The following is a 60,948-nucleotide window of genomic DNA, read 5'->3' as shown; positions in this document are numbered from 1 at the left end:
GTAGGTCTTCAATTATCGCTCTTTCAATTATGTTATTATTAGGATCTCAATCACATACCCACCCAAAACAATTATCTTCCTCAGCCCTTTCGATTTGTTTTTTGGAAGAGGAGACATAAAAATGGAAGAATTGTCTTTTTTTATGAGTAGCTCAGTATTTTTCTGCATGTTTTATGAGTGGGTATTGCCCATTTTTCTCATTTTATTATGCCTTATTTTAAGAGATTGAAAAAATTTATTTTTGGAAACACGATAGCAAAAAAGTAACATCACGATAAGGAGAACGCAGATCAAAAGTTTCTAATTGCACTTTTTCATAAAAAGAAAAGAAAAAAAGAAGGGAACATTCCCTGATATAGACAAGTTACAAAGTAGAAAGTGAGAAAGCTTTTCACACAAATTAAAACACGATACTTGCTGCCAAAGTCTTTCACTGGGGCCAAGATGAGAAAACAAAAGGAGCTTTACACAGGTAGCTGCGGAACAACAGCAGTTATAAATGCTTGAGTTTTACAGCATAGACCCGCCTTTTGTACCTCCCCTCATGAACAGAAAACCAGGGCACGTTGTCTCATTTGCTATTCCTACAGAAGAGCTTGATTTTTCAGACTTTTAGAGATGGGATATTGGCACAGACAGACCTCTGCACTGGCAGCACAGGTCTATATCTGTGTTGCTTTCTGTAACGCCAGTAAGAATTTTGAGGTGTTTAATCTTGACAAATGCAGGGTGTAAGTTTATCACATAAAATCATCACTTCTAGACACAAACATGCTCGATTCCCAAGGAAACATCTTTTATAGACTCTAGGTTAGCCAGCCTGTGTTGTTCTCTCCTGTTCCCTTGTTTATTCCAGAGAAATACAAGGAAGTTAAACAGGTTTCCATTTGTTGTGACAAAAGCCAACCTCACATAAATTTGGCAGTGTGCAAAGTGAGCAGGATGATTAACTGTGAATCACAAGATAGAAATTCCTCAGCATATTTTCAGGAGCTATGAAGTAGCTGTCGACAGTATAGTACCAGCATTTTGTCCCTGTCTTTTTAAAGGTGCGTCCTCTACGCTCACCACTTTTTGCCTGCAGTGCTACAGGTTAACAGTCATTTTTAGGTCATGCTTCAGTCACGCCTTGGCATCCTGTGTGTGACCAGCCGCATCACCTGACAGATGGCAGGACTGTCGCTGGGTCACCTTTGAGCTGTAAGGCCCAGAAGGGTGAACAAGAACACACTCCCACTGCTGGAAAACTTATAAAAGAAACAAAGGGAATGTGCGACCCATCTCTCTTCCTTATTTAAAATCCCCCCCTAAGCAATTATAGATGAATTATGCACTCTTCCCCTCTCCTGTGTATGCACTTTCTAGCTCGATAGATCTTAGTAATCTATTATTCATTGGCTTGCTCTCTCTTCCCTGCTTTTCCCCTCTCTTCCCGCCGCCGGGATTTGGCAGGGCTGTGGGGAGGCTCCTGCCCCACTGGCAGTGCCACTGCACAAGCCCCCACTGCCCCAGCTCCTCCTGCTCACCCATTGTGGGTTATTGCCATCTGCTGGAAAACCAGAGTGGACCAGCCAGGGAAACTCATCCCTGTTCCTGGAACTCAAGTCAGGTCCCTTAAATTGGGTGGCTGAGCTGTGAGCTGGGGCTTGCTGCAGCGCAAGTGGCATCTTTGGGGGAACAAGTTGCCTCCAAGGCTCTGGGTGAACCCCAAAGCAACCACCACACGGCAGCAACAGGATTATTACACAGAACAAGGCTGTCATGCATTTGGTAGGCTTTCTTTTAAATACAGATCTTTTGAGGTAATTTCGTTAGATATACAACAAGACTTTTTTCTCCCAGGGGTTAAATAATCCCAAACAGAAGTGAGAAGACTCACATTTAAAATTCCCCTAAGCAAGCAGGTATTTTAGGAACAGTAAGATCTTCAACATCTTACAAAACCAAAAAACCACTCTGGAACTAGGGATGCGCTCTGATTTCAGGAGTTCCCGAGCCTTTCTGCGGCCTCTGACAAACCACATAATGGTCCTGCTGGACCAAATGTGGGAAAAAAATCTGCTGTACTTTGTAGGATCCCAAGCAGATGACTATCAATATGCACTTTTAAAAGAAGCTTTTATGCTTTTGTATCACATGTCGTTATGTTGAAGCTCAATTGCTATAACTGTCAAAGGAAAATTAATTAATCTCTTAATGGGAGATGAAATGACAGCTCCAATTTGCTGTGTTACCTTTTATTCCTGACTGTACATTGCAGTCATTTAATATCCCCCAGACAGGTGCTTTTATAGAAGTATACAGATTACTTTTTATAGTTCTAAATCTTCCTTTACTTCTTTACTTATAACTTCAAATAACTTTTTAATTGAGTTGTCAGATAGCAAAATTCTAAGTAAGATACTCAAGGGATTCATAATCTTGACCAAGGAAAATACAATGTGGAGGGGAGACAATTACATTTACTAACAAGCCTCTGATGTATCACAAAGATTTAGTTCATCTTCTAGATAAAATCGCAAATAATGCCTTAAAAGAGGATGGATCTGAGAATCCAAGCACTTGCTCTGGAATAATGTTTAATTAAGATCGCATGTTTAAATAGATTCATCTTTAGTATCCTGAATATTTGGCTTGGTGTGAGTGCTGGGAAGTTTAACGAAATTACTAGACCCCAGCCAGTGTTCAGCTGAGCTTCCTAGGCTGAGGAAATCTGACAGTCATTCATCTCCAGACAAATCATAGTCTGACAAGATGATGTGCTGATGACTATCTATTTTCTGTAAATTCTGCAATTTTTCATTCTGTGATTGCACAGCAGGAGAAAGACAAATGACCTTGTTCAAATCAATGCTCCCAAAAGTAAAAGAAGCCTTTGATTTGGTCAAGATCATCTCTTATTATCTGGCAGTTACATGCGAAGGCTTTTGAAACTTTACGTTGATTTTTGAGCATCAGAAAGAGAAACAGGAAACGGATCTGTGGAGGCTGCAGGGCCTTTTGCCACGCTGGGCTTTTGTCACATGTGTTTCATCCACAGATTTATTCTTGTTAATTGACCATAAGCTGCAGATTATTATTTTATTATCCACCTGCGTGCTGGAGAGTATATAATGAGGGAAGTGAAGTGCTCAGAGTTGTTCGCATTTACAATCTATACTGAACAAGTAATAGATATAGCACAGGAGAAAGGTGGTTTCTGTGCTGAAAAGTTAATAGTAGATAAAAGAAAAAAGTGATACAGGAGAGAAGAAGATGCTGTGGGGACTGGGCAGCCTTGCTGCTGCAACCATATGGAGTGACAAAGAAACCCCTGGCGAAGTGCTCGGAGCTGCGTGAGGGCACTGCGCTCCTCCGCTCCCCTCTTCTCCTGGGGTATCTACGGCTCTGGGCACCTCAAAAAATACTGCGGTTGAATGGCAGCATTGGTCTTACTGCTTGATTTGGGGCATGCTTCACTGTAGTGTCTTACTGACTTTTAGCAAGAATTAATCAACTACTGTACCAAGAGCACACCAAGCCTATCCTGATGGTGGTCCATTTAGAGGTATGATTTAATTTTTTGGGGGGAGTTATTGATTTTAGAAATGCTTTAGGGCAAGAGGTAAAGGAATGTAATCCATGTAGCTAATTCTCACAATTTTATTTGTGTTCATTTGATTTAGGGGCTGGTTTGGTTGATACAGAGCTCTGCAATACCGGGGCTGTGCGCAGGCAGGTTTCTCCCTCTCTCCCTCCCCACCAGCCCACAGGGTGCCATCTTTGGCCCAACTTACTGCCTAAGGGAGTGGTTCGATCCTGCTACACGATGCCCAGCACTGGGGGAAGGGGGGGGGGTGGTCAGTGGGTGCCCTTCAAGCCTCTTCCCAAACCCTAGGGGAGATCCCAGCAGGATCTGGCCCAGAGGCCAGAGCAGGGGGTCCTCAAGCCCACTGTGCTGTGCTGCTGACACCCCGGAGGGGCTCAGAGGAAGGCTTGGCTGGGGAGGGCTGGGGACACCACAGGAGGCTCAGCTGGGACCAGGTTCCCTGCAGGGAAGGGGAAACAGCAGACGGAGCTGGTGGTCACCTCCCATCAGGGGTTTCTCTACCTCTAACCCAGGAGACCACACAAGTTTCCATTCACTCCTCAACACACAAGCCTTCTCAGCGTCAGGCTGCTGTAGGACATGGGTTTAAGATATTGAAGACCTTTTGTTTACAGGTTTCCATTTCAAAACCTGGAAGGTTTTATATAGCAGGGTAGAGATTTTTCTGTCAAGTCTAATTCAGGCCAATGCCATGCCATAATCTCCTAATTATACTATGCAGTAGGATCAGTCTCTGTAATCCCTAATTATATCTTTGCTTGGAAAATGTTTTGTCTCACTTCTGCCCCTTCTACATGGTCTCTACCTGCCCAAAGGATCCTCAGAGCTGCTAATAGTAATTAAGAGGGGGATCTCAGCAGTTTATTAGAAGGAAATGGCAAATTCTCCCCTAAAAGTAATTCAGTCATCTCAAAACTGTTCATAAATTTGATCTAAATAGTTATTTCTAGGTAAAAAACCAAACAAACCCAACAAAACCATGATTAATTGTTGGTGACAATTCTCCCCACTACAAAGGAGGGATGCTGCAGAATGCTCTTGGCCCCTGCTCGGGGGCTCTTCCAGTTTGCACCACTGGAAAACACTCACCCCTAGCATCTACTCCAAATGAAACCTCACCCATTAGGGAGCAGCAATTACCCTGCTATTCAGGAGAGCATCCCCGAACAAGACATGATTTATTGGTCAATTGGACACAGCAGCAACGCTTTGGGTCAGCGTGACATCCTGGCAGAGCCTTGTCATTCACCCAGCACAATGGGGACACAGCTGCTTTGAGGGAGGACGTGTCAGTGTGGCGCTGGCTGCCATCGTCCTCTCCAGCTTGTCTCCGTGACCCTCTCTCTTTTCTCCTTACAAAGGCTTTTATTCACATGATTTCCTGGAAACCTGCTGTGGGGGAGGAGAAGAGCTGGAGGAGCAACTGTGTCTCCCAAGGCATTTGCCCCCCAAATATATAGCTGTCCCCAGCCCCTCTGGGCCAATCCACTCCAGGGAAGTCTCCACCAACACTAAATGCCAGATGTGGGTTTAAATTTCCCTTATTTTGCCATCTTTTCCATCTGCTATATGAGGTACTATTGGTCAGGAACAAATCTGGGTGTGTAGGAACGGATCTGTGTATGTAGTCTCTCTTGATTTTTGTATTTATAAATGCAGGGGAAAAAATGTTTTGCTTTGGGTCAGATGGGATGTTTTATGTGGACAAAGCTTTATGTGGACAAAGCTTTTTTAACCTAAGATAAGCACCTACAAAATTTATATACTGCTCACTCTGATCTTTGTTTCTTCCTTTCTTTTATTAACATTTTGGTTCAGCTGCTGAACTGAAAAAAAAAATCAGTCATTTTCTCAAACCAGTTCATAATGCTGGGATGCGGCTGCCTCCCTGTTCAGAATAATAATGGCACTCGCAGGCATCGGTTTAGTGACCTGTGGAAGATCTGCAGTGAAAATATTTGGTTCTTCTTGAGTCCTGTACAACTTCCACAAACCAAAAGAAATCAGTGGTCTGTGGGTCAGGCCCTACCACTACAGAAGCTGCTTGATAATACTGGGTCAGAATTCAGAGATTTAATACAATTACTATGTGAAAAAGACGCAGAATTAAATTAATCTTCCAATATTCAAAGGGGGAGCAGTAAATATTGTACGAGGACCATTAGGGGCAGAAGGTTAAATAAGCTGATCCAGCAGCACCAGCAGGGCTTGGGGGCAGGCTTGAAAGCAGCGTTTAGTTCAAAATGCTTAGAAAAAACAGTAGGAGGCCATGAGGAGTCTGGGGTATAGAGGCGGGAGGCACTTGGTGAAAAAACAAGTTTGCTTTCTTGAAAATCAAAAAGAGCCATGTTAGTGGGGAAACTGAGAAGCTCACAGTGCCCCTCCTTCTCCTCCCTCTGACAGGCACCAGCACTGCACCGTCTGCACCCACACTGAGCTCCCTCTTTTATTAAATGCCTTAGCATATTAAAAGAGGCAGGACTTTAAACTTCAGCTTCAGTGGGGACACCACTTGTTTGTTCCCACCTTGTTCAATAGGCAGCTAGTCCGACCTTTCCCTGCATTGGGAGGTGACTATGAAAATGCCTCAACATTCACCATTACTGAGAAAACCCAAACACCAGGAAATACCAGGTTTGTTTCCCAAACCAAACACGTCTGGTACTGCCCCTGTGATGCCAGATACCTTTGACAGGACCAGAGGACAAACGCAGTGGCATCAGCCAGGCAGTGGTGTCCTTCGGGATGTCGTTTGCAATGGCAAATGGTAGGCGACTCACAAGCTTAGTCATTGCAAAGATGCCTCGGATCCAGGAGAGATATTTTAGGTGTGCAGTAATGAAGGTAGGATACCCATGGACAAACTGCATGATCTGGTGGTTTCAGTGGACGGCATCACTGAGCCGCAGGCACTGAGGCAGGCACAGATCAGTTTTGTTCACACATCACCGGTGGCACAGGCAAGTCAGATCTGTTCCCCAAACTGGTAGGCAGTGGGTAAAGGCTGCTGGTGTCTGTAAAACTGCCCATGTTTGACTCCAAGAGCAAGAACACATGATTTTGTGAAGCTGTCAGGCTTCGAGCCTCTCAGGCATGGGAGAGCACAGGACGTGCAGGGCTCTCCGTGCTCCGTGTTTGAAGGACAGGTGAGGAGGTCTCTTCCCGGGTGCCCTCAGGGAGAGACACTCACCACCAGTGTGTGCAATACTCACATAGCCTGGTGGTGACTGTGGTGGAGGGAAGAGCTGCTCGGGCTCTGCCACCACTGTCCTCATCTTCTTCCTCTTCGATGGGTCGGCAGGTTGGAGCCCTGGGCCTCCCATTGCCCATCTGCTTCCCGCTCCCTGCGGAAGAGGAGAAGCTCAAGAGGGAGGGATGGGGCTCTTGGAGGTTGCATAGGAGGAGACTTCAAGCAAGGAAGGGTGAGCAAGGAGGCCCACCAGTATTCACTGACTGGTTCTTTCTGGCTCTCATCTGGGCTCAGGGTTACTTTGTCACCCAGAGATGTGCTCCAGGACAGAGGAACTGCCAACGCTTTCGAGATCAGGTTGCAAGAGAGTTGCTGAGAGTTGCAAACAGTGCCTCTGCTTGATGCTGCACAATGGATTAATACTGCCCAGCACAATCTGTACAAGCTGAGCGGGATTTTTGGCACAGCAATTGCCTTAAAACTCTGGAATTCCTAATTGCCGTCACAACCCTCTCATTGCATGACTGATACTCGGCATGTGACACAGCATTAATTGTGCATTTCAATTCGGAAGTTGCAACTAATTACTGTTGTCCTAATGAGTACTTCTATACTTCCTCCTGTTCGCACACACGGGGTTAGTAGGAATACATCAAAGACTGGGTCTATCCAAGCCGGTCATTCAAGAAGTATAAAATGACAATGAACCTTAGGCAAGTAGCGCCAGCAAAAGGCAGAGGGCCAGCCGGAGGTATGTGCCTACGTCATGGTGTGAGAGTGAAATTCATACATACTTTTGTCAAGTAGGAAGAGCAGATTTTGACACCCTGACTTGTTACCCTCACGCCTTTCCTGGCATCACACCCAACTTCGAGGTTTATCTAGTGAAATACGACTGTGAATAATACTCCTCCAAACAGCCTAGTTTCAACATTTTTGAAGAGGAAGGGCGGCAGAAGGAAGGCGCGTGGCGGCCGACGCGCGCCCACGCCTGCTGCAGCACAGCCGGGTGGTGGCCGGGCGTCACGGGGCTGGCAGCACGCTCCACTGAGTCACCCTCCCCGTAGCACCCCGCTCGGTGCCAGCGGCTCCTCCCTGCTCAGCACCTCCTCCCACGCCCGCCTCCGGCACCTCTGGAGTTACCGAACCAGCGGGCAATTGAGGTTGTGGCTCTGGCACAGGTGACACCTTGGACATTGTCGCAAACAGCCAGGAGCGCTCAAAAAGCGTCCCCAAATGCAGTGTCCCCAGGTACCTATGTCAAGTCTGGTAGGTGCCTGTTCTGTGACAGGAACGGCAATGTGTGCCAGGGCCCTGCTACCCGAGACCTCCTGCCTGGTCACAACGTGCCCACAGCTGCCCATGGCATCCACCAACATCCTGGTCTGGGTTCACACTGTGGTTGCTGCTCACAGCCACCGAGGACGTGAGTCACCAGGGAGCGAGTGAGCAGGCTGGCCCTCTTCAAAGCACAATGCCCTTTCCTGGGGTTGGTGGGTGGTTTTTGTTTTTTTTTTAAATTCCCTTTCCTGTGGGCAAAGGCCTGCCCTCCTTTGCAAGGGGAGACAGAGAGAGCCAGGACACAGCTCAGCTTGCACAGCTGTATCCTACAGGCAGAGGGGAGATGTTGTGTAAATCCGTTTCAGAGCACTTCAAGAGGCATACCAAGAGCAAGGTGCCTCAGTCTGAACACAGCCCTACCACCCCATCCCTTCCATCAGCATCTTTGTTATTAACATTAATTATTCAATGCCTAATCAATAACAGATATTCTACCTCTACTACTAACATACTATAAGGCTTTCAGAAAATCATTCTGTACCCCCATGTGCAATCTTTACACAGAAAAGAAGTCTGACCTCTGTGAAGTGTTTCATAAACTAAGAGCAATAAAAATGGTTTTCCCCCAGGAGCTGCTTTCCCTGTTTCAAGCAAGTCTTTCCCAATATTTGTTTGTCTGCTTTTCATTTTTAAAAAATAGATTAAAATGTTTAGCACTAAGAAGTGCCATTATAGAAACAAACTGTACACAGTCTCCAACATGTGACAGTTCAGGGTAATCTCAGTGACGGTATTGCACATGCATTAGCACACACATCAAATGAAAATAACATTTTAGAGGGGAACATATTCCACGTCACTCCCCCACATGAATATTTCAGAGGGTAGGAGAGACCTGCAGCTGTTTGGAAAGTATGAGTCTTATTGAAGAGTGAGTCAATATTTAGTGACATATGTTTTTCCAAGTAAAATGGAGTACAGGACAAGATCATCCACTTTACTGATGCTCTTGGGATGCTTGTGCAGAAAGAGAGGTGGCAGCGAGCAGCTTCCTACCACCATCCCCCCAGTGGAGAAGTGTCAGCAGCCCCCGGTGCTCCCTAACAGCCAGGTGCCAGAATTGCCGGCTGCCCTCTTGGCCTGTCGCAGCACGAGCAGACGGTGCGTGGCTGCCACCAGCGATGGCAATATGACCCCCCACAGCATTAGGATGACACCCTGTGTTTTCAGGGCTCTGTGCATTCCTCAGTGAATGCTCCTGCAACACAGGACTGTTGCCAACTTGGGCTCTGCCTTGGAAGTGGATATAATATTAAAACACGAGCTTTTCTGACACTTGGTGCTAGGCCCAACCTGCTGGGGCAGGGTGGCCGCTCCCTTCCTGCCGGCCAGAGGGATGCTCGGCGATGGCCACTCTGCTCCCTGGAGCGGGAGGATCTCTGGTCGCAGCCTCCCCGGGCACTGGTGGGGCTGCCGGTGACTACAGGCTGAGTGGGCTGGGGCTGTGTGCGCAGCGGAGAGTGGCCCTGCCTCACCTCACACGCATGGTGTAAACTGAATTAGGTCATTTCAGCCGGAGAACATCAGCAAGGCTGTCTCTGTGTCACGGGATCAGCAGAACAGAGCTGTCTCGAGGAATAAGAAATCCAAACATACGTATGCGTGCCTCCATTCACACACATGTATGTGCACATACATGCATATCTATTTGTACATATGTCTATATATATATAATTATATATATAATGAATCAATAATGACATACAATTTTTATATATACCTGGATAAATACTGCATACATTGTGTAGTGCTGTGAGTAGCTTGAGGTATTTGGGGTATTAGACAGCAGCCAGCTTCCATCTGGCTTGAATATTTGTTAATGAATGTGTATTAAACGAATGCTGAGTCAAATATAAATGCTTGTATCAGTAATAGATATAGAACATAAACCTAATTCCTCTGCTAAATGCATTGCCCTCCTTCTCTCTGGCATTTTTGGGCTCCAAGCCTAGAAAACAATACAGCTACAGTCATCACACCCAACTAGCTACAAACACGGACGAGAGCCACAAGGATGATTTCGGCTGCAATAGCACCCTGAGATATTTAACTTTTCGGCTAGCGTTCATAGCGTCTTGATTACACAGTGGGCAGGGAAGAGGTAGATAGCCACCCGCAAGATGAAAAGCCAGCGCAGCGTGCCCCAGGCAGCTGCTGGAATAGCTGCTGAGGAGGGTGGGTAGGGCCCAGCCCCACTCCCCACAAGGGTTTAAACACCTCTTTGCAAATATTCTTTCTAATCCCATCTTCCAAAAAAAGAAAGGGAAGGTTTTTCAGATCTTTGAAGGTATAAAGGAGGTGGGAGTAGGGAGTCCTTTCTCTATGCCCATACATGAATCATGACTTTCTGTTTTCATTCGTTTAGGTGCTGGGTTTGGTTTTCATTGCTGCTACTTCCACCCACTGGTTTAGTGGTTAAAACAGTCAGCCAATATGTGGGAAACCCTGGTCCAGCCCCTTCCTCCACCCAAGGGCAGTTGCAGGCTCTCACTGCCCTCTCAGCTCCACCTGCCAAAGCTCTCCCTTTTTTGTACAGAGTCCATGAATATTTATTGGGTCAAGTCAGCATGAGTCTCTGGAAGCCACCACTCATCAGCACAGGTGGAAAAGCCCTTTCTCATCCTCACTCCTATAATTATTGAATACCAAATACCAAAACGTTCCCTGCAGCATGTTCCTTGCCACCAGGGCTTCCTAATCTGTGTGTAAGAGGGGTCACCACCTCTCCTCTCCCTGGCTGCGGTGGCCTGAGAAGCTCCAGCTGTGAGACAACCTGCCAGATGTGTCCCCACACCCACACAATGTCTGGCACAAGCGCTGGGGAGCTACGCTACTGTGGCTACAGACAGGCAGGAACTTTGATGACTTTAGGTGTGGAAAAGCAGGAGGTAATAGAGCTAGATCCTTACAGGATTAGGGCAAGCTGCTGTGAGTACACCTAAAGTTGTCTCAGGCTCGTCTTTGATGTGTGCGGTGATGTGTAATCTGCACTGCTGTAAAGAGACAACAGGAATTAAAATAAAAGGTGGCCTCATCAATCTTTTTCTAAAATATCCAAGGCCAAAATGAGTCCAAAACTTCCCCATGGATGCTGGATTTTGTGTTGATGATCCTGCCAATGATGCTGCCCATTGCTAGTAACAGCAGCAGGCAAACTCTTGCAGCTCTGCTCTGTTAGAGGCCCTAAGCTATACTTACACAATAAAATATTTGCTTAAGGTGAAAGGCTTTTCCTGGGATAGCATTCAGGAAATGTAGGGACAGGGAAAGAAATTAAATTGAGGAAAGAAAAGCTCTATAAACATTTATTCCTTTCCAGCTCAACACAACACCCCCTTCTCATAAAAAGTGCCCTTGACTTTCCCCGTGCCACATGAGCCATTTTCTCTTTGAACCTCTCTCCAGCCACATTGGTTTTGTCTGCTCTTAAGGATGTACTTCACTCTTCCATTTCTGCTCTCACCATATAAAATTGCAAACTTCTCACAGCGATGCACTCGACTGGCTGAACTCGAAGCAGGGCATCATGAAGCCCATCCTTAACCCCGCAGCAGACTGGTCCCTCCTGTTGATGTTGTACCCACAACCTTGCCTCACCGAATTTCTAAGCATTAAAGCAGCGAGGGACCTGCCCCGGCAGGGAGGTGTGCTTCAACCAGCAGAAACCGATAACGGCAGAAGTATTTTGCTGCGTCAAATCCCTGGCAGCGCCGTAGCTACATATTTTCCCGATGGTTATCTCCTTCCCCGGGGTGCTCCGTGGGTGCAGCACAGGCAAAACATGTTCCACCAAGTCAGTGCCAACCGGCGCCAACTCACCCTTTTATACAGCAGCAACAAGGTGTTAGCATCTCTTCCAGCATCTCTTCCAGCAACCAGCCCTTGGTGTTACCCAGAGTGAAATGGAGACACAATTCACCCTCTGCCACTGTCTGGGATGGGGCGGTGCATCCTTCCTCTCCCCTCCCTGTGCCTTGCGTTCCCGCTTTCCCCCAGGCTCTGGGGGAACAATCCTCGCCTTGTTCCCGCTCAGTGACCTGGCGCTGGGATTAACACGCATGAGCGGCTGCACCATCTGCACGGGGAAAAAATGCTGGGGCTGCGGTCGGGCGTGAGTGGCCAGGGCAAAGGCAATTGCCACATACACCCAGCTGCAGCCTTCTGCTGGGATGGATGGAGATTTAACGTAACCCAGGAAAGACATTGCAAAAAACCCCTAACCCACCCTGTTTTTTGAGCAGGATGAAAAGAATAGGCTGATCTATGGGGTTTCTTGGGTGGAAAGGGTGTCTGCAGGGAAAGCCTTGCACCATGTTGCTGGTGTGGCTGTGGGGAGGAGGATTGTACAGAAGTGGGGGTCAAATAGGTGATATTTAGAGCGGCAGAGCACCCGGATGAATTGCCCTCCAGCTGCAAGCTTGATTTCAATAATAATAAATATAGGCCCTTTGTGGGGTGCTGCCAAGAACCTCAGCCCTGCCCAAGGCTGCGGACCACAGGGAGACCTCCCACGCCAGGAGTGGGACCTGGGGAAAGCAAGCACCAACTGGGGGAAGACGTCAAGGCCAGCAAAGCATTTTGTACTGATCACCAGCCAGGAAGCTGACAGGAACAGTTTCCATTTTCCATTTTCCAGCCCCGACCTTGGGAGTGGTGGGGGGCCCAGGGAAGGAGCCTGCCCTTTGCCCTCTGCGATTTTCTCAGGATTGTGGTCTCCAGCACTTCCAAAAGGCTATTTTTTTCAGCTGCTGAAAAGATGATATCAAGGGTTGAATCTCTAGAAACTTTTTAGAAATACCACTTATACCCGTATGTAGTTTCTTGCAGACCTGAAAAAGGCAGGCAGCTGCAGCTGGATCTGACTTTCTGCTCTGGCTGGAGGCTGAGGGCGGTTCTCCGCTTGCCTTGCTGGAAAGCCCTAAGGGAAAGCAAGGGAGGCTACCGCATCCACCCACCGCTTCATTTGACTGCCCCAGCACCACCATTTCCAAGTGCTAGCAGGATGCTGCTATTAGGCAGGATGAAGAAAGACTGCTTCGAATGCTCTCAGAGCCAAACATCGGAGCTGGAAGCTGAGGGAAGAGCCATCCCGCAACGCAGACCAGGTTACCTGCAGGTCCCCTGCTTCAGAGGTGACTTGTGCCTGAGTAGACATACCTGAGAAAATCCATAAGAACAACTTGGTGGCGCCGACCTCACAGTGGTCCTTGGGCATCAGAGTGCACTTACAGAAAGTTATAATTTCAGTTTATCATTTCACCTTAACCCTTAGGCACATTTCGGGAGCACCTCCTGCCCTCAAGAGCTGGAGCAAGCCCTGCTGGCGTGGGAAGTGTTTGAGAGCCCTTGCCTGGCTGGGTAGCGGAGGGAGGGCTGCGAACACGTGCTCCGTGGTGCTGCTCCTCCAGGGGCCATGCCCTCTGCCTGCCCGTGGTGCCTGCAGCCCAGCAGAGGTTGGGAGCAACACATGACCAGCGAAAAGGACTCTCGAGATACCATGTGCATCCATGTTATTTTCTTTCACAAGCTTCCACAGCAGATGTAGCTGTCAGAAGATTTTGTTCCTATCCATTATTTACTGTACCGAATTAGAAAACTCAGAATTGATTACAGAAAAAAGAGTTATTAGCTGCTTAGTAATTTAAATTATCTGCTCCCCCTTACTCCATTTTTTGTGAAGTTATGTTGACATTTGAAAAAAGAAGTTCTGTTGCTATAGCTACCAAGATGAGCTTCCAGCCATGAGATTATGATCAATAAAACGTGCCAGATGTGGCTCCAAGAGTTTTCATTAATGAAAAACCACGCGTGATAAGAATCTTTAGAATAATTCTAGGGGACACAAATGAGATGCTTTTAAATAACTAATCTGATGAAAAGAAAAAAGCAACTAGCACCCATAAGATTTTATCCCAAGCACTAACTGGAGCATTGCTCTCACTGAGAACACGGAGAAATGCAGCAAAATAGCCTTTCAGAAACACACAGCACGTACAGCTGAGCGCAAGCGAAAGGGGAACCCTCTGTTCGAAGAGGCTGCCACCGTTCCTTCCCCTCCTGCAGAACTGCTGATGTGCAGAACAAAACCCTGGGGCAAGTCATAATGAAGGCTGAATTCCCTGTCCTTGCAAAATCTCTCCTTCTTTGCAAGTTGTCTCAAGATCTCAGTATCTTGTTCCCTCTAGAGTATCAACCCGTACGTATTATAAATTCAAAAGAAAGATGCATTCACTGTTGGGCCTAATGAAGGCCCGCCAGCTATGCAGCCAGCAGAAGGGGACAGAAGCAGCAGAGGAGAAGCAGAGAGAGGAGCCTCAGAGCCAGGTCTTGCCAGCAGCTCCCTTCCCAGGAGCATGTCAGGGCGCTGAAGGGCTCAGGTCACCCTTCAGGCATCAACAGCCCTTAGAGTCTCTCTGCTGTGGATCCCTGCTCTTGTCTCTTGGAGCTCCTTCATGCAACAGTTTCCAAACACCTCTGGGTCTGGTTCTCTACAGCCTTGCCTTACCCTAGGTTGCCAAACGGACCAAAGAACATGACAAAGTCAAACACCACCATTCGCCAGGCTGCCAGCCCTATCTCTACCAGCTTCATCAGCCAAGCATATGAACCAAGGATCATTTTCTTCACCTCCACGCATACTTACCCTCCTCCACTTGGCTGTGGACACAGTTCTCCTCCCCTGACAGCTCCCGCACAGGTTAGAGCTGGATAAAAAGTAAAAGGAAAATGTTTATTAAAATTGACCATGCTTTAATGCTTATTTTTATGCGCTTTGCTTCTTTTTTTATGCACATTCTGTTATTTCCCAGTTCCCAGCTCATTTTCACTAGTGTGTCTCCAGGTTAATAAACTCACTCCAAGATACGTGGATGCTTTGAGTCTAATTCGAACACTCTGCATCCCTGGTTAGCGTATAACAGGTAAGGCACTTCTCTGCTGCCATATTGTCATTGAATTGTCCTGCGCTGGAACTGGATGCCACTGTATGTCACCATGGGAATGAAACATTAATTTAATGCTATCTGCGTTTATTGTATGGGCTGCCAAGGGAAACTGACAGTCCTCTACAATAATGAGCATGGGGGGAAAAAATCCATTTCTCATCAGGAATGACTCTTCCCGCCTCTCTCGTGCTGCTCATGTGTCTGTGGATCAATGGAGACAAGTCAGCTGGAAGTGAGAGAAAATTACAAAAATGTCTCGAAGCTTCACCTATGAGTGGATTTGATAATGATTCACCCACCACACGGGTCTGACTTTCTGCATCTTACATTGCTATCTTGCAGTTCAAATACATTTTGTGACATTTCCAAGTATCTTCCTGCAAAAAAATTGTTTAAATAAAAAGTGGAAAATGCCTAGGAGAATATTCTGGTACTTATTCAGAAACACAATATGCAATATTTTAATGTCAAGATTCAATTATATGCAGCTCTATCTGTAGGATAGAAGAGTTTTACAGTCACTGCTCTATATATCATGATACAGAAGGACACACACGGGATTCTTTGTGACAAATGGCCCTTGTTCTGCATGATAGCAGTAAAGCTAGTTGGGTTTTTAGCACAAGTATGAATTCTGCAGGTTTTGTTTAAGTAACTTTATAAAGGCCACACATCAGGGGAGGCCTGAAGGAAGTCCGCAGGGTTTCTCCTCACAGGTAGGTGGATGCGTCAGGACGGGCTGGGAAGCAAGTGGCTGAGGGGCAGCCCTGCAGCAAGGGACATCGGGGTTCTGAGTTCTGTATGGGCCAACAAGGCTCGGAAAAGGCAACCTGCCTGCTGAGCGACAGCAGGAGAGCCGCGGCCAGGTCTGGGGAGCCACCATTCAGGTGTGCTCAGCGCTGAGGAGGCTGAAGGCAGTTTTTCTGTTACCTGGTGAAGCTTCCCCTCTGAAATCAGAGATGGAGAGGAGGTTACTGGGATGAGAAGGACGCGTACAAAGCACAAACACATTTAAAGGAAGAAAAACACCCAGCAACTTGGAGGAAGGTAGTAAAGCGTCAACCCTCTGACAAGAGAACCGCACTGCGGCCCGGCTGCTGCCTGGCTGCCGGCCAGTCCATGTGAGACGAGGCGGCTTCGTGGGGGTGAGAGGGACACAGGCACGCAGGCGGCGAGGCCCCGGAGCCCCGGGCTGCCGAACGCACACGACCTGCGCGGCCATTTGCGGCCATCGAGGCACGCAACGCCCCCGCGCGGCGGGTTCCCCTCAGCGCCGCCGCCGGCCCCCGGCGCCCCCTGGCGGCGCCCGCCCGCGCCCGGCCGGTTCGCTGGGGACAGGCCCGGGCCGGGGAGAGGCCGTGGCCTCGCAGAGAAGGAAACGGAGATTTGTAGGCGCAGGAACACACAGTCTTCCTCCAGGAGAAGCTGGCAGGTCCTCCCTTCCCCCAGCACAGGGACAGTCTGGGTCCCAGGGCGGGCGGGGGAACCCCCAGCCTCAAAGGGAGAGGGGCGAGGCGGGTGGCGGCAGGAGCAGGTCTCCTGTGTGGATGCTCGACAAATAACCCACCCGGAGGTGGAAACCCGGCAAGGCACAGCTCCGAGAACGTACAGGAGAGGAAACCCTCAAACCCTCTCCCAAAGGAGCTTCCCTCTTCCATCGGCCGTGGGGGGGGTCACCCTGCTGCAGCCCCTGCTGACACCGGGCCCTCAAGACCACCGGTGGTCACCAGGCAGCTGCACATGGCTGACGCCACAACAGAAAGGCCTCATGCTAAGCTGTGGTTGGAACCAGTGTTCCCGGGCAGCAGGCTAAGATCTGTCATGGTTTCCGCTGAAGGGTGTTTCTTCCAGTGAAAGCATTTAAAGAATCATTTACACCCTCTCGGGAAAAGACCTGCACAAAATAATCTGCAGATACCTGCTTGTTAATGGGATGCTAAATGATGATGTAAAACACTGATCACAGCAGCGAAACATCCCTGGGCTGATCAGAACTGGACCTGTTGATGGAGATGATAAGCAGACAGGGTAACACTGGCATTGACACTTTGCTGAGCTAATTTACTTTTTAACACACCTTTTAATGCTGATGCTGACAAAAGCCAAACCAAGCATCCACTGGACAGCAAGTGGCTTCACAGGTATCTCCTATATGGTGGTGTCAGCGGTGGAGTGTATTTGTCTCTGGTTGCAGCAGGCAGTTTGAGCTGACTTTCAGAAGAGGGCAGGGGCTCACAGGCACTCATTACTCACAGCAGTCAAAGTATCTCTCTGAAATACACACCTGGGGGCACCTCTGAGTCATTTCCACACCCAGTTTTGTGGGTTTAGGAATGTGAAGAATGTGGATTATGCTGCTTTCCTTACTTGCTGGAGGTACATATCAACACTTCCCTTGGTACCGTAGGTGGAGAAGACAGTTGACAAATCCATCAGCAATACTGGTATGCCTACACTGCATAGAACACAACAGACCCTAGAGCAAGTATTCTGCTGAAACATACACCTGCAAGGTATCCAGGATGCCGACACGCTACACCATGCTATGCAACACCCCTTTCTTTCCCCTTTATAATCATTAACCTCGTATTTTCCTTTTCAAAGGTAAATAGGCCAAATATGCTCTATTACAGTAGTCTCATTTGCATGTATCTTTTCTTCTTCTTTTCTTTTGCATTATATTTTTCTTCTTCAGGTAACTCTTCCACTCCCCATTATGCTGGGTAGCCTAGCTGACACCCTCCGCACCTTCAGCTTTCACAACAAAACACAAAAAGGAGTTAGCAGCTTAAATTACCCTCCCTACCCAGTCCCACTTCGCTTGTCATTCCCCCCAGCACACGCTGGTTAAAGATAAAATGAACAGTCCTGTAGGGAGTTCAGAAACATTCATCAGCTGAAAACTCCATAGGCAAAAATTCAGACATACCATCAGTCTTCAGTAATCATCTTCCAGATGCGTTTTCTGTGTCATTTAGCGAGGTTATGTTATGTACTTAAGTTACTTGAGACAGTTTTGCATGTAGCACATGTTAAATATAGTGATGCATTTTGACACTTCCTAAATTGGTGTCACAACCTCTTGGTACGTTCAAGGGGGAAGCCACCCCAAGCCAATCAACAGAACAAATTTGTTCTGTCAATGAATTCCTTAGCAGTTTGTGGGTTATCAGTGCCGGTAACTGCAGGGTTGGGTTTTTTTTTGTCACAGATGTAATAATTTTTTTTTGCTATTTTCAGAAGTAATTTCAGGTCATGTCATTCCTTCTAAGAAACTTCAGAGTGAAAGATTTTCCTTTTTGAGCATCCCTTAGTCCTTGTTTGAATTGGTCGTCCCCTGGCAAAGACAAAGATCTATTCGAATGTGAGCACTTCACCAGTGTGACTGAGCCATCTTCCGTTAATAGGATGCACTATGAAATATTTTATAGTATCAGATTAGCTCATCATTGAGCAGTTTTACAGATGCAATTCCTTCCTCCCAAGATCTTTTCTTTTACATAACTGTACTGGCAGACTTAAATCTTGGCATCCTTTATGCTTTTATATATATACATATATATATCTCAAAACTCTGTAAGTTAGCTAAATCTTTTCCTGAGAAAATTATCCAGAAAGTGATTGCAGCCTCACATAACTAGATTGCTCCGTAAAAAGCATCAGTTCAATAGTACTCAGAAAAAAAGCAGAATCAACTGTTACAGATTGCTGGGAAAGGAAAATAAGCCTTCAGAGAGAGGTCTACAGAAGTCCAGGTGGCACAGAAATGTTGGAAAGGGATTAATCTCTCTGAAACAAGAACAAGGAGTCACCAAATCAGCAGAAACCAAGTTCAAAAAACTTGAAGCAAGTTGTAACTCATGGGAATTCCCTTCCAACTGAAACCAAGATAAGTTTACGTGGATTCCAAAGATGACTGTCCAAGGATGTGGATAAAAACTTTGAGCATCACCATAGAGACAACTCACACCACCCTCACTAAAGCCTCTGAGGTAATTCATCTAGAGAAGACTATTGAGAGGAATCATCACATTTGACTGATCTTCTGGGCAACCCATAGATCTGGCACCTCTGGAGACAGATTTAGCTAGATGAGCTCTTGGTCAGATCTCCGTTTCACTTCCCTCCTTCGCTAGCTAATGAGGGGTACATAAAGCACAAGCAGCGACAGCTCAAACTGTAAATACAGTAGGCATCAGGTGCTACAGATGAATTGGCAGTTTTCAGAATTTGTAATCCACAGGCTGAACCGCAGCAAGCAGGCACCCATTCTTTGTGCATCCCAAAGCAGATACAATGCATTGTCATCTTAAAAAGTCTTTAAGTTGCTCAGAAACTGTATCAAACGCACATACCTGCCCAAACCCTTCATCAGCTTCTACATTGTTTCATTTCAGTTTCATTTTAAAGAGTAAGTATGGAATGTAAAGTGCATCTATGGTTCCTTGATTGCCCATAGGCCTGAATTAAGGCAACCTCCTCTAGTTCTTGCACTTCCTTCTGCTTCTGGAAGGAAGGAAGTAGAGTTGTCTCTAACCAGATTTCAACTTACTCTAGAATGCAACCATTTAAGAAAAAAAATAAAAATAAATTAAAAAATCCCTCAATGAATAGGATTTAGCAATAGTCTTCCATATCCAACTCCCAAATACAACTAAGACATAACTACCTGTAGATATACCTCAGGGAGAAGAGGGTTGGGTTTGTTAGTGAGGGTCTGGGGGTTGTTTTTCAGTCTGTTTTTGAAAAGCAGCTGAATACTAAAACAGACATTAGTACACTGGAAACAAAACAGCTGCTTTGAGCTAAAGAGGAAATATCTCCTTTGAGAGAAAGGATGTCCACAGCTACGTCCTATGCCAAGGGAGAATTCTTTCAAGTGTGTCACCTACCATATCCAGGATAGATAGGGCGGAAGTTGATGCTTAAAAAAAACCAAAACAAAACATACACAACCAAGAGAAGCCATTAAAAATGGCTATTAAGCTGGTGTATTTATGAACTACATAGAGTGTATGCCTTTGGGAGAGGTCAAAGTAATCCCAGATTGAAAGGGTTCAAATTCTGATATACTGTGCCTGTAATCAATTTCTGAACATTTCCACAGGCATCAACTGTTGGGCATTTTTTTGTTTGTGTGGTTTTTTCCTATCATGAACAATCTTTTGAAGACAAATACTTAAATATTCATATTTGTATGTGGGAAAGCTTACTTGTATTAAGAAACACTGGAATAAGAGGTTAGAGACATCACATGATCATAACTTACACAGAGATAACTGGTCATGAAACCTATCAAGTGAAAAACATTATATGGAGACAATTAGACAAGAAAGTGTAGAGACTGAATAAGTGCACAGAGTTCAAAGATTTTCTTCTCTTTATTTAAACACAAATACATTTACAGCATGCAGGTATGTTAAAACTATATGGCGTCTTCCCCAAACCAATTGTTTTAATGCATCTTAAGTGTACTGAAGTTAAATCATATTCCACAGGTAGACTTGTCCTCTCATGTCAAATTTAGAATTACACACAGTAGTGAGTCAGCATTTAAGTTATGTAAATAATTTAGTTGTTCACCAGAAATAAATATTATTTCACCAAGTTCCTATCCTAAACCATCTTTTAAAAAATATGATCTAGAGGAACATAAAAATAAGAACCATTCAAAGACTGCAAGTTGAAACAGCAGTGTGAACATTCCCCATATAGACTGAATACTTTAATTTACAAAAAACAGTAATTGTCCTGTCTGGCTGACCTATGACAGCCAGACCAGAAAACAAAAAGGTTGTTGGTTGTTTTTGTTTTGTTTTTTGTTTTTTGTTTTTTTTTTCTTTTTACATTAAGAGGCAGTTCTTGGTAAACTTCATAAAAGGTTTAAAATAAAAAAAAAGTTTAAATATAAAAAGGTGATGTACACTGAGCTACAGGCTAGTTATCACTTAATCACTTAATTTTTTTTTTTTTTTTTTTTTTAAACGCAGCAATTTTCAGCACCAAAACCCATGATAATTACCTACAGGAATGAAACCCTCATTCACAGGCATGAGAAAAAAAATCCTGCTTCATTTGAATGTACTTTGAAGAAAGTGTGGTTTCTTGTTTTTATGATTGCAGATTAACAAATGAAGGTCTGAAAACCTGTAGTTAACATTGAGAAAGATAATGGACAGTGCTGTTTCCATTAGAAGAAACTGCATTCAAAGTAGTTTGCTGTTCCTTTGCTTTCCTCAGTGTGCTGTCTTTAATCGTGCTCTAAAACAACTGGAGGTTTGGAGTGTTTGGCAGCCTTAATGAACAAAACAGTCTTAAAAGCTGAAAACTCCAAAATAGTGAGATTTCTGACTGATACACTCAACCTTTCAAAAAAATCAAACTATTAAAAATTCAGACTACTGTAGATATAGAAAAAAGTAGTTCAAGGTCTAAAATCTTACTACACTCCATCCTAATACAAATATTTTGTCTATTTATAATATAAAAGTTGAAAGTGATTTGCTGTCTGAACAGTCACAGAGTCTCTGCTGTTTCCACAAGAACTGATGAATACCCAGCAAAAAATCCAAGCCAGCACACAAAGTGGTACCAACCGGGTCTGGAAAGCTAACTGAATTTTTTCAGGAATATTCAAGTTCCTTCTTTCTCAAAGACCTGGTAACTAATTTCTATCCAGAAGGCAGCTGTTCTAAAAATTATAGTGGCTAAACCCTATGAATAAGTTAGGCAAATTATACTACAAAATTTTAAAACCCAGATTCAGCTCTGTGGGAGTACTGGAGCTCAAAAACAACAACAACAAAAAAAAACAGTTTCATTTTGTTAGCCACTTTACAGGACTTTATTGCAAAGAGAAGAAAAATATTCAACAACTACTACTTTGGACATTTCATATACCTACTTACAAACAGATTACAAATACAATTCAGGGTAGCACTTTATTTTTATTTTTTTTCTTTTTTTAAACACATGTCTCTGGGATTTCCAGACACATCACTTTTAAAAAGTTATATCCTTTAAGAGTGTATCTGAATTCATTGGCCAGCTGCTGAAAAAAATTTAATTGAAAGTTAAAATTTTAGCCAAAAATTCCAGTACTGTGTACATAGTGGAATATCAAGTTAAACTTTAGATTGTGTTCATTTCACTATTATAAAATAGCAAAAGTGAACCATCACAGATACAGACAAATGGATAGACAGGCTCATCAAAACGAAGCAGAATGTTTTCACTCCACCAGACTGTACTGTGTGTAGAATCAAGAACAGGACAGACGGGATAATCCATTGACAAAGTCTTTTGTAAACTTAGGTTTACTCTTATTACTGTACAATATTTATCCTAAATTACCCGATAAACGGGCATTTAATCAGATAACAGTTAAACAGCCTTGTTCATATTGAACTTTTTAGTTCTGTGGTGTAGCGATCGCAGTGCCTCATGGCAGTTGTCATAAGCACACTTCAGTATTCTTACACTGTACAAATAAATTTAGTTCCAATGCTCTATGTAGCATTCCAAAAGAAAACTGTAATGTAGAGTGCCATTCTAATTCAGTGGGACACGTAGTGTTATGTGAAGTGATAAAAATGAAAGTATACTTAAACACTGTTGCACATTCCCTAGGACAATAAGATGTACACAAATTAAGCTAGAAAGTTTGAACTAAGATTTTCTCAATGTACATTCAGCTTGGCACAGTGCAGACTAAATTTAAGACATGAAAGACAAACTGTGTAATGAGCAGAGCTACACTTTAAGTAACATGTCATTTTTCAAGACGCCAAAATTGCACTCTAGTTGGGTTTTTTTGGGAATCAGTTAGCAGAATTTGTAGAAGGGGGAAGAGCTGTACAGGCCAGGTATAATTTATACATTTTCAAAAAATAATCCTACAGTCCCCAAAGGGAGAGATTATTGTCATGGAATGACTCCCTCTACATGATATCCAATCCTCATGCTGCATTTACTTTTCAGCAACTGTAAATGAGAAAAATAACAGAGTTAAGTGCTCGTACTTCATAAGCCAAAAAAGCCAAGTTATTTACATTTATAGTAGACCATATTCACTATTTACATAGCCTTTAAGAGCCCAATTCTTAGACCACTCAGATAAGTGCTAATAAAACATTTGCTTTAGAATAAGAAATTACTCAATGCAAAGCATTTAAGGAATGCTGCCTGTTACCAAAAAATTTACAGAATGGTAAAATGACCAGGTATCCAATCTTGATTTCCTTAACGGAGCAAACATTACAAACACAAATCAATTATAACCCAGCTCCATTTCCCATGGCTGTTGGTACTTTTCCAGGCCAGTGAGAACTGTTAGGATACCACCTACCAGCTCCTGCAAAGTTTTGACTTTGCTAGTTTGGGAAGATGAAGTGGGAACGAAGACATCATTTGACATTAATCATCCTAAGAGTTTGATTTGCATAGGGAAATAGCAATTTACCATCTCTGTATTTCCTTAATTTTTCCAGAATAATTTTTCAAATGGTGGTCTCCAAATGTAAAACAGCACATCATGTTCCTACTGTACCAAAAAGTTCTTCTCTAACCAGAAGTTCAGATGCTTAGTATCTGTATTAATCCTCAAAAAAAGTATAACAGACATTACTACAGAGAAAAATGATCCTGGCTACCTGAGTATTCCCAAGTTCAGAACAAATTCATAGTTAACAGTAAAATAAAGTCAAGAAAGTTTTGTTCCTTTACTTCCATAAGGGATAGGTTCTTCCAAAAACAAGATAGGAAAGTTGGAATAAATTGCAACCATTCTCCTGCCTTTAAGAGCTAAACTCTGCTTGGTTCTACGGCAATACGTAACATGGTGACATTAGAAGAATTCTATGAAAGCTTTACAACTGCTTAAGGGATTCTGTAAGCATATTACATGGGAGTTTTTTGGTGTGTTTGTTAAAAAGGTGTTCTAGCTAATACGTAGCAATTTTCCACTCCTTCATGATTTATCTACAAATAATCAAAAAAAAAAGTCAAAGTGCTAAGTCTCCCATTTAAATTCCCCAGGACCAACAGTGAAAGCTCTTTTCCAAAGTGAAATGCAAGCTCAAAATTTAGTTACTTATTGCCGATTATATCAACTATTATAAGTACTCTTAAAGAAGTATCAGACTAAATAGGCTCTCTTCAGTTAGAATTCCAGGCAACACCAGAACACATGCTAAAGTAGGCATCTAAAATAAATTGGGTCAATCATACTTGAAATGTCTCTACATCGACAGCTGAGATTGCTACTTGGACTACAAAGGCAATCTATCTGAAGAATAATTCCACCACAGCAACATAATCAAGAATCCATGCATTGCCAGGACCTTGCTCATTCAAGGTAAATGCTATTCAAAGTTAAAGTACATATTACTTCAACCTCTTATTTACCAAACATTACCAGGTACTCTAACTAGTACTACAGTCTGATTTTTCTCTAAATTGGAGAGAAAGCTTTGAAAAGTCAGCTAATAAAAAGAAACAAATGGAAACAAAGTTAACATAAGCTGCTCTGGAGCCCTTAAAAAGAGAAGCACCCAGGAATCAAGCATCACACCATCATTTTAGGAGTATTTTCGAACTCAACCTTAACTAAGATACCTTAACTAAAGGAATGTCTAAAAGACATTTATATGAATGCTCGAAAGTGAAGATGACAGAGACTGCAGCAAGGCATTACTGTTAGGTGACCAACAGACCAACTATAATGCAGATGTTAATTAAAAACCAGACATGATTCTGTGAGCAACTTAAGCATATTAAGTACTAGACTACATATAATTACTTAGGAGATTAAAGACATTTTCAAATAAGTGTATACACTAATTTTAATTACTGTAACTGTATTTTAACTAGGCTAGCATTTTAAATTTACTGGCTGAAGACATTAATTTTTCTGTTAAATACCTCCAAATTACTTACACGTGAAGGAGTGTGCAATTGTAGTAAGAACAGCGACAACATATAAGAATAAGGTAATTTTTTATTTCATCACTGAATGTTTTATAAGGAAAACCATATTTTTAAATTCTTCTGCCCACTCCTTTCCCAAACAGTAGCTGTTGGCTGTTATCTATTATCTTATTAGATATTACCTCCAACTGACTGTTTTCACGTTTTGTTCTACTCCATCAGAACAACTCCAGACTATCATTTTACAACAAACACCAGTTTTGTAACAAAAACAGCAGCAGCATTAGTCAGATGTACATGTATACTATTCCTCCAACTATAAAATTTTGTAAAAAAGTAAGTTAATCTGATTATTCGAGTAGTTTTATGCCACAGAATGAACCGTAACAGAACTAATACGAAGTGGTTTAATCATACATTTAAAAATCCTACAAAACAAACTTACACTTTGTCTTGCCGTCCTCCACCTCCACGCAGTGCAACTGGCTGGCTGTTCTGAGTGAACGCACCTCCACCACGAATTGCACTTGGATGAGTTGGAGAAGCTGCTGGATGCTGGCCAGGACGGATAGGCTTAGCTGCATGGAAAGAAACATGACTTACAAATATATACATCACAATTTTACCTTTGATTATTCCAATTTACTAATGCTTTATTTTACAGTATTCCAAGTGTAATAACCAAAACTGAATGCACTTTGAATAAGAAACAAGTTTAGGAGACGGTAGTCTGAGAACCTAACAGATTAGTATCAACTATAACATGCCCTGAAAAATAGACAAGGTTTTGCTTTTATAGTCCCTGTTAGAATTAAAGCTAGCAAAGCTTTTGATAATGATTATCTTCACATGTTATTATCTGCACACTAAATTTCCCTGTAAGAGTCCTATTTCTTGGCAAAAAGAACTCAAATAAAACACATCGCTAGATGAAGTTTCATGAGAGTTACGTTCCTGTAAGGAATCATTATATACCTTGCTGTATTTCCCACATCTATTTGATTGATAAGCTACTCTGCAAGTGGTTCTGCGTACTGATTACCCCACAGGTAACATTGCTTCATCAACTTCTTACCACCATATAAAAATAAAACCTTGCTCTATTACTGAATTCAAAACCAGTAGTTTTGACAGGTATTTCACAAGCTGCATACACTTTGATAAACAAAGTGTATTTTCAATGAGTTTTGCACTAGCTCTTAACAGGAGATGCACAACAGTATGACTTTACAAAGTTCTGTAATGTTAAACAGAAGCATTTAAAGTTTCATCAGGTAAGAGTGGATATAGAGTACCTATGGGGAGCAAACACACCAGAGAAATGCTTCTCAAGTTCTGCCTTATAGGAAGCTGATCTCCAGTAAGACATGTCTGTAGTTCAACTAGACATTTAAGTACAAGAGTCTGTGTACTTATGGTGAGCTCACTAGAGAATTCTGGTTGTCTTCTTGGAGACCACTTGATAGAAAAATAAGACAGGAAAGCACCCGTCTTCAGGCCACCACTTGAAGCAACCAAGAAAAAAAAAAATTATGACTTTACTCTGCAATAGCTCTTTGCACACTTACGGAATATGAGCGAAGTTTAACTGCAATGCTCATTTCAGTTGCATTCACAATTAACAGAAGCGTATTGATTACTGAAGTCCTGACACAGGACAACAAAAAGGCTGGAACACGTAGTTCTACAACAACAATGTAATAGGCACAGTTCAGTCCTCCACAGGTCACACACCCTCTTGGTCCTCAGCACTTTACAGCATAATGGCAGGTGGAGGACCAAGGGAGTACGACTGCCTTCCCACCACACAGTAAGAAATGCTATTAGCTACTACAGACTTCTGTTTTTCCCATGTTTTTCCCCTAGGGAGGGCTATCGAGTACTATCTGTTTTGGAACAAAGAACCAAAAAGGCAATTTGGGATATTAAAAGGTTAGTTGAGGGTTTCTGTCTGCCACAAGATCAAGAGACAGCAAGATGATTTTGTTGTTGTTCTTTAAGGTGATGGCTTAATCTCTCTCCTTACTTTGGAATACCTACTTAGCCTTTGAAATTCTTACGGAATCATGGTAAAGACCTAAGACTCGCATTCAGTGTTTTGTTTTGTTCTAGGAAACGGAACACACATTCAGGCTAGTATGCCTTTCCCAGCATGTACAAAAATCCAACTAGCAGGAAGAGACCCACTTAAATAAATAAAAACCCCAACCAACCATGCACCACCACCCACCCACCCTTACAGTATTAACCAAAATATAACTCATGGTAGAAAATACACTATGTTCACACATGCAGTTCTAACTAGGGTTGAAAGATCCATACATGCACAAAGATCAAAGAAATCAGGAGACAGATGAAGCTTTACAGGGCAAGGGATTCTTTACTAACCAATTTGCGCAGAATGTCCTCTTCTGGCCATATTCTTGGATCTCACAGCTTCCTTTATACGATCTACTTCTTGCTGATACCGTTTGCGATCACGAGAAGCATTCTCTTTGGCTTCCTTCAGTGCAGACTCCAAAGCTTTAACTCTTTCAGCTGTAGCTCTAAGTCGCTTCTCCAGTTTAGGAAGTTCACAGCGAAGATCTGCATTATCACGTACCAGCTATAAAAACGGAATCGATTATTTTCTTGGTATCTCTCCTTTGTGGGAAGAGCCAAACACCCTCCTGCCCCTCAACAGGCAAAGCAGTAGGGCTATTATATTATCTTTGCTTAAGCTTTTAGTAAATCTAATAGTTCATCTGTAAGATTGTCATTTGAAAATCAGTTACTGTGGAAGAACGTGCTCCCCAACATAGGCACTTAAAGTCTACATTCTTTTTCAGTCAGAGACAGACAGGCAAGCATCCCCCAGACTGATATACTAACTCGAAACACTAACTTGGATGTTCTTCAGTTTAAATGCAGCTATTTGGTTACATTCCCACATGCACATAAAGCTATTAATTTACTTTATAGGAAAACTTTAGTCTACCGTTTTATATCAAGAGACACAGTCAAGACATAGAAGTATTAAATTATAGAACAGTTACTTGATGACCAATATGCATTCAGTCACTTCTATAATAATGCACTTTAAGTAGTTTGTTTTCAATTAAAACTTGAAATTAAGCCTCATTGTACCTGCTTGTGAACCTTTGTAAGCTGTTCAAGATTATTCTCAAGAAAGGAGATCTTCTGTTTTTGTGCAGCGCTGCCTCCTGTATCATCCGAGTCAATCTCAGCACTCTGCAGTAACAAAGGCATGCGGAGGGAGAGAGGAGGCTGAGTACACATCTGAATTTGCACATTAAGATCAAGCCAGAAAAAATCACACCGCATAAAGATCAATTCCTAATTTAGTTTTAAACTGAAATTTATGTAGCATTCTCAGAAACCCCCATTTTCACTACAGCACCACATTACCTTTTTCACTCTAGTAGCCAGATCTTGAACAAACAGCTTCCGAAGATTGTGAAGAGTCTGAAGTTCTTTTGCCTACAGTTAAGGACAAGGAATAAAAAATGAAGAAAAAAAATTTAAAAATAGAACTCTGAAGGGCATGGGGGAAAGCAAGCAAGTACTGACATTTCCTTTGGAACATGTTCTGACTATCTTACCACAGTCTCTTCTAAACCCTTTAAATCTTGCCTCGCTTGTTCCCGTCTGTCCTGCATAACCCTAAAAGAGAATAAAATCATGCTGAAGATTGAGCAAGATTGGAAATGTTAATGTTTTAGGAGACTAGAGTGATAAACACTATATAGTACAAATGAAAAACGTTTTTCAGTTGAAGCCCTCAATTAAGAATGTAACCAACAGATGAAACAACACTCAGAAATCCACATGGAGTAGGACGGCAGTGGGGAAGTTGCAGGTGGAAAAGAGGGAAGTACTTTTAATATTGAAGCAATACAAACAAATACATTCAGATGCATAAATAAGTTTCTAGAATAGAATCGTTTAGGTCGGAAAAGACCTTTAAGATCATCAAGTCCAACCATTAATCTAGCACTGCCAAGTCCACCATTAAACCATGTCCCTAAAGAAAGGCTCTCGGAGACAGGCTCATTATGAATATTGAGAGAGATGATCTCCTACAAATGTTCTTAGCTCTGACCATCTCTTAGCTGAGATGACAAGTATCATGTGACACATTAAGGATTTTTTTTTTTTTCTTTGTTTTGTTCCCCCACCTCACCCCCAACACATTTGTTGTTGACTATGCTAGCTTTGGCAATCTCAGTTTACAGGAATATAACTTAATGGTTATCAGTTTACAGAGCTTCTGTATTGTTTAACATGCTCCTATTGTTTAACATGAAAGCATTTACTGCACTGCTAATGTTATCTCTCAGAATTATAAGGCAGTGCAATTACTAAAATGACAGGATACAGGAAAGGAATTTGGACTTGCTAAATAATTAAGCATTTGAGGTAATAAAATATTCTAAAGAATATCTCAGCATCCTCTCCATTTTCCTCACTGGAAAAGTAGTTCCAGGCATCTTAGACAACTCTACATAAAAAACCAACCAAACGAAAAGAATAAAGCGTGAATAATCCACACTGTTTCTGTCCTGTCATTTGCCATGCACACGTCATAAGACATACAATGGAAATAACTGGATTCAAAAAGGCTGGGGGAAGACACAGAACACCAAACTAGTTTATAGTCTTTTCCTGCAAGTCTTTTGAAAAGGAAAGTTTCTAACATAGCAAGTGCCTTTAAGGGATATATGCTATTCACAGTTTAGCCTGCAAACTGAAATAAGAAGCAATAGTGTGCTACATATATCAAGTGTTACAAGACAAGAAAACCTACTGTAACTAACATAGTGTTCGTAATCGTTGTGGCACATAAATAAATCAGAATAAGATGGATTCACAAGACCAGAGTACTGTTAAAATTTTAGTCAGTTAAACCAACATCGTATTTCACAGTAAGGCTAAATGAAAAAAAAAAAAAAGATAAAAGTGTTGCTTATTGGTTACCAGTACAAACCAATCAGGTCCCTCTGATTATTTCAAATTCTACAACAAAAACCTGAAAGCCACTGTGTGTTTTTAAACACAGCCAAAAAGCATGCACTTTTGAAAAAGTTTAAAGTATAATGAATTTCTTTACAGAAGTTAAAATACACATATGCCAGAAAGGGGTTGCTACTGATACTCTACAAACATTTTCAGGTTATTATGGTCAGATTTCTAGATGTCAAGAACTGTTTTTCAGCTTGCCCCTTGGATACTTACCTGCAAGCAGAATTCAATTCCAATTACTGCATTAACTTTTCAGTCTCTAATTCACTAATACACTGTTTTTAGTTACTCAATGAAGTATGCAGCTGTTTCATCTCAAGAATAAGCCAGTTAGAACCACCTAACTAGTTAAATCACACAAGAACCAAAAAAGAGTACGGGAACTATTACAAGCCTCTTCCAGTCTCAGAGCATGCAATTGAAGAGTTAATTACTCCAACCTATAGCATATTAACAAAGAAAAACTTCTGGCCTTCGTATCTTTCAATATTTTACTTCCAACTTTAAATATTAAGGCAGTGCAAAGGTTTCAGAAAAGCTAAGTTCAAGAAGGCTCTGAACACCCTCACTTTAACAAGCACATCATACAGTAAGAGCCACTTCTTCATATTAGGTTACTAGTTTTTTAACTGTAAGTGTTCCCACATGGATTTGTTTTATGCATGATTATCACTTACGTAAGTTCATGCAGTTTTCTACTTTTTTCCTGATCAGTTGCTTTCAACTTCTCATGCTCCACTCTAAGACGCTCCTGTTCAAGCATCATCTTCTGGTTTTGGCTGAACACAGAAAATACGTATTACATCAACTGAACCTGTCAGACATTATATTCGGTAAAGCAGCACAAGTTAGAAAGACACTGCTTGAGGAAACCCTTGCCACTTCCTTCCCCCCAAACTGTGCTTCTGTACTCACACAGTCCACAGATATTTGGCACTAACAAAACAATGACAATTGCTTACTCTTGAAGTTCAGTGATAAGTTTCTCCTTTGCATCAACTTCGTCTCTTAGGCTACTGATTTGTTTCTGATGTGTCTCACGATGACTCTGAATTTGCTGTTCCACAGCTTGCTATTAGAAAAAACAGTATGTATTATATGCTTTAGGAAGTCGCTATACTTCACTTTGGTTTAAAAAAAACAAACCCACAATGAAATTAACTTACCTTGACTTCATTTGCAGTTTGAACCTTATTTAGGTGCTCCTTCTCCATCTCATGGACTTTTTCTAGTAGGGATAGAGGAGAGAAAAGAAAGTAAGTTTCAGCCAGGTAACTAGGCAACCACAGGGAAGATGGTGTTAATTCCCCCTTCCCTTCCCAACACCTTAAAATTTGGGAAAGTTTCCTCTCCAAAGATCAATGAAGTCAGTAACATCCTTAATTTAATCCTATCCATAGCAGTTCTTTCAAACAGCATATGTGCTTTCCCATTGAGTAATTCTACATGTTCAGTAGCAAAAAGCCATTCTATAGCTCTGCTCTTCAATCTAAATAGAACAGAACAATTTCTTATTTATCACTATATACTTAAAATGGTGGTGGTGGAGGGTGGGGTGTAGGGAGGCAATTCCTACCCTGTGCTCGGAGTTGAACTAATTCTTCATTAAGGGAATCTACAGACTCTTCCAGTTGCCTTTTCTTCTGTTCCACATTCTGAAGATACTCAGTCAATGACTTGATCTTGGCTTCATGCTTGTAGAATGGAAAGATTCATTTACTTTGGAACTAGGTATCACAGAATTATATCCGCATAAACAGTTTATACTTATTTTTAAACAAGTAACCTGATCTCAAAACAAAAGTGGTGCCAACTCAACTTAAGAAGAATATGACTACTCAAGTAGATGTGTAATGCAGCCTGTAAGACAATGTCTTTATTCTGGATTGGAATGAAATACATTTTTGGCTGGGAGAAGAGATGTTTTGAATGTTAAATACTAATCAGAGGCATGAGAGTCCCACTGTATTTAGAAGACTGCACTGAAATATGCATCTCCTGGTTTAAAAAAAAGTGACCATCTGTATGTAAAACAAAATATAGAAAAACTGAAGTGCATACATAGTTTGCAATTTGCGGAGTTTTAGAAGTCACATTGTTAGAAAAGATCAGTAATTGCATTAAAAATGGCCTTTCTCACACTAGAAGTAAATTCAACCTACTCTGCAGCCTACTATAATCTTACTGTGCCAGTGCTACCTCTCCCACTTCCAACTTGCTGCATTACTAGGCAGAGTGCTCACTACCCACTGCTTCTGTAAGACTTGTATTTGTAAAGGATCCTGTGATGGAGAACATATGGACCCTAGTATTTAATACAAATGCTACAAAAGCAGGATCAGGCTACGGACATATTGCAGAAATCCTGACATCCCGTCACACAATTACTCAAAAGCATCCAAACTGAAAAGAGTATTGAGGATACATCTGAGTCTTGTGGCTGTTCCATTACAATGTACTTTGTTAGGTGCCAAGAAGAAATTGCAACTCCCCCCCCAGCAGGTTAATGAATTCAAAAGAACATTTAAGAAGTACAGCATAAAGAAACATTTACCTGTGAGATACGGAGCTGGCAGGCAGCCAACTCCTTTTCGTTTTCTTCCATTTTCTTATTGCTTTCTGCTTGTGTGCCTTCTAACTGTTTGCATCGTTTCACCATTGTTTTTACTTCAGATTTCATTTTACTAATGTACAGTCTCGCAACTGTGAATTCTTCATCTATCATGCCAGTTCCCTCAGGCTGCTGAGAAGTGCAGAGTGACACATTTAGAACACTCAGATAACAAAACAGAATTAAAGATGAGCTGGAGCGAACTGAAGTGCCCAGCACACATCCCCTGCCTCAACTGATAATGAGAGCATTTACACACCAAAACATAACTTTTAAGTTTTCTGATTGATTATTTAGAAGTTTGCACAAAGGCAATGAATCACTTGAAGAGGGAAATACATTTCACTATAGATTTATAACACTGCTTACATTCTTGTCCTACAGCGATCTTCTAGATTTATCTTTTATTTCAGTTCCTCATTCCATTTTTAACAAATAACATCTTGATTGCCACTGTAGGTCAGCATTAGATTTCCAAGATGCTGCTGTTGATTATGAACATTTCATATGGTAGTTTAACATTATGAATGAAGACAGAAAAAAAATCATACCTGCTCTTCAAATTCTGTTTGGGAATTGATAATTCACAGCATAAGCAAGGGATAAGCTTATTCCCAAGTTATTGATATACATGAGGCTTTTTATGGTGGTTATTTTTACCGTACTAAGAAAACTGACCCCACCTATCCACAATGTATGTGCATAACACATGGCATTAAAAACTGCACTAATTCTTACCTTGACATCATTATTTCCTACAGCAATTCCTATCTCTGCAAGATCTTTTAGTAAAGAGGCCATCATCTCCGTCGCTCGTTTCTTCTGATGGTTGGTCATTTCTTTAAGTTTCTGAAGCTCAGCATCTATACTGGCTAGGGTGACCTACAGTAAAAGAAGTTATACTTCAATAAACAAAACACACTCTTGATTTTAGAGCTACTTTCCTATTATTTATTTAAATACAGCAACATGTAGTTGCCTACTAAAGTGTCCCGGTTTTATGCCTAATACCAGATTGGTATCAATCTATGTGAATACACCGTATGGCAAAAATTTAGAAGCCCTAGAGTGATGGTGTTTCTTCTGAAAACAAAATGTGAACTACTGGGGAGAGAGGCCTTCAGCTCATGAAAGATAATCTTACAACTCCACAATAAAATTCACATCAACCTTGCTAAACAGCATTCCGAATTATATATAGTTAAATATTGCAGAAGATTGCATTTATGAGATAAAGGTAATGGACAACAAGTCGAACATTTTTCACCATATTTTGGTAAAGGAAAATAATTTCATCTTTACCTGCACAGCTTTTAACTCTTTCCTACTTGCATATCAAAAAATGGCACCCAGTTTGGAGAGTTCATAAGCACTACACTTACTCTACAGCAGTTTTTCAGCTAGCTTGAGCTGCTGTGGTTGTAACGGCTGCAGCTCAGCAGCCTGCATACTCAGAAGTTGTCTGCTCTCTCTTCTCCAGTTTTAAAAAAAATGCCTGAAGTTTTACAGTAGGGAAGTTTCAGCCAGTGATGCCAAAGGATGGTTACTGCATGGGTTAGCTGTGACAGACTGAGAACACTGAAATGTTTTTATTTTACTACATCTCAGAACAGTTGTTGCTTTCTCGTGGATTGAGTTATTCATGACACTTAATGGACATTAAAAGTTATAATATCTAGAATCACTTGATTATCTAAAAGGAACTATGTATAAACAAAACAAAAAGAAAACAAAAAAGCCAAACCACGCACTTCAGAATCATACACAGATACAGCTACCCTATTCCACCAAGTTTTAAGTGCTGCTCATAATAGGAGGACCAAAGACCATCTGACTTTCAGCCAACCTTAAGAAGATCTAAGTAACTAATGAAGATTACTCAGCTCAGAATACGTGTAAGTTTAAAGATAGGTTTCATGATCTTGTGAATGACAATTTTAATGCCAGTGTTGTATCTAGTCAAATCTTACTAAGTAAAAACTGAAAGCCACATTGACTAGAAGACCCAGACCCACTCAGTTTTCATCTTCAAGAACAGAGAAGAATGAGACTTCCACCACCACATATTCTGCTGCAATGCCAGCAAACAAGCTGGTCCTTTCCAGTACTTACAATTTTAGGATAGTGGGTAGAGTATTAACTGTTTAAAATTGATTGAAGTCTGCCAAATTATTGGCTACCAAAACTGTCAGTCAATTCAGAAAATATGCAGGCATCTGAGGAGGTGTATGGTATTCATCCTGCAGGACTGATGCTGCATCTGTATTTTAACCAGGGCTATCTTTTGGAATATGTCCTCAGTATTCAGGACTACTCCCTTCAGAAAGTAAAATCAACTGCCTGTTTTTGAAGGCATCAAGATAAGTTATATTTTACATGCCATAAATACACCATGCAAATACACATTCCTTTCAAGAAAAACTCACTCTAATTTCAAGATTGGAAGGAGCAATTCTTAAGGGAAGATTACCCCAACTGCACCAGAAAGACAAACAAAATTGAGTCAGGTCACCAGCACATAATGAAAGTGTTAGCTTCTGATATCTAGGATTTCTCTGAATACTCTTCAGGTAGTAAAATCCCATAGGTACTAAAAAGATGAGCGCTATCAAGATCAATATACACTGTGCATTTTCCTGATGCTTACTGGTTTTAGAAAATCATCCTTTGCTAAAACTAGAAAAGTTTTAGACTTAAGCTCCCATTTTCCCTTGGGAAATATCTTTAAATGACTTCAAGCAAGAAATACAGGTAAGGCAAGAAGAGTTACGTCGAAGACTGTCAGTAATTTCTTATCCCAATTCCGTACCGATTTTTGATTGAGTTCATCACTAAGCAGTTCGTATTCCTTTGCCTTATCTTCTACTTCCTGAGACTTCTGATCATAATTGACAGCTAATTCTTCAAGGGCTTGTAGCACCTCTTTCACTTCCTCTTTAGAGGCATCGTTTTCAGCCTGAAGGCGATTCAACTCTGCTTGCAGGTTGTCTTGGTCCCGTCTGGTTGATGCTAGAAGCTGCAACATTGATAGAGATTTAATGAAAATTACAACAAATAATCATCACGAAAGTTCCATGTGTAAGTTGAATCTTCAACCTTTTAGCTACTACAATCGCTTATATCTACATTTTTAGTGTCTAACATCATGCAATAAGGATGTCGAGGACAGGTACAGTGAAAGTATAATGAATAATTACATTTATCATCTGTATCCACAGTTCTTTAGCTTTTAAAGTATTTTTAAAATGGAAGCGATTACAGATCAAGTGCAACTGGACAGCAACTGGAAACGTACACAGAATACTGCAAGTTCTCAAAAAGGCCGCTGAACACTACTCATGAGTCTGAAATTGTCACCAGGCTGGGCACTACGCTTCCGGCATTTTCACACTATTAGCTGCTGAAGAATAACTAGACAAAGTGAACAGTTGCTAAAGAGGCAGATTTATTTATTGAAGTAAGATCAAACAGTAGCTCCAACTTCCCGAGTCCTCAACCCAGTTCCTTCTTGCCATGTACACAAAGATTACTATTTTTTAAATCTTTGTGCTATATAGAATTATTTTGTCTAATATCTTGGCTAAATGAAATTAGCCATTTCATTATTAATAGGTATTTCACCAATTTAATTAAGTTACATAACTTGCAACACGTGCAAACAAATTGTTTGAATATTCTAGCGAATATGGTTTGAAGTAACCCATAGATACTTCCTTTTTCATTATGGGCCATTACATTTCGCTCCTCCTCCTCCTCTCTCTGTACAGCAACTGATCAAAAGTAAACCTTAAAACAAATTTCTTACAGTAAATCAAGGTATCTTCGGTTTTGACAAACTGCTAACTTTGCACGGGGAAAACCGTCGATGTCTTTGCATAAAATGTTTCAATTCCTTCAATCTTCATGGATACTTAAAGTTCAGGTAAACTGGTTTAAGTTTAGCAATTAGCTCAGTCTAAGTGGGAGGAGAATGAATAGGCAGAGCATTTAGATAAGGAATAAAAGAGAACTATTGTACAGTAGTAAGCCACCATTCTACTCCCTAGTCATAAACTGTGACCTATTCAGAACATCTCCAATTTCTTTAAAGGAAAGAAACAAAAACAGAATAAAGATGCAAGACTGAAACTCACCTCTTCCTGATCCAACATTTGTGTTTTCAGTTTTTCTACTAGTTGGCTCTGCTGATTAATTTCTTCATCCTGCAGTTGAAGTAAGTCTGTGTTCAATAAACTGGCAAATACCACTCAGGAAAAATAATCTAAGAGACAGCAGATGTTAGGCATCTAACTTTTCAATATTCTGAGACAATTATACAACTGAAAGCAATAAAAGTAAAAAAAAAAAAAAAAAATGCTTTTGATTTCACCGCCTGATCTATTAGGCTCTTAACTTGGCATGTATGTGTAAAACACCATGCTTCAAAGACAAAACTCCTGGGCTTTTGCAAGTCTTCTCCAAGTTGTTCTAACTTCCAAGAAACAATTAGGATTTAATTAAGAGATTTTTTCCTCTCCAAATGTAGTACTACTGCTTAAATTTAAAATTATGTTCAAATAAAATACACGTAACTTGGGAGGTAAAAACTGCTGTCTTCAAATTACTCATTTTCCTGCTTTCTCATTATTTCCCTTCTTCTGGTTCAGTATTATTACAAACAATCAGCTAGGAATGTTCTACACCCAGAAAGCTGAAATACTGTTGAAGATTCTCATTAATGTTTCCTTCCTAACTTTCATTTTTATCATGTTTTCTATGTACTGATACTTTAGTTTTCAGGACATTTTTTATTAGTTTCATTAAAGGAGGGAGAGTAACTAAGAAAGGATGCTCACTTAGGACTAAAATAATACAATTTTGATTTCTCTTAATCAGAGCTTCGCAGTTAGAGTAGGCGTTTCCAGCAAATATTTAAGCAAGCTGTACTGACAAATGAAGATTGGCAAATTAAATATTATATAATATAGCTCAAGATATATTTCCAAGAGGTCTTACATTAAATAAGAATAGCATACCTTGTCATCCAGTTGTTTGTACAGTTTGGCAATTTCTTCCTCACATTTTCTTCTCTCAGCATCAGTGAAATTGCCAGTTACTCCAATTGTGGTAGCTGGTTTATCATTAATAACAGTAATATCCTTGTCCACTGCAAAAGCTTCTAAGTTGGCCTTCTCCTTGTCAAACTGTTCATCAACTGGTACAGTCTCCCCTTGAAGAAAAGAATATACTTGGTTTTAGTAGAGTCAGACATGAAGTATTTTCCACAAACTTAGCCTTGAGCAGTATTACACGCTCCCTACTAACAGTACTGCGCCACAGTTAGTAAGCCATCAAGTTCACACGATTAACTGGTAAAAAACCCATCAATCACTAGATCATCCAAACTATTTCCTGCTTACCACAGAACACTGTATTTCACCCAGTTACTCTATGAGCTCCACATCTCACATCAAACTATCTTCCAGAAAGGCACCTAACTTGCCCTGAAGACGGAAAATCCTTTCTTTTCCCTTGGCAGTCTGTTTTGCTGGGTAGCCATATTTACTTTAAATTGCTTTGCTTCTAATTTAAAATATTTGTTCAGTTACACTTTTATCCTTTTTTATTCATTAAACCTCTTCTGATAAGAACACTTTACTGACTTTGCATAGAAAGAATACCACACACACTAATCAAGGCACTTCTCTGGTAAACGAAACTAAATTCCTTAGCACCTTATTACAAAACATGTTATGCAGTCCTTGAATGGTATGGGCTCTTTCCAACACTCCAGTACCTCGTGTCAATATTCTGGAAGAACTATACTTAACATTTCAGGTGTGGCCTCATACCGTCTCTATAAAAGATTCAAAAATAAAAAAAATACCACATCTCACTAAACTTACTTAAGTGAGCCCGTTTTTCTCAGATTTACATCAGGCTGTGGGGCAGTTGTTTACAGGATTGTAAAATCGTTTTCTGTAGCTGCCAAACTCCAGAATACATCTGCAAGTATGACCTGTGTTCCTCCATTCCTGAATTTAAGGCTTCATATTTAACTTGCATTTTGCCAGACATTTCAATAGATAAGTCAATTATTCAGAAAGAAAAGACGGGGTGGGTTTTTTGCCTATTAATATGTTTAAGTTTTAAACAAAGATAAGATCTTGTGATATTGATTTGAATTAGAGAACCAAACCAGAGGAAATTTTACTCAGTTTCTGCATTTATAATTAATATAATTTTTTCTCCCCCAAAATAAAATTTTTTATAGTGTATGTCACTCTTCTTCTGTAGTAAACTAAGCATTGAAGAACCTAATATCAACATACTTCCAGAAATTTTTGCCATTATGTGATTATTAGAAGCTGTTCCAGTTGCAATATAGTGAAAAATATGAAGTTCCTATGTCAGCTTATTATCCTTGCTTTAATATTCCTACTACTGTCTTGCATAGTGCTCTCAGTTATTTTTGGTATCCTAATTACTAAGTCAGCCTCTATCATCTTCCCTAAAGTTTGCAAAATAAGAATATAATTGCTTCTCACCATTGCGCCATCTGTTGAGCTCATTTTCTAGCCACTGTATGGTGTTACGGAGAGTCTTGTTTTTCTCTTTTTCCTTCTCATACTTTTTCTTCCATTGTTCTGCAGTGAGCTCCACATTGACACAGACTGTGTTCTTAATGGTCTTTGCTCTACATAGAAACAGCAAAAAACTCTGAATTTTATTTTTTAAAGAAAAGAATTAAAGGCTTTTAAATAAAATTTCTAAGTATCACAGTAAAAGCGTAAACAATTCCCACCTCTTCTAAAAGCTTACTTCTACTCCCTACCAACTTACTATTATTTCAGTTAGATTGATACAACTATTAATGGACAGAGCAATAAAATAAACTTTGGGAAGGCTGAAAAATCCAGCTGCATACTTTCACCTGAAAGAATTCCAGTCAAGACAGTGCACAGCTTTGAACAAAGAGTAGCATTCATCACACCTAGCAAATATTTCTCCAACAGAGAGCATAATAACTTTGAGGGTGTAAACCATCAAGCTTATTTAAGAAACAGCCCACTTCAACCTAAAAATCCAGCTGTTGGATCTCCATTACCCAAAATGGTGTACAAGCTATAAAGTTCAGATTGATTGTCTACGTTCAGTCAGGCAAGTCTCATCTGAACACATTAACTTTGGAGATGAAACTACAGGCACTAATAATATATCCTCATGAAGTTAATGTGCAGTTTTTACTTTAGTGCCACACCTCACTTACCTCAGCAATTCTTTTGTATAGTCTCCTACTACTAAATACCGTCCCCTCATCCCTGCCCCCAAAGATGAAAACAGGAAAAAAGTTTAATGGTAGTTACAAACTTTTCCCCCCCATAATATGACTCCTGTAAGCATCTTTCTGCAAAGTCTTATTGGGATTGATTACTACTAAAAGCCAAATGATTTCCTACTAAGTTATGTGATACTTATCTAGCCTTCAGTTACTACAGCTGCAGGTTTCGGCATAAATTTAACACCTCTAGAAGCCTGAATTAATATACCAGACTAATTATGGTAGCTGATAAAGAAGTGTAATCTATTAACTTCTGATGAAGTCAAGAACATGAGGCAGTGAAACTAGAGCTACAGCTGGAAGACACCTCCCAATAGCTCATTCAAGGAGTACTAATAGAAAAGGACAGGACCTCCTAGATTCTGAGAAGAGACCAAAAAATTCCACTGTTGCAGAATGCAGTCATTACCCCACACCCACTAACTACAGAACTTCTTAAAACCTTGGCAGAATATGTGAAGTCATTTAGACTACTTTCCATAACAAAAATCTTAGAAAAAAAGAGTAGAAAACTATCTTGTTGAATTAAAGTGGAAGAGGTAAGCTAACAGAAAACCAGATGAACTAAATGAAATGCTGACAGCTTTTGTAGTAATGTGCTCCAGTAAATAAAGTGATTAAATCTACAGGTCAGGAATTGGAGTATTAAAATGAAGCACTAATAACAGAGTGGCAAAGAAGAGACACCTAACAAAATACTAAATTTTAAATGGGTACTTATAAATTCAATTACAAATGACACAGGAATTTAGAAGTATTAGCTCAAATGTTACTGGAATGCTAGATACAGTGAACAGAACAACAGATGTAATTCAGCACGCTGTCAAAGAAAGGTTGGCAGAGGACAGGCTCTTCCAGCACATAAAGGATTCAACTTAATAGGGTAAAATTCATTCCTCCCTCCTTCCGCTTAAAGAAAACAAAAAAAAAAAAAAGAAAAAAAGTCATTTACTCACCTTTGGCCAAACAGAAGAGTAGATTTAGTTTCAGACTCATTGTATGAAGATGGAGAACAGCAAATAACAATAGTGGTTCTGCAATTACCCCCTAGTGAATCTTGAAGGATTCTGGTCATTTTGCTATCACGATATGGAACATAAGTCTAGGAAGAAAATGGTTAAATGAATCAGTCACAGTTTTTCAGCATATTATTTAATGTGAAACAAGAGCTATGCTTTTGCTAGGTATAACTTCCAAAGACATTAAATTCTATTTTAATTCACAAAACATAAGACTAAACATGTATGGGATGACATAAAATCGTACTTCTGTGTTTGCTAACTTCTAGAGTACAAGAAAAGTGTCAGTATGATGCTTAGGTCCCTCAACATTAAATGTGTGTCAATACAGTATAAGAATAACGGCCAACCGCAATGCATTGATGCACTCAGAATCATAGAGTTGTCTAGGTTGGAAGGGACCTTTCAGATCATCAAGTCCAACCACCTAACACTGACAAAACCACCACTAAACCATGTTGCTAAGCACCACGCCTACAGGTCTTTTAAATACCTCCAGGGATGGCGATTCCACCATTTCCCTGGGCAACCTGTTCCAATGCTTGAGAACCCTTTAGTTTAAAAGATTCCACATATACCACTGAGATCAGTAAAGAATTTCTGCGTAATATCGTATTCAGAGATGCAATCCTTTAACCTTGAAGTATAAGAATACAGAAGAGAACACTTACACTGCTTTCAGCCAAAGCTGAGATGACGTTTCCAAGAGCAGACAAAGACTTGTTGATGTTCTTAGCCTCATCCAGCACAGCACCTTCTGCTCCAGTTTTACTAACCTATACAATATTTCAGTAAATTACTAAATGCATCTTCAAAAAACACGTTCCACATTTAATATAAAACTTGAGTAATTTTCCCGCTTTTAAGTCAGTCTCCCTGACTTTATGAGGCACTCATAAGCAAGTTGGATTACAGGTAAGCAAACTCCTCCTCAGACTCCGTCTCTGATTCACCATCAATTTTTCATTCAAAACTCAGTGTTTAAAGATATATCTGATTTTTTTAAACTGAAGTGAATATTTTCCCTGCAAAGTATGCCGTTTCATAGAAGACAAATACACAGTTAAAAATTTCTATGAAATAAACAACTTCAAAAGTTTTCTGAAGTTTGATAAAGTCTGAAATCCTTAGAGTAAAAGGAAATAAGTGTTATAAGTAATTTACAATATCAAAGCAACCAAGAGTTAGAACTTTGTTTTAGTAAGAAGCTCTATATAGTTTGTCCAGAGGTCATCCTTAAAACAAAACACAAAAAAAAACCCCAATAAAAACAAACAACAAAAAATACCCCAAGAAACAAAGAAAACCCCACAACAACAACAAAACAACAATCAAAAACCAAACAAACCACACACTACCACTCTCCCCCACCAACCCCCCCCCCCAGAAAATACAGCAGAGTCTATATTAGCAAGAAATTGTGAGAACAGATTTTAGAGGCTGAATCTGGCCTAGAGGAATGCTGTAGGAACTTATCAGCAGAAGTGTGAAAAAAAATCTACCCTGACACCATTTGATTTACCTTAGCTCTTCTGCCACAAGGGCGGAATTTGACTTACAGTTCAATAACCCTCCCTTTTCTGTTCTTCTCACCAAGCAGTGATCATGACTACAGCTAAGCAATTCTCTTTGCTGATGTCTAAAGCAACCGAAGAAAAGGCATCAAAAAACCTCATGGACTTCAAAAAGACTGGGACAAGTGCAAAAGCAAAGTTTGAAATAAACAGTGAAAGGAAAAAAGCTACAGAGAAAGGATACCTGCAAACCAGCCTTTTTCTTTAACCCTGTTCTCACTTTAATGCTTCATTTCATTCTCATTAAAAAAGAGAGACCACTACTATGAAACACATTTCAGAATAAACACAGGATCAGAGACAATAATAAAGCCACAGAACAATGACACGAAGAATGACAACAGCAAGCAGAAAGGACTGAAAAAGATGGGTATTGCCCCAGAAGCAAAGATGAACATAAGAAAAGAACATAAATCCAGCACTTAAAAAGCTAAATTACAGTCTATAAGTGATACAGAATAGCCAAAACAATACATAGTTCCTTCCTTGCTTTAAGCCACCAACACAGGAAAGAAAGCTGTCATTTTAAACAATGTTAATCAGAATTTCAAATTAAGAAACTTAGTAACACTAAATAAGAAAATTCAGATATTTCACATCCATAAAACTCTTTTTATTCCAGTACCAGGCTACCCAACAGACCTGTACAATTTTTCGCTCTCACAGATACTGAGACTGAAATCTAGCCTATTTCCCCATGTTATTCCACATTTACAAACCCTTACTGAAGAAATGCAGATCAGCTTAAAGAGGTAGTATCTAAAAGCCAACCCAGACTAGGATTCAGAAGCCACATTTCAAAGTCAAAATTAAAATGCTTCAGAGATGACAACCGAACAATCCGTGTTGCATTAACGTAAAATATTTGACTGTAAAGAACAACCAGAGGTTTCCAAAGCAGAAAAAGAAATTTAGAATTACCTTTTCACTACCTGCCAAGTCCACAAGGTAAAGTTTTCCACTTAGTTTCTGTTCTGTTTGAGTATTCTCTTGTTTTACATTAATAAGAAAAATACTATGACTTCTGGAGCTGTGTTCATTCATATCTATAATCCAAAATATATAAATTGTCAAAAATATTTGTACAACCAAACTAACATAACAAAACAGTATCTTCAAAGAGTGAAGTGACAGATCTAAAGCTCATAAAAGCATATAGAGCAATCTCTGAATGACAATAAAACTGGAGGCAGCAAAACCAATAGTATTGTCTAATTGAGTAACAAAGATCCAGTCTCCCTTGAGCTTCTATTAATACCACATAAGCTCACAGATAAGATCTGCTAGCCTGTCAACTATGGATTTCACACATTTAATTTACTTTATTAGAATGGAAAGCACACTTACATTCTGATACAGAACATAGTTTGGTTGGGGTTTTTTTTGTAGCTTTACGAAGTATCCCACTTTACCCTTTTCAAATTTCAACTAGGTGGCTGTAACCTTTCACCCCTTTCTGGTTTAAATACCTACTGCTCCCTCTGCTGTAAAACATACAAAGTAAACAAGACTTATTGAATTCAAAGAATTATTTTAATTCCTTGACAAAATTTAAGCCGACTGCAATCTGAATGAGAAAGTCTGCCTACTACTTCTTCCTTCTAACCATAAATCCCTCAGAGGCCTAAAGGATCAGCTTACCAGAGAAGCAGCTCAACATAGAATAATATCCTTCTATCCAAATTTCTGCTATTTCTCCATTACTTAATCTGGTCCCTACTCCAGAATCTTACTACCCAAGAGCAATGAAGTAGAAGTGCAGGACTGAGTCACTCCTTAAAAGGAACATCATATTTTTATTTTCGATCCTTTCCAAAGAAACAAGAAGAAAAAACTTTGTTTTCTTAATGACTGTATATTCTTTCTTTTCCTGAACAAAGAACTGGACACAGGAAGATTATGACATTCACCCTCAAACTGGGTCTCAAAGATTTCTGACAGTCACTTCAGTTGCTAAGAACTGCAGTATTATTTTGAACGCACCTCATCTTTCCTTGTTGGTTGGGTGTTTTTTTTCTTTTTAAACACTTTGTCACTTCCTAATCCTGCTTCTTGTGGGAAATCGGAGACCTATGACATGGCTCCTTGCAACTCTGCTACATGCCACAGGCCAAAAACCATAGGACACTACGATGCTGCTTAAATCTGCGGCATGTGTGAATATATATTCTGACCACCTTTTCTTAGAATATGTGACAGAATGGCCAAAGTGTAGATAAGCCACAGTGCCTTTCTTATAGATTCATAGGTGAATTGAAACAAATGCCACAAACTGGGATTCTGCACAATTCCAAACGCAGAATGACATCTTTTCTCCAGTGATTCACAGTTCCTCACTGATCACTTACTCTCTCCCTTCAATACAAGTCTAAGTAACAACATCTAACAAGAAATTAATTGAAATACTTGTTTCTGAAAGACATGATGAAACTGCATATGCTAGACCCTTTCAAAAAACCTGAATTATTTAGCTCATTATTTTTGTCTTCCTTACTTTCTAAGGCATATGAGAAGCAAATCGATAAAACAGTATAAGACAATAAAAGATAATACTTACTTGTAACTGCTACATGTCGGTTTGACTTTCCTTCATCTATAGTATCCATAACTTCTTCTGGACTACATACAAAACGTTCTGTGCAACCCTTTTAAAAAAAGAAAAAAAGGCAAAAAAACCATCACACCAACAAGCCAGAGGTAAATGACGTACACTAGAGGAATGAAAGATGAAAACATATCCGAACGATGCTCACCTTTACATAGGGAACTCTATTCTTGTCCTCATGAACAGAAAGATTGGTCTTTGAAACTGGAAAAGAAAGAGTTCTAAAGCTGAGGTATATATGATTTCTTTGCAAAATGAATGAGCTGTGTACAACATCCTTGTCATTGTCCAAGTCATAGATGTTATTTCTCAACAATACTTTAGAAAAAACTTAATATACATGAAACAACCACTACTGCAGCTTTAGTATTATTCTATAGATTAGCTCCACGCTTTCTTATTCTGATGTACCCTTATCTTTTATAGGTTATTAGCATACTGCATACCTATCTTACTATCATGAAAAGGGGTTTGGTTTGTTTGTTGTTTTTTTGTTTTGTTTTGTTTTTTTTTTTAAAAAAACTCTCTCCAGAACAATATATTTTCTATGTTCAATATAAATAAAAGGCTTACCATCCAAAAGGTCCCTTATTTTATCCAAGTATATTTCAAAATATGACACCTAGAAGTGGGAAAGGGAATAAAGATAAAGCATCAGAAAGCAAAAATGCTTTGCTTTTTGATCAGAAGGATCCAACATGATTATTAGAATGTCCCACATAATATCACATTTAGCTCAAGTCCTTAAGGCTGAACTAAAATACACCTCTAAGAAGAAATTATTTTGATCAAAAGCTTCAAGCACCAAACAGCACTGCCACAGGTTATCAGGATAGCTACCATCAATGTTTAATGGAAACAAGATTAAAGTGTTAACGTAATTCTTCTTTAAGAAGAGTCAGTTACTTCAGAAATAACTCACATTTAAATTTTCCAAGTTACAGGCATTTGAAACAGATATAGAACGTTCATAGGCTACTTCCAGTTGTAATATAGATTAAATAACTAACAACGAAGAAGAGTTTACCTTAATATGAAACTCAAGATTCTCATCCATAGAGTAAATATAATTAAAAATATCTTGCACAATTCTTGGAATAATACCCATTCCATCTGGGTCGTGAAGCTTCCCCTTATTAGAAAAAGATATAATAAAATGAAACTTTCATACTGAATGCAACGTTACAAAACAGTATCCAAAGGCCAAACAGTTAACAGACAAATTAGTTTTAAAATGCTGACAGGTATGATGCACTTATTTTACCTATAAAGGAAGACCTTGACCATCCATTTAGGCCCAGCATTTGCCAGGAGTGAAAAGAACGATCTCAGAAATCTCCCAAACTATGAAAAGTGAAAACGTACAAGTAACATTATTCTTGTGTTTCTCATCCTGCTACTAAGGGCTGAAAAAATACAATAATTGCTGTTCTCAGTCCTAAAAAAACATTTTGGGTATCAAAACATTGTAAGGAAAAGAAAATTAAAATTACAAAATGAAAACAAGCAGACATCTTATTACTAGAAAGATAAAGACTATTGTGATGAAAAGAGATGACAGTGACATTAAGAGGAAAATTATTTTAAGATTTCTTACTTCCATAGTGTGTGTCTTTCCAGATGATGTTTGCCCATAAGCAAATATTGTACCATTGTATCCCTCAAGTACATCTAAAGGGAAAGAGCATTTTCATTAGGGTTCATTTCCTTCTTCTAAAGGAAAGTCAAATGAAATAGAATGCAAGCAGGCAGTCCCTAAAGTGTTCAGCAAGTTAAATCATTCAATGTTGGGGAACTCTGTGCTAGAGGGTGTTCCTCCCTACCCCTTTTAATGCATTGAGACATTCATCATTGACTGTGTTTTAGAAGTTTACTGTCTTAGAAGCATCTGTTCCTTCAACCAGAAAAATCAGGATTTCAGAGTCAGGTACAAAAAGGAAATCAATACAACTGCCAGGCTGAGCAGATAGTCTTTGATAACTCAGAAGAAACCACTGTACATGAGAACACTATAATATTTTCTGCCTTCAGGAAAGTTTAACTGTCCAATTGTGAAGAGAATGGACTATGCCATAAGTTTCAAGCATCTTAGTCTTTGGCCATTAAGCTTATAGTTTAAATTATGAGTGAACCACCACAAAGTTTTAGATTGAGGGGTGAGAGACAGGCAGGTTGGTTTGTTTACAAGTCAGTTACTGTAGAATCACATCCTGCATGCAAACTTTTGTTTTCCAAAACCAAGCATGAGATACTTCAAGTGGAGATGTTTTGCCACCCCATCATACCCGTAATCCATTTGTACCACCACTACAGCTCATTTCCCACATGATGCAGCACAGATTAGAAATGCTGCACAGAGAAACAGAGATCAGATTTTTAGATGGAAGAAAGGGGCAGCATTGCAATTCTTAGTTAACTCCAGGTTTTAAGGAGCAAGCTTCTGATCTAATCCTAATTACTATTTAACTCATTAAAGAGTTAAATAGTCACAGCAGCAAGGATTTTTCACAGCAATTCACTTTTCTAGTCATCAAAACCCCCCTACATTTAGCCAGTCCTCTCTTGTCTCTAACAGTTAATATTTCAGGGGAAGGCTTTGTAAAAATTGTTTTGAAAGTTGTGTCAATTAGAATTTATTACTGATCTCAACAAATTAATCGATTTTATTTTCAGGAAGCTAGCTAATTGCTTACTACAACAACTTACTGTGGTATAACCTTCTTTGTTCAAAGACTTGATTTTCTGAAGTTACTAGACCAATTCTGACAATTCAGGTTTGGAGAAATTGTACAACCTGACATGCACAGCACTAATTCACATTTAAACTTTTAATTGTGAGGGTAAAAATCACATTCAAAAAAATCCCCCTTAAACTGTGTATTAAATAAACAAACTAAGAAAGTATCTATAGCGTACACATGATTTCACAAATTTCCTTTCCTCTTATATTCCTCCAAACAAACTAAGGCAATTGTAGGATGTTTTCACCAATAAATTTGGGGCGGAAAAACCAAACCTATTCATAAGAGTTAATTTTGATTAATTTCTGACAAATTGTTTTTAACAATCTTTTGCAGACAACTGCAAAAAAACCAAAACATGACAGGTAACTGTTATCAAGCATTGCAATAGACTGAAAAAACAGGTTAAGCACTGACATAATTTATGAGCTCAACTACAGGCTGATTTTGTACTGCTATGATCCATGTTGGCTTTTATTAAACATTCAGAAGGTAAAAGGGAACAATAGAAGTATCAGTTTTCAACATTGCAATCCACACAAATATGAGACTTAGCATTATGGTTAAAGTTGCTGTTCCACCTTACCTTTGACAATCTTTTTAGCACAATCATTGTATACTTGTTCCTGTGATGTGTTTGACTGGAATACACGGTCAAATATATATGGCTTGGACTGGAGGGAAAAAAAATAGACATAGAAGAGCTATTAAAAAAAACAGATACTGTAAGAAGAACTAGAAGGTGCATGTTCATATAGTTTAGAAGTAGCCTATGCTGTCTCAGCCCAACTTTTTATTTTAAGAACTTCAAGACTGTAGCAAGGAAACCAGCTTATACAGTGGTGCCCAAATCTTCACATTTGCCTACAAGTAAGGCCTTGAATGAAATATATTTGGTTTCAAAATGCAATCTAAACAGTTCTCCGAAACTACTCTGCCACATGACCTCAATTTACTTGATTTACAATGTAAACAAATGCCCAGTCTGTACATCTGAGAACCCTTTATTCTCTTCTACTTTGGTAGCAGGTTTACTCTGGTAAACCTAAATTATTAAAAATAGCTTATACCACATCATGTAGAATATCTGTCTTGGTAAGATTTGTTAAAAACCTCAAACCAAAAAGAAACATTCGGGTCACCTACAGTCAGCACAAGAATTATTTCCCCATATATGATATTGTTAAAATAGTTCCATATTGTTAAAAAAGTTCCATAAGCAGAAGCAAAAGGCCACTTTGGAGAAAGGAAACCTTCCACAGAAGACTCATTTTGGAAGACTCTGGAAGAGGAAGCTCTGACATAGCTTTTTGAAACAAATGTTGGACTTCGCTTTGTTTTAAAGGAGATGTTCATAATGCAGTTCTAAGCAACTGACAATCCATTAGGATATGGACTATTATCCATAGTCTTATTATCCATATTATCTTATTATCCATATTATCCATAATCTTAGAGAGGTCAGATTTTTTTGTAGCGTTTTCAGAGCTTGATTTAGTAGGTAGCCAAGCAGATAGGCAAGGTTTACAAAGGAGCTAGTTCAGTTACCATTGCTAAACTCACTGCAACTCCTAAGTGCTCCATTTTGCCTAAATTTAATTCATTATCATCCTCCCGCAAGGATATTCTGGAACTGCTTCCCCATCAATGAAACAATAATAGCTTCCATCCTTCACCCACCCACCACATTCCCTTCCACAGTCTGACCTCCCTTTTAATAACATCTAGCATAACACCAAACAAAGATTTTTAGATTCAACACATATTTATCTGCTGAGAGGGCTTGAAGTCAGGTGGATGAGCTCCATCTTGGAAAAAAATAATTACAGCATTCACTGTGTAAATATGCTCAAGAAACCACAACACTCAGTAGGCAGAAACTATCCCTAAGGTGCTGAAGTTTGTCAGAACACTTGTCTCACAGCAGGGAAATCACAAGCCTTCTCGATTACTCATTTTAGCTTCAAATGCACCTCAAATTCATGTGTTGTACAGTAGAATTAAGTCCATTATACACCAGAAGACAAACAAGTTCAAATAACCCTGAGGTAAGAAAATGAAGACTGAGAACACATTACATAAAAATTTAAGTCACTGTAGAAAAAATAAGACTAGCTATACATCTTCTTTCTCACTAGCAGCTGTAGTTTCAAAAAGCCTCCAACTCCACAAATATCAATCAGCTACACTACGCACTGCAAGTCATCTACATCACAAAACATTAATCAGATCTGTTTCATGCTCAACTTCTGCATATCTGTATGCACTGAAATAACACCATTTTGGAGGACTGTATTTACCATTACACACTGGAAAACTATAGTGAGAAGAGTGATAGCATCCAACATCACTGCAAACAATCTGTGAAGCATTAGTAATTTGTGTGTTTGTACTTGTAAGAGTTAGACTCTTCTACAGATACTGCTCCAGAAAATATATATATAACAATTATTCCAATTACTTTGATTTCGGAAGAATTAGAGAAAGTTCCTGGATACAATCTTCTGACAGTCTATGCAGCAAGTGTTAACAATACTCACTATTTCTTACAGATCCCAACATATCTGATCTTTGCTGTTCCAAATACAGCATCACAACTATGAGGACAGAAAAGTATATTAGAATGCAAATATTATTTGCATAGTATATGTGTCTGAATGTATACACATACATTATCGTGTATTTATATCTTACTACAGAATACTTCTGATGCCAAAAAGCAGAGGTTTATTTACTTCAAAGAAATCCAACTCAAAAAACAAAGATAAAAAAATAAATATAGAGCCTAGTTTCTGGTACAGGAAGATACCTTGTTTAGAAAGGACTGTAGGCACAACCTCCACGAGTTTGCAACTACCCTACAATCTACAGGTATTTGCACCAGGTTCTGAAAAAGCTTTTTTTCCTCTAAATGCTGTTTAAAAATTTAGAGGAATTTGGTTTGTTCCTGTTTGTTTTGGTTTTGGTTTTTTTTTTTTTGGGGGGGGTGTGTGTGTGTGTGTTGGTTTTTGTTGTTGTTGTTGTTTTTTGGGGGGGTTGTTTGTTTGTTTTGGGTTTTTTGTTTTTGTGTTTGTTTTTTTTTTTTTTTTTTAATTCTTCTGCCAAGCAAAGGCTGACTGAATTGAACTATTCTTCTTTATCTACATTAACGAAAATTATCCTGAATAATTTGAGAGTAATCCATAGACAGGATACTTTTAGACTATCTACTCTCCAATTGCCATTCAAATGCCTTCGTAAGAAAACAGAGCCAATTACAGTATCTCATATAATTACAGTCTCTTTTGTTTTACAAAATGTTAATATAACAGATAGCATGTACGATGAATACCACGGACTAGTAAGAACAGAAAACCAGGCTGCAAGGACTCACTTGGACAGTATTGCCTTTAGTTGATCTTTATTTACACAGTGAAAGCTGCTAGGCACATGACAAATTCCAAATTTCCCTCAACTTAACAACTGCTACCAACATACCCACAAAATTTAGGAATTCTGGCCCCCAAAATAATCCTCACAAGGGGTCCTGTTTATACCACTTGTCACTTCCCCATCCCTTGCATGTGGAAAGTGGAATATTTGTTTACATGCCCTCAGTATTATAGTTCTTAGATGAAGCCACAATACAACTTCAAAGCACTCAAAAATCCAATTACATATTTCCCTCCCCTCCCAGGTCACAGTACAATTATCACACCTGTGAAAACCCACACTAGAGGCATGCCCCTGCTCCATCATTACTGAATCAATATCTAATCAAGTAGGTTTAGCCAAGCAGGTTCCAGGATAATTATGTTTTAAGAATACAAGTTACTCCCACTCATATGGTTTCACATCTTTGACATCTGCAATACTATGACTTACCACTTCTCTTTACAGTCTACTTTCTGCTGTAAACAAAGCTAAAACAGTATTACACAGATTACCCTGCCCTAGAAAGCCTCCTCATTACCTTTAAGAGATTAATCAAGAAAGATTAAAGTGTCAGATATTTATTCTATACCAGATGCCTATTCTTCCTCAACTAGTAAACAATCAGATATTATGATGGAACTGAAAACACAAAGGTTCCAAGCAACATTACCACATAGTGTCGATAACAGTGGTAGTCGCAGCATCACTACCACTATACGATGCTGCTTTGACATACTCTAGAAATTTTCAGGAAATATTTCTCAAATCCTATTAAAAAAGTTTAGAACATAAAACCTCTAAGCAACACGAAATATCAAGCAAACGAGCAGAGCTTCTAACTTTTTCTCTCCAAATAGAGAGAACTCAACATTTACATTCGCTCCTTGCCTAGCATTTGTTCTGTCAGTAATCAACTACAGGACAGCTTCAGCTCCCATAATTGCTTGTACTGAGGGGATGTGGTCCAACAGCAAAAACTTTGCAAGCGCTTTCACAGCCCTCAAAAAAGTACATCTGCCAACATGATTTAGCGGCAGTTAAGCTGAATCTTAATAAAGTGCCTATGTTTAAGTACGCAGTTCCACAATTAAAGCTAGTTATCAGTTATCCTTACACAAAAGGATGCTCAGCCTATCAAAATTATACAAGATTTGGAGCATGCATGAGTCCGTTCCTCAGAAAGGTTAGTTTTTCTCAGTACCTTCAGTGTAGTCCTCATTGTGATCAGCCTGACCACAAGTAGGCTGAAACCCTAAAAGTCCTAGAAATACTTAATGTTATCTCCCATAAAAATAATTTAAAATATCTTTCATTTTCCCATTGTAACTTTCTGTAAACTACAGAATTGGTTACTCATAACAATACTTTACCTTATTTTCTGTGAATTAGTATCTGAAGCAAAGTCAGTAGTTAAAATTTACTTGAAAATCAGTAGAGTATTTTTCTGCCACAACATATCCAGATGACCTTTACTGTTTTTTGCTAGAATGAACTGATAGAGCAATATTATACCCACCAATGGTTGGCTTATTCTTGGTAAGAGGTTCAAGTAATGGGTTTACCTCTCCTTTAAGTTTCACATCTTTAATAAAGAACATTCTTCCCATCAGCACAAAATATGGAAAAAGAAAAATCCCACACCGAACAATTTCTGGAAAGCACCATGTCAAATAACTGACTCAGTTCTTCCTATTACTAAGCTAAGGTATTGCTGCTTTGACACACCTAATGGAGTCCAACATCATGAATGAGTGAAAAGGCACTGTTCCAAATCAGTATTTTACTTTTAGGATAAGGAAAAAGCATTTTCTTCTTGTCCTAGCTCTATGGAAACAAAACTGCAGCCAACACAGAACAGTAATTGGTTCTCAGCTCTTTCTGCCCTATTTTTTGTATTTCTGTGCAAATAATGCAACTCAAGTACCAACACCTACAGCAGTTATTTATTGTTGTTACGGAAGGACTAAACCACGTCATTTTATTTTTGAAAAAATGTGACTGGAAACCCAATTTCCAGCATAGAAACAGAGAGAAAATTTGGAACAAGAGGTTTAGCCAAGCTTTGCTTTAATAAAGAGTTTGTTCTGAAGAGAAGTAAGCACTGCTGGCATAAAAACGGTCATAGAATTTCAGAATGGCCAACAAGTATGAGATGAGTGAGGTGTTTCTAAGCAAGTGGTACAGCAGCCAGGGAGCATGGCTCTCCCTTTAGACATTACTGTAAGCTCTAATATTTGTTTTCTGTTAAATCATCATACAGTGTCATCTGAAAAAGGTCTCTATTATCCACCATTTCACAGAATGAAAAAAAAAAACAAAAACAAAACAGAGCAACACTGAAAGAATATTATTGTTTCAGCTACAGAATGCAATTTCCGATTTATATTTAAGTTGCACTGTAGACATTAAGCATTTTTATTCATGTGTGTCTAATTAAACAGTGATTACCTTCATGCTAGCAAAATAATAAAAAAGTTGTTTTGAGAATGTACCTTGTTTCTTGCATTTATACAGTCCAGCACAGCCTTTCTTTCAGCAATGCATATGAATTACATTTTCCTTTTGAATAATCTGCTGCCAAAAGCTGCAGTAATAGCAAGTGATCTTCATTAATCTTATTCTAATGTAACTTAAACCTAGCTTGGCTCTCATTTACTATCCAATGCTAGTTTAAAAAGTAATGAAAAAGAAAGCTAAATGTCTCAAGGTCTTCCCAGGATCACAGGGGTTACATCTTACATACAAAAAAAACCCACAGTACTCTAAACAAATATGAAGATACAGGCAGGCAGCCATGATTCCTTCTTAAAGGCCATAGTAATAAGGAATATACTACGATCATTACTAGAAACATTTGGACAACAGACAGACACTGGCCATTTCTGTGAATGCTCATAGCACCTCACCACTTCAGTTATTTGACAGTACTGTTTTCAGCTTAGGCTTCATCCCGAAATCCTCAATTGTCACCGTATTCCGTAATCTGTCTTATCTTTTGCACCGTTGTAAAATGAGAAAGACCAGGTACAGAAATGTTTTTTTTAAAAAGAAGTATAGATACATTCAGCAGAACTATAAAGCTACCCAGTTGTAAACAGTTTTACATTTGAAAAAATAAAGTACATAATCATATATATTATAGGCTTGCATTTCCTCCTTGTTTCATCTTACTCAAATTCCTGAAATCCATGAGCAAATTGCTATCAATTTTTGTATATAGGCACATTTATGATATTTAACATAAAAGCCATATACTCATAACAAGCTGCCCTATTATTTGTTTTAACAAAACCCTTATATTTACTTAACAGGAAGAGCCAGTATAAAAAAAAATTAAGAAAATATTAAAATGGTAAGAAGCCCCCTTAAATTAATAATTTAAAAGCTCTTTACTGTTAAAAAGGTTTCAACCTGTGGAAGGACAATACTTCTTCAAAGTCTGTTCTTTAAAACAGACCAACACCATATGTCCCCTCAAATTGCTGTTACACACTAGCTACAATTAAAACAAGTACTTTATCTAAATCAAAACAACTCACTTGTCCAGAAAGACAACCATGCCAGTAATTACACAGGAGCCAGGAAGAGAAGGGAGGAGGACAGATAGCTCAGAGATGACAGGGGAGTCAAGGAAGCAGGAGGGTTTGGTTATAGTCACCGATTTCCCTCCCCACCCTCCTCCACAGAGGAGTCAAGCCTGGTATAAGCTCTGCTTCCACCATCTCCTAGATTTCACCTCCTATCTACCATTACAGGCAACTCCCAAGTATTATTAAAGAAGCCTTCACTGTTTCAGCACAGAACCAGGTGCACACAGAAGGTGCAAGTCCTTCAGGTAGCTGAGGAAAGCGGCTATAAAAAAAAAGTGGTTCAATTATTGTTCAATAGGCAGCCAATATGACATGTAGCAATAAAGACAGAAATCAAACAGCTGAAGTAACCAAACATACAGCTTATTGAGGATCTTTTAGAAACTGTTTCATGAGAGGGACTGTTTCTGTTACCATCCTCCTTTGGGCAATTCCACAACACACACAAGAAGTGGCTGGCTACAGCCAGGTTGGCAGGTTCATAACTTTGTAAAACCTCAGTCAGCGTGTTAAAAAAAAAAAAAAAATTACAAGTTAAAGTCATTGTCTCAACAGTTTTAGAGAACCAAGTCGTAACTTCGAGAACGTTGATATTGTCATATATCCACCATTATAAAAAACAAAGTCACAAAATATCAATCCTTTATTAAAATTTCGTGAAACAGAAGTCAAATACTGTTACTGCTACCCAATCTCATAATTTTGGGGGGCGTTTTTCCCCCAAAGTCAGACACAATAAGTCCTGGCCCTAGGACCCCCAAAGGATTTTTTATTGTCATTTTTACCAGTGCAGAAAACACCGAAGCACAGTTGTAACACTAAATATTAACCCCGAGCACAAAGTCCCACATGATCCCTCAGAAGCATGCCATCAGACTGCTCTACTCAGATATAGCACCACTTCAGCCCAATTTACATTGCAGATATTTTTAAAGCACACTTAAAAAGTATTTAAAGAATGTAAGTTTTCTGTTCTCTTTAGACTAGAGCTACTGAAAAAATAAGTGGAAAATTTATTTTTAAGAAGCTGGAAAACATCAAGGATTCTAAACTTAATCGTGGATTTTAAACAGAATAGGTAGTGTCACAATGAATGGATATTCACTGATGGAAGTGAGATCATTTGTTCTAGTTAAATTTTCCAGGCTCAGTTCCTCACTCTGAGGAGTTTACCTGTACAACCCCAGGAAGAGATGTACTCCAAGATACTAAACTGCCAGCCGAAATAAGCCCAAATTACCTCACTTCACAAGCATGCCATCATTCTTGTAGCTCCAGACTCATGAAATTCCAAATTTTCTTGACAAATTCAGTTGAATATTAACAGACTAGAGCACTAGTATTTAGTAAATCATACTAAAAGAAGTATTTTATTAAATCGCCTCCTTCAACTTCAGATACCGTGTGAAAAAGCTATTATCGGTAGCCTCAAGAAACAGAGCATAAAACCCAAAATTTGAATACAGATAACAACTGACATCTAAGTTACTTTCAGCAATGCAGAACCAGTACTGTCTCTAGAGAGAAAACTATTTATATGAAAACACAAATTAAACATTAGCAAGTATAAAACAAACACTGGGAATAAACTGTGTTTGTACAATACCAACCAAACCAGGCAATAAACTACTGTACTTTAATTTTATATTCCAGTTCCACTTTGTAGCTAAACATGACACATTGAACAAAAAGGAAAGGATTAACTTTTTCCTTGTAACGTTCAGGCTGTTTTACAACTGGTCGCATACTTTGCAAGGTGACTTCAGTTAAAATAGATTTACAAACATGTAATAAGCCAAACGGTCTGTTTATTCTGATTAAAAAAAAAAAAAGTTATCAGACGAAGACTGATTCACAGATGACAAGCACCAATGAACTGGAGCCTGCACTGTTGTTCTGCGTTTTGGTTTTTTTTTCCCCTCAAAAAACTCTCTTTAGGCAACTACTTCGATGGTAGCTCCGGTGCATGCATTTTGAGCACGTCTTTAGCGGTCAGACTCATCGCGGACGCCAAAGCCGGGGACAGGCTGGCCGGGGAACACACCGGGACTCGCCCGCTGTCCCCCCCCGGCAATCCACGCCTTTTCCGCGGACACACCGTGCCCGGGGCTCAGCAGCGAGACCTCACCCCACGCCTCAAGTCCCCAGCCTTTCGCGCAGAGCCTTCGTCAAAGGTTTCACGACCCGCTACCACCGGCCTGTCCCCACAGCCCTACGCCCACCGCTCGGGGATCTCTGCCCCCACTGGCTCCCTGCTCTTTGCCCGACCGTGCACACATCCAGACGAGCTCTGCCTGCCCTCCTCCCCTTCTTCCCCCCTTCAAAGGCCACCCCCCTTCCCGAGGCGTCCCCTCTCGCCTCAGCCCTGCCCTCTCGCCTCACACCGCGCCCATCCCCGCGGTCCCCGACCCCTGACATCCCCCCTCTCCCCCCCCGCCCCAGCGCTGCCCCCGCCTTTCCCCTCCGGGGCGGCCCCTCACCGCGATGACGACGGTGTCCTCGCCCTGAAACTTAGCGATGTACTTGTCGCCGCGGGTCACTTCGGACTCATTGAGGGGCCTGAAGCGACACATCACTTTGATGTTACACTCCGCCGGGTCCGCCATCTTAGGCCAACGCCGCCTCCGGGGCGCTCAGCTCCACCGCCACCCGCTGCTTGCCTCTACGCCGACCCGCTCCGGGAGGGTCTCGCAAAGCCGCCGTTGCCGGGAAGCCTGCGCCCGCCCGAGCAGAAGGGAAAAGGGAAGGGCTCCTTCCTGGCCGCCGCCACCGCCTCCCGCTCTCACTTCCTCCCCAATATGGCAGCCATGGCGGCGCCTGCAGCCGGCGAGCCCCAGCCCTCCCTCGCCGGGCGGAGGCGGGGCACCGGGGGTGACGTCACCCTCCGCAGCGCCCAGCCCCGCCCCCTGGCGGGGACTTGCTGCGCAGGCGCCAGGCGTTGCTGGGGCGGAGGCAGAGTTGTCGCTCGCGGGCGCGGCGCCCGCGCGATCGCCGCGCGGCCGAGGGGGCGGGGCTGCCCAGGGGGTGGGGTTCCCCCTCAGGGGAGGGCGGGAAGGAGGTACCATGACCGCCCTTTCCCCCGTGTAGCCCCCCATCATCCCGCTCCCCCTCCGCACGGTTTGTGGCCACAGGGCTGGGGTTAAGCCCGGCCACGGTGCTGCGAGGAGGGACGAGACCTTGCCTGACGGGGCGGGGGCGGCAGCGGCAGCGGCAGCCGGGCCGCTCCCCGTCACACCTCCCTCCCTCACAGCCCTGAGGCTGGCTAACGGCCGGTGCCGGGCGGACGCCGGCTCTCGTGGCGGTGAGGCGGGTCGCGACACGGTCCTCTCACCAGCTGCACGCCCGAGCGGGGCAGTTCCGCTTAGAGCTGAGCTCTGCAAGTGTACTGAAAACTGAGAGACCGAGTGTGACGTGAAGTCTTAAAGCAGACGGTTGAGGTAGAAACCTCCGATATTTCTTTATGTGTTTTGGGTTTTTTTTCCTTGCTCGGAGAGGTAAAAAAGGAAAAAAAACCACTTCCATGAGGTGTTCACAGATGTCAGGGAGCTGTTAGTATTTTCTGAAGTGAGCTTGGTGCCTGCATGTGTCTCGAGCTGGGAAGCAGGCAGTGTTCTGTGGGCGAGTGGGGATCCGAACAGCACACAACTTTTGGGGCACCTCCCATGACAGAGTCTCTCATCACCTTCTCGCACCAATTTTAAAAAAGAGTCTACACAGTATTTTTTTTAAGCCTAATTTATTGCAAGTTTTATTTATTTTTTTTACAGGGAGCTCTAATTCTGGTCAATCAAAACTTAGGGATTGTATCCAGGTAAACAGTGTCGGCTATGCCCTTCTGATCAGAGATTCTCAAGAGTCTCACAAGTTTACAACTGTACCTCTTACATCCAGGTATGAACTTTCAAACTGGGACAAAGTACAAACTTGCTGCTTGGCTAAGTTGCATCTGCTTCCTGACAGAAATCTCATGATTTGTACTGGAAAATTTTCAAGTATACTTGAAGTTAATAAAAGAAAAAAAAAAAAAGGGAGCCTTTCTCTTAAATCAGTAAAGTTTAGTACGCCAGAATGATTCAGAATAGTAATGTCCTTCCCTTAAAGTACTTTCTTTTTCATTAAAAAAGGGGAAAAAATTGAGAATTTTAATTGGGCATCCTCTGTTTTCAAGACCCTTCTCAGTTTAGGGATTTCAATGGTGTGTTTTCACTTTGGATAGGTGTGCAAGGTCAACACAGCTTCAAAACTACTCCACATGACAGAAGAATTACCTAATAATCTAGTTTCACCTACAGCTTCTTTTCACACAGTAATACAAAAAATATTTTTGTGCCTAGTTTATCTTATGAGGTAAGCTAAGTCTTCTAAATTGAGTTCATGTTGTAACAAGTTTATTTTTCTGCTGTGGTTAAAAATTCTTCAGGACTGTGCTGTCTTATCCAGGGCAGCAACAATTATACCTCCCCACCTATCAGTACATGTGGAAATAGTTGTCTGGTAAAGCCAAGGCATATAATCAGTCTTTAGAGGGTGCAGTGCTGCTCCACAACATGTAGCATATGATATATAGAGACATCTGTCTCCAGTTCTGTTTGTCTGTGTTTTCAGTAAAATGTTTTAAACATAGTTCTTATTAGCCTCTAAGTGTCAGAAAGCCAATTTTTGTTGATTGCTACTTTAGAAATTATTTATTTGTATTGCAGTGAGCAAGATATATTAATGCATCTAACTCAACTGTTTCTGTGATTATTCACATGCTCACGGCTAGGAGTGTTCTTATACAGCTGCTGGGTTTGGATCCTCACAGATTTCCTATGATAGGAGGTTATTACTTTCATGAAAGGTGTGTAAATTATTTACTACTTTTTCAATTAATTTGCTTTCATACATGAGGAAAAATAAGTGCTAGCTGCAAAATTAACTTCATGATTATTACTCCCGGAGGTGTATGTTTCAGCTGCTGAGACACCCTTTCCCCCAATCTTTTTAAGAAACTTCTAGTTCTTACTAATTATAAGCAAAGGGGATGTATCATTGTCCCTGCTCATTGCACAGGCGTTGGACTAGATGACCTTTAAAGATCCCTTCCAACCCAAAGTATTCTATGATGCTGTGATTCTGTCATTAACTACACTTGCTGATATATAGTACCCAATGTAAGAACATCTCAGTAGAGAAAGAAACCTCATAATGACATGATTCTCAAGAAACTTGCTCACCTTTTCAAAGTTTCAACCAGCAGACACTCCACAAAGACAACATACGCACACGCATAGGTAATTATTCTAACTATGTTGAAACAAAAAGTGTCAGCATGTGTGAACTATGTAGAAGACACTACCCACTTTGAAGCTGTTGGTTCTGTACAAATTCATAGGAGAACTGACTGATGGTATCCCTCATACTGGCTGTGGGAGCCCTTACTAAATGAGCTCTGCTGAACTGAACATGCGCTCTCATATCCGTTTATTCTGTCATAAAGTTTCTCTTCTCTGATCTGCTGTTCCAAATACTCAGCAACCATCTTTCACGTGACCTACTTAAAGTGTGACACAACAATGCAGTGTGCTCAAAGAGGGCAGTATGTTATCTCTATTGGCACTAATATATGTCAAAACAGAAGTCTTGAGGACTTGTGTTTAAAGATGTGGTGTCACTTTCCTGAAAACAGGGCAGAGACCAAACATCCTGGTAAGTTTCCCATGTTGTCACAGTCACAAAATCCTCCTTCCTTGCCAGTTGGAAATACATTTAGTGTCTTCTGTATTGTTATGTAATGATGTCTGTAGCATACATTTTTTGTCATTTAGGATAAAAGACTCTATTTAAAACAAATCTATTGTAGTGAGAAAAAATGATCTATCAGTTGTCATAAACAGTGAATCTTTCTGTTTGGTATTTAAGCCTAGTATGACCATATACATCAATTATGGTCAGTAAAGACCAATATGTTTTATTAAAAGTAATTTATCTAACGAATTTGTGTCTGTTAGTTCACTAACCATGTTTCTTCCCATTTATGATCTGTGCAATAAACCTCTAGGAATTCTTTTATGATTTACA

The 60,948-nt window shown here is 40.3% G+C and overlaps 1 protein-coding gene across 4 annotated transcripts; it reads right to left on the bottom strand.

The window, feature by feature from the left end:
- Nucleotides 1–21,991: 21,991 nt before the first annotated feature.
- On the bottom strand, nucleotides 21,992–57,796 carry KIF5B (kinesin family member 5B). Of its 4 annotated transcripts, none has more exons than XM_074574263.1 (26): nucleotides 57,369–57,796; nucleotides 48,471–48,558; nucleotides 46,741–46,814; nucleotides 46,171–46,275; nucleotides 45,717–45,765; nucleotides 45,292–45,347; nucleotides 45,096–45,183; nucleotides 43,460–43,584; nucleotides 41,636–41,740; nucleotides 40,902–41,047; nucleotides 39,152–39,300; nucleotides 37,640–37,833; nucleotides 36,758–36,826; nucleotides 35,434–35,640; nucleotides 33,363–33,506; nucleotides 32,568–32,756; nucleotides 31,590–31,707; nucleotides 31,180–31,241; nucleotides 30,976–31,085; nucleotides 30,691–30,792; nucleotides 28,594–28,654; nucleotides 28,400–28,471; nucleotides 28,118–28,222; nucleotides 27,380–27,596; nucleotides 25,437–25,569; nucleotides 21,992–23,047 (listed from the first exon to the last, which is right to left on the bottom strand). In XM_074574263.1, the coding sequence occupies exons 1-26, from the start codon at nucleotides 57,492–57,494 to the stop codon at nucleotides 23,041–23,043; spliced, it is 2,901 nt and encodes a 966-aa protein (XP_074430364.1). In that variant the 5' UTR covers nucleotides 57,495–57,796; the 3' UTR covers nucleotides 21,992–23,040. The 4 variants fall into 4 exon arrangements, 3 of the variants coding, with proteins under 3 accessions (XP_074430364.1, XP_074430365.1, XP_074430366.1); XM_074574264.1 differs by having other exon boundaries at nucleotides 32,568–32,753; XR_012585429.1 differs by lacking the exon at nucleotides 28,594–28,654.
- Between the last annotated feature and the right edge of the window lie 3,152 nt (nucleotides 57,797–60,948).

This window comes from Larus michahellis, chromosome 2 (genome assembly GCF_964199755.1).
Source record: "Larus michahellis chromosome 2, bLarMic1.1, whole genome shotgun sequence".
Classification (NCBI taxonomy): domain Eukaryota; kingdom Metazoa; phylum Chordata; class Aves; order Charadriiformes; family Laridae; genus Larus; species Larus michahellis.
This window is presented reverse-complemented; position numbering and strand designations above follow the sequence as displayed.

What these genes read in the sequence shown, in the direction of transcription:
- KIF5B (XM_074574263.1), bottom strand. Translation starts at nt 57,494, where the DNA reads ATGGCGGACCCGGCGGAGTGTAACATCAAAGTGATGTGTCGCTTCAGG. An exon ending in CAGCTTTGGCTGAAAGCAGT is followed by an intron (nt 41,048 to 41,635) that starts GTAAGTGTTCTC and finishes TTTTCTTCCTAG; the next exon opens with ACTTATGTTCCATATCGTGA. An exon ending in AGGACATTCTGCGCAAATTG is followed by an intron (nt 25,570 to 27,379) that starts GTTAGTAAAGAA and finishes CTTTCCATGCAG; the next exon opens with CTAAGCCTATCCGTCCTGGC.